Below are 72,089 nucleotides of genomic sequence, written 5' to 3'. Positions count from 1 at the left end.
GACCTTAAGTTCCCCTGGCACTCATACCCAGGGATTCAAGCCTCCTGGTAGAATCATCTTTGAACTGTGTGTATGGGGATCAGCTACTTGTCTCTAAATCAACCAAGGTGGTGAGATCTCTCTCATGAGCAAAATCAGTTTTGCTGTCAAGATTTCTGTTGACTTTCTCCCTCACTGGCTCTGATGGGTTGAGCTCCTATATGGAAATGCCTGTATGGCAAGGAAATAATAGCCAGAAAATCATATATATATATGTACATATGTATATATATGAGATTGAATCACTGTGAGATACAGTTACAAAGCTTTCATGTTTGTGTTTCAGTCATGCAATGATCGAACCCCCATCCATCCACCAGAGCACACTTTTTGCCATCAATGTCCCCAGTATCCCCGACCACTCCCCCCATCCCAACCCTTCATCTACCTCTATGGAAGACAATTTCCCCATACTCTCTTTCTACTTTTGTAGCCAGAAAATCTTGGTGCCCTCAGACGAACAAGTCACAAAGCACCAAATTCAGCTTAAAAGCAAGCCAACTTGGAGGTAGATCTTTCCCCAGTAGAGCCTCAGATGAAGACCCAGTCTTGTCTGACATTGCCATGACAGTTTGAAATAGGTAGGTTGTAAAGCAGAAGATACAGCTAAGTGGTGTTAAGATTACTTTGCCAACTATGGGATAACATATATTGTTTTTAACCACTAAATTAGAGTATCTTTTTAAATACAGAAATAGGTAACACATAGCCATAAAATATGGCTAAGGGAAGATTGGCTGGAATGACTCTGAAGGGAAAGATGAATATAAGTGGAGACAAACAGGGACATAGAATTAAGTGCATGATCAATCACTGTCCACAGTGAAAAGATAAGGCACAGTTCTCCAGACTTTTCTTCTTTCTTTCTTCCTCCCCGCTGGAATGACATCATTTTGTTGTATATACTTTCTGACTGCCAGGCTATAAACCAATGAGTGTGTAAGGTACAAAGATATGGTTCTTTTAAAAACAAATATCAGGTTGAGCTCCAATTGCTTTTACATGGAAATAGAGGTTTGGCTAAACCTAATTGTGTTTTAATAACTGGAACAAACAGAATTCTAAAGTCATGGTTAGAAATGTGTTCAGTGCTCTTAGAGAATTTAAAAAGAAACTCTTTGACTGATATTTGAAAACACACATTCTTAATTATTGTTTCATTTTTATCCTCGAATACCTAATGGAACATTATTTTCACATGGAAACTCCTAGAATCGCAAGGTGAAAATCCTGATTCTCCAAGGTTGTCCTAATAATTTACTGGGGAAAACAATGAAAAAGGCTTTTACTTTCTCTGTATAACAACACACTGCTATATTTGAAAAAATGAACAGACACAGGAGTGGAATGGATATAACCATGAGGGATGCATTTATTTCACAACCTTGGTAAACTTCTCAACATTTTTGGTGCATGTGATCGTTGTCCACAGTGTTTCTGAAATAAAACAAAAATAGAGTAAATATAAACAGAAAAGGTTTTTGAAAGTTTTGCAATATCGTGTGCTAAGTTTGAAAAGGCTACTTGAAAAAATCATAAGATCTAACAAAAGATCAGCAACGGTAAATATCATTGTGTTTCCTTGTAGAATACTGTGTTTTTCTACTTTAACAACTATCTTTAGGTGTCCAATATTATCAGCTTAATTTTGCTTAAAATTTTGTCTTGGAGTGAAATGTCTCTAACAGGTGATTTTAAAGTCAGGCCATGCGGAATTGTGAATACTTTGAAATGCCTAATAATTAGATTTCTGTCTCTTTTAATTTTTATAAAAATGTTTTCCATTAAAGACAAGTATCATGATTATAAATAATGACATACTGGTAACTTTTTACAGTATTAGAACTTGCTTTTGTTAGCATTAAAACATGAACATTTTTTCCAGTATTGGAACTTCTTTTTTTTGATGTGGTTGGAGAAGAGGAAAAATGAAATAGTACCAGAAAACCTAAATTAAAACTGACTAGTCAAATAAAATTTCACACCCAAAATAAAAGGTGAAAACTATTCTTCCCAACAAATTAAATCTGATAAGAAATCTTTAGTGACAAGAATCAGAGATGGAATAATGGGTAAGGTGTATGATCTGGGTTCCATCCCTGGCACCTCATATTGTCCCCCAAGTCCTGCCCCCAAAGATCACAGAGCGCAGAGCCTAGACTAAGTCCTGAGCACCACTGTGTGTGGTGAACAAAAACTTGTAGTGACAGATATCTGCTTTTCAAAGTATAGTGCAATTGGTATTTGATATTTTTAGAAGTTGCTTATAAATAACTTAAAATGCTTCTGCAACTTAGGTTCTGGTTTAATTACTTCGAAAGGAGTTTTACAGAAAAATTCTCACAGACTGACAGCTGGAGAAGTACACAGTGGAGACTGTATTGTTTGTAGAAGTCAGGCTAATCCGAACACAAGGTTTTGTAGGAAATAAAAATAAACAAAAATTTATTATTAGCCAAATCCCCTAAATCCCATGATTTTCAGTGTAAGGGAACATTGTTTTTAACAGACTGAGCTTTGTCCTGGGGAATAACTTCACGTACAATAAAATTAAATACATTTTAATCCAGTCTTGTGTTTATCATTTATTTAAAAGTCTGTAACACAATCGTGCGAATGAAGTGAGGCAGAAGGAAAAAGACAGATACCAGATGACCGCACTCATGTATGGAATATAAAAATCAAAGCGAGGGGATAGTCAGTTCTCACTGGGAACAAATCCTGAGATACTACCCAGGGTCTGGTGATCTGAGGCTGCAGAAGGAGAGGGGGACAAGGAGACCTTCCCTGTGGGAGATTTCCTAACGCTCTGGTTGGGGTGTGGAGTGGCCTTGCAAGTATAAAGCAGTAATATGGAGACGGTTGCAAGCCACATCACCTAATAAAAAAATAACTGGAAATGTGTAACAGAAAAAGTGTATGGAAATAATTATATATAATAGATCAAAATTATAATGTCACAGATGACTGGGTATTCATATAATGTTACGTATATAGAATATACAGTGGATTCTCATTATTATTGACAGTCATGTTCCATAAAGTTGTCTCCAGCACTGAAATAACAAATATGAAAGCATTATTTCTACAGGACACATGTACACACACACACAGACACACAAAATCTGACATAAATTATATAGTAGTTAATCATGAAATAGCTCATTCTGGTACATTTCATTTCATTTTCTTTTTTTCTGATTTCTAGCATTCTGTTTTTTTTTTTTAAATATATATACTAAAGCAAAACTGAGGTCCAGAATCATTCATTGACTTGCCTGAGACTGCTCCACAAACCAGTGACAAAGTGGGAATGCCAACCTTTACAAATTCTCTCCCCAATCAAACTCTAGCTTCCTGCCCTGCCCTGTGCGGCACTGCCCCCTACTGGCGCCCTCCTCTGGCCCTCTCCAAGACAGTTGAGATAAGACACTCAAGTTCTGTGACCTCATTAGGACCCATGAAACAGTGGTCTTAATTTTTATCCTCATCAAGTACTTAAAACACCCATAAAATAGGGGTCTTGATTTTTATCCTCAGCAAATCCATCATGCACCATGTAAGCAAATGGGTACTAACTATAGGAATGCTAGTGAGTAGGAATATTTGTAAATCAGAAGCTCACTACTAATGAATGTAGTTAATCTGGTACATAGTCTATGTTAATCTATGCACTTTGGCAGAGCCAACAGAATAAATATCTTCAGGAAACCATTAAGGAGATTATATGGGTCTGTATTGATGATCATTTCAAGTTATCCCAAACTCAACTCTCAAAAATGTCAAATCTTTCAGAACTAAATTTTAGTTTCCTATATGGTCATCTTTGTGCTTAAAAGGTATTGCCCAGCAGCTATGCCATCTGTCCCCCATACTGTTCTTTCTTGTCTTTTAGCTTCATGCAAATGCTTAAATAACTCTTCTGTTAATAATATTAGATTAGTGTTCTTACATTTACTTTACTTTTATTAATTTGGGGACCCTTTAGAGCAGTGTCAAAGGATCTGGGAGTCATTTCTGGAGATACTCAGCAAACTGGGTTGGACAGTTCAATGCTACCATTGGTGATGTGATGTTTAGGGCCACACCGGGTGGTGCTTTGGGGGACCATATAGTGCCAGGGGCTCATTCCTGAACTTCCTCCTGCAGCCCTCTTATGTGCATTATAATTATATTATGTTGGTTAAATTGTTTTCTTTATGATGCTTAATAATTCATGTCCAGGAATAGCACAGTGGTGAGACACATTCCTTGCAGGTATTAGGCTATGGATTTGATCCCCAATTTCACCCCACATGCTGAGTTTGGCAGTTCTCCTCTTTGTGATCACCAGGTCCACGACAAAGTCTGTGTTCTCTGGGGCGTCATGATCTAGTATTTGCAATCACTGTAATGAAAGTGTGCAATCTCCGTCAAACACCACAACCAAATGTGTGACCCCGGTGAGTACCATAATTACTGTGAGAACTCTACCTCCATCATCACAGTATCGACGACAAAACCAAGGAAAGGAGAACAATAAGTCTAAATACTTAGTAATATGGAATTGGATTGAATACAACAATGATGACAAATACCTGAAAGTGGTCTAGCCAAGTTTTAGAGTAAATAGCCATATATCAGAATGATACTCTAAGATGGAAAGAAAATATATTCTGCTGTTTATTTTTATATCATATTATTTTGAACCACCAATGATTACTTAGATTCATGCAGAAAATGCTTTTAATTTTCATTTTATAGGTCTTAAAGTCTAAAAGATAGCAATATCATGCATTTAATTTTATTATTTTGTAGGTAATTTCAGTTACATATTTCAATTTTATGTGTTTATAAAAGACAAAATTTCTTTTTTTTTTTTTTTTTGCTTTTTGGGTCACACCCGGCAATGCACAGGGGTCATTCCTGGCTCATGCACTCAGGAATTACCCCTGGCGGTGCTCAGGGGACCATATGGGATGCTGGGATTCGAACCCAGGTTGGCTGCGTGCAAGGCAAACACCCTACCCTCTGTGCTATCACCCCAGCCCCAAAAGACAAAATTTCTTAGCTCTTAAAGTGTGAAGGATAAATTTTCCCAATGCATTAAATACTAGTGATTAGCATCGGATCTATTTCTAAAAAGTGAGGTAAATTGCAAGTAAAGTTTTAGTAATTCATGAATATTCTACTCGAAAATTTTTCTTAATAGTATTTGTAGCTTTAAATTTAATTTGCAACTTTTCAGTCAAAAAGACAAGAAAGTTTCCCTACTGTTGGGATTTTTTATTTCATACCTGTTATTTATTTAGGCCCTGTGATTTGGGGTGGGGAGGTGTGGCATTTGGGTCATACCTGGTCATGTTCTGGACATACTCCTGGCTCTTTGCTAAGGAATCACCCCTGGTGATGCTCGGAACCATATGTGGTGCTGGGGATCGAAGCCAGGTCAACAGCATACAGTGCAATTGCCTTAAACTTTGTATTATCTCCACAGCTCCAGGTACCGTTATTTACAATATTGTTGAGTAGATTTTCAGGCATGCAGTGTTCTAACACTATATTCACCACCAGAGTGTCAGTCTCATTCCATCAATATCTTAAGGTTTCCTCCAACTTAGCCCTAACCCTATACCAACTCTTTGGCAAACTTAATTCTATAGGCCAACTCTTTCTCAGGGTCTGGCACCACTGGCCATTCGTTATTCTCTTACGAGAATGTTTCTTTATATTTCACATGTGAGAGAGATCATTATGTATTTGCCCCCCTTCCTCCGACAGACTTCATTCATTATGTTCCCTCTAGTTCCATTGGCATAGTGACAGATAGCATGATTTCATCTTTTCTTAGAGCTGAAAAGAATTCGTCATTCTGTATGTAAACTACAACTTTTTTACTCACCTGTAATTGGGCACTTGCATTGTTTCCAAATCTTTGCTACTGTACATAACACAGGAATGCCAATATCCTTTTTTATTTTTTAAATATCATATCTGGCCTCAAGGTAGACACCAAGACATCATATGAAAGTTCTAGTCTTAATTTTTTAAGAAGTCTCCATGTTGTTTCTTGTAAAGGAGAAACTAGGCAACATTCTCATTGACAGTGAAATCAGGGTTTCTTTTACCCCTCTTTCATGCCACCACTGGTTGTTTCTACCCTTCTTTGAGAGGTGTGCATGGGTGTGAGGTGATATCTCCTTGTTTTGATGTGCATTTCCCTGATGCTGTGATTATTTCTTTGATATGTTTTAGTGTTTGGCTTCTACAATCCAAATATGTCTGTGTCCTCTCCTTCTGACTAACTTCACTCAGCACAATACTCCAAAAATCCACCCACTTAGCAGTGCACTGCATGATTTCGTAGAATGGTTTTTCTCATGTGGTATAGAAAGAAATTTGTTAAGAAAATAACAAATACCTAAATGCAGCAAACTGAGAACTGGTCTTTAGTAGGAAGCATATGACTGGAGGTGGGGAGAGGGAGGTATTGGTGGAGGGTAGGATGTTGGAACATTTTAGGCATGAAATCCTGCCCCTATCATTATAAGTCATGTTGACAAAAATAAAATTGAAAAGAAATATGTCATTTTAAAAATCTCATTTCTGGATTATGGTTTTGTGTGCATAGTATGATTGCTACTCCAATTTCTCTTTTTTTATATGTAACTATACAGATTTTCCAACACTGTTTAATAACTGTAGCACTGTAGCACTGCCATCGCATTGTTCATTGATTTGCTCAAGCGGGCACCAGTAACGTCTCCATTGTGAGACTTGTTGCTATTTTTGGCATATCAAATATTCCATGGGTAGCTTGCCAGGCTCTGCTGTGCAGGTGGGATACCCTGTGTAAATTGCTAGACTCTCTGAGAGGGATGGAGGAATCGAACCCAGGTCGACCTCGTGCAAGGCAAACGCCCTACCCCTGTGCTGTCACACCAGTCTTATTGTTTTAACAACACTGAGAAAAATTTCTCCATTTTAGTGTCTTGACTCCTTTACCAGAAATCAGCTGTACATATATGTGAGAAGTAGCTAATTAATTTATTTTGTTTGTTTGGGGATACCTGGCAGTGCTCCTAGACCATTCCTGGCAAAGTCAGGGGCCCTCTGGCCTCTGGCAAAAGATACAAACTAGCCCTTTGAATTCTCTTCCAGGCCTCTGTGGGGATTTAGTTGGGTTTCATTTCTATGCCAGTGATATGTTAGTTATTTAGAACACATTTTTTAAATTTATTTTTTGCCACACCCAGAGGTACTTAGGACTTCCTCCTAGCTTTGAAATCAGCTATCACTCCTGTCAGGAGTTGGGGAACTATATTGGGGTGCCAGGGATTGAACCCAGGTTGGCTGCATGAAATGCAGGTTCTCTCCTCACATACTGTCGCTCCGGCCCCTAGAAGACAATTTTTTATGAAGCACTTTAAATCTTAATGTATTATGTTTTGAGGAAGTGTCTATAGCTTGGCAGTAAGTTTATGAATTTTGACTTACATGAGTATGTAGAGCTCATTGAATATTTTCACCGAAGCTCAACAGACTTATTTCACTTGATTTGCAATATACCTAAAATTTTGGGGCAAAGGAGTGTATATTTTTAGTGAGGCAAGACATCGTTTATGTCTGCATATGTACTGGAAGTTATAATAAACTGTAGCAGGTAAGATTTGAGTTGGAGTCTGATATCACAATCTGTGGAAATGTTTAAAGGTGGAAATGTTTAAATCAATCAAAACATTGATTAAGTTAAAACATTAATCAATGTTTAAATGATTCCTTCAAATGTGTGTAAGTGAGTTGATGGTTTGGGAACCAGTAGACTGAGGTAATCATAATAGAATACTTTTAATATAGATCTATGTTATTTACATTTATATTTATGTGTCTCCATTTACTGGAATTGGGGTGGACTGAGTCACACACAGCTGTGCTTAGGAATTTCCTGACTCTGTACTTATGCTCCTGCAACCCTATATGCATGGGGGCCAAATTGCCAGGGATTGAACCTAAGCTGGCTATGTGCAAGGCATACTCCCTAACCACTGTACTAGTTCCCCAAGGCAATGTCTATACATATATATAATGTCTATACACACACACTCACACATTCGCTTTTTTTTTTTTTTTTTGCTTTTTGGGTCACACCCAGCGATGCTCAGGGGTTACTCCTGGCTTTGCACTCAGGAATTACTCCTGGCAGTGCTTGGGGGACCATATGGGATGCCGGGAATCGAACCCGGGTCGGCCGCGTGCAAGGCAAACGCCCTACCCGCTGTGCTATCGCTCCGGCCCCTCACACATTCGCTTTTGAGGTCACACTCGACGATGTTCAGGAGATATTCCTGGTTCTGCAGTCATATGGGATGCTGAGGATCAAACCCTGGTGGGCTATTTGCAGGCATGCACCTTACCTGCTATAGTATCACTCTGACCTCCACACCAGCATGGTGTTTAGCTTCTTCACTGACATGGTTTTGAAACAAGGTTAGGTGGTATGCTTTGAATAATTAACATAATTATGTTATAAAATTTAAAATGTAACTAAATCATATATTGAATATAAATAGCATAGTAAAAACGTTTAAATGAACTTGTATCTGATTCTGAGCCTTTGTTAATAAAATAAAAGTAATAAAATAGATTTCATCTGTTTTCTTTATCTCTTTTTTAAATCAAGTCTATTGTATGTTTTGAAATAACGTAAAAGAAAAATTTCATAGAACTTGTCTTGCAGAGCATCTTTAGCATCTTCATTTCTTCATTGATTAAAACAAAATATGATCTATTAATTTTATTTGACAAAAGAGCTGTGATTTATAAAGCTGTTTATAGTTGAGTTTTAGATTTAATGTTCTAGCACCAATCTTACCACCAGTGTCAACTTCCTTCTAGCAGTACAACAACATGATTTAAAAATGAAAAGAAACTCATGGAAATTCATGATGGTGCCTTATGGCCTTAGCCATCATTCACACATAATGGGCTATATGAAATGATAATAGTTGCCATTTACACTTCAAAAAATAAAAGCAGCCTTGGATTTGATTTTTATCTTTTCCATTTCTATATACCATATAAATCTGACAAGTTGATTTTTGCAAGTGATGACTAAATTAGAGGGAAGGTCCTAGAGCATACTTGATTGGAGAACTGAATAGTAACGTTCTTCCTACATGGAAATTGTACTCAGTAAGCTTTTATTATCAAACACCTTCTCTGCCATGCCAAACGAATAGAAAACATTGAAGATGCTCAGGATAAAAATGATAGTTTTTTTTTTTCGCCAAAGAAAAACTACATTGATAGTGGAATTTGTCAAGGTATGCTCAGATTATATAATGGTCATCTAGATTCTAGGACATGTTTTGTTTTGTTTTTTTTTAAAGTCACACCCAGCATAGCACAAGGGTTACTCCTAGATCATGCACTCAGGAATTAGTCCTGGTGGTGCTTAGGGGATCATATGGGATGCTGGGGATCGAACCCAGGTCAGCCATGTGCAAGGCAAATGCCCTACCCGCTGTGCTATCGCTCTAGCTCCTCTAAGACATGTTTTGACATTCTGTAGCACTGTAGCACTGTCGTCTCATTGTCCACTGATTTGCTCGATCGGGCACCAGTAATGTCTCCATTGTGAGACTTGTTACTGTTTTTGGCATATCGAATACGCCATGGGTAGCTTGCCAGGCTCTGCTGTGTGGCGGGATACTCTAGGCAGCTTGCTGGGCTCTCTGAGAGGGACGGAGGAATTGAACCCAGGTTGGCCGTGTGCAAGGCAAATGCCCTACCCCCTGTTTGCCCAGTGCATCTTGGTGTGGGAGTAGGTGAGGAAGACAATACAGTCTAGTACATTGCAACACCAGTTGACTCATGCAGAAAAGAGACAGATCAAAATTCTCTCCAATAATGTGTATCTATTAGTGTCCCATGCTAGTAGCAAACACATAGCAACTGGCTTATGTATATCCTTCTTGTGCTATTCCAGAGAACTCATTGCATCTCCTCTCAGTACATAAAGATGGTATACCATAGGACCATTCACTCAGGACAAAGAGCACTCATGGCACAGAAACAGAGAAAGATATCCCACACCAGCTGACAAACATGGTGAGCGTTACACAGACCTTTTTCCAAGAGAGGTAAGGAAGTGTCTGGCAGCATATGCCCATTCTTATGTGTCTGAGAAGGTTCTGAAAGATGGCACACATAAAATAGTCTTTTCACACACCACATAAATACATTTTGTTGCACAGAAACTCAAAACACCTTTCAAATATAAAACAAATAATTGAGTCCTTAGAGAAAACTCTATGCTTCTTTAGCAATCACTATAGTGGATCATGAATTTACTTTGTTTGCAAAGCTGGTATCATAGCCAAAGCTATAAATACAGAAAAATCTGGAGTTTTATAATAAACTGGTTTCAATTTTTAAACATTGGTGAAATAGACTACTCAAATATATACATAATCTCATTATTATAGAGTAATGAAGATGTGTCCCATGACTTCTAAAATAAATTATCATCACATCTTCAAGCAACAAGATTGCAATCATTTCTAAATTTCTTCACATCCACTGCTCTCAGGAGTCTTTGAGTACAACACATGGTTTTGTGTATTGGTTGGCTTGTGGTCATACTGCTTTATACTTTAAATTTTTGGCATGTGTGAAATAAAAGTTTTATTTAGAAAAATGCAAGGAGAGTCAGAGAGAGAAACCAAACGTCACAGATTTGCGATGCAGGCAGCAGAGAATGTGCCCTTTATATCTTTTTAATTGGTTGGGGAGATAGTACAGGATTTTTGGTGCTAGTCTTACATGTAGCTGGCCCCAGTTTAATCCCCAGCATTTTATTGTTCCACAAGTACCACCAGGAGTCAACCCTAAACACAGAATCAGGAGTAACTTCCAAGCACTGCTGGGTGTGGCTCCAAATCCCCACTCTCTCAAAGTAAACCAAAGTTTCCTTTTTCAAAAAGGGCCAAGGAGATAATACAGGAATTAACACACTTATGTTGAAAGTTATCAATCCCTGAGCACTTCATATGCTCCCCTGAATACTATAAGGATGGGCCCATTAGCAGAGAGCTTGGAACAATCCCTGAGAACCACTAGGTATGGCCCCCAAATGAATAAAAATTACTTTAATCTATTTTACTTGGTGTAGAAGTAGTTAATGATACTATAAAATTTCAAGGTTACAGACTGATACCTCTAAATTTATGTAAGAAGCATCAGAGCAGTTGTGCAGTGTGGAGTGCACTTGCCTTGCACACGGCCCACCTGTGTTCTATCCCTGACTCCCCATAAGGTTCCACAAGTACGGCAAGGAGTGATTCTTGAACACAGAGCCAGGACTAAGCCCTGAGCTCCACTGGGTGTAGCCCCGAAACCAAAATAAATACATATATGTAAGAGTCACTATCTAACACCAAATGTAGAAAAGAAATTCAGGAAGAATTAGCCCATTTAAAAAAATTTATACTGCATTTGAAAATAAAAAACATTTGACATTATAGCTCTATAGAACTCGGTGTTTACATAAAACTACCTAAATATGGAGATCTCAGGAATCTTATTAAATTCACCAAAACTCCTCCATGCTCAAAAGGTGAAGCAGGTCTGTTTGTTTCTGACAACTTAGACTGAAGATATAGGAAGAAACTTGAAAAGCAAATATTAGAAGGCACTTCATTTGGTCACTCAGCTATAGAAAATACAGTCCTTGAGATATTTATCCATAAACAACTTAGGTTCACACTTGATTGTTATCATTTAGTTTGGGGGCCACACCCAGTGATGCTCAGGGATTTCTCCTGTTCATGTTTAGTGCTCTTGGCGGTACCTGAATGTCAAAATGTCAAAATGAATGATTTACCAGGGACAGAGAGAACGATCCTACAGCAGTTAGCACACTTGACTTGTCAGCAGATCATTTGGGTTCAATCCCAGGCACCACATTTGGATCCCATAAACCCCAGCAGGAGTGATTCCTGAGCACAGAGTCAGAAGTAAGACCTAAGCACAGCTAGGTGGGCCCTGAAATGATTTCCTCTCTATAAGCACAGTGTCAAATAAGTTAGATTCCAGTAAAGGTTTGTATCTACAAATATTTGTAGATGTAAAATTTTAATGTTGAATACTTTCTTTTTCTATACCAAAGAATGGAGCACCTATGCAAATGTTTGAGTAGCTTCATTAGGGTGAACAGCAGTGTGTTCGTAATAGCACTTCACTTGTGACAATGCTACCTAGTCTCCACACTGGTGTAATTCCCACATAAAATGCTTATAAAATAATGCATTGCCTCTAAGTTTACCAGAAAAGACACTCAGTTCTCTGGACCATGGGGTGATAACTCAAATTACAAATCCCTGGAATTAAAATAAAGAAAAGGTGTTTGCATGATATTTTGCTAAATCATGGCATTAGCTTGAATAAATCTGAGACAATGTACCTGAATCTGCAACTTTGCAAAATAATCCTTTCCTTCCTTGTGAAGCTCCGATATTTCTGGAGAAGCACACTAGACTTGGAAAAAAAATGCCAGACAAAAGAAGCAATTCATATAAACATAGGTACCCAAAATGGGTTTGTAACCATCCAATCAAGTATGTAGTGGTTTATATATGAGACCTGTGCTGTTCACACCCAGGAATAGAAAAGACAAATGCCAATTATACATGCCACTGTTTCTTGGTGGGCTCAGGAAACCATATGGGGTGGCAGGGATAAAACCTAGGTGGTATGTGTGCAAGGCAAGTACCTTGCTCACTCTACTGTCTTTCTGGTCCTCTGCTATTCTGTTTTGGTTCAAGTAAAATTTAGCAGTTAGAGAGAATCTTCCGGGCCCCATACTGAGCTGATATCTCTGGGATGTCCCAGATGGAGAAGGTGAGGTCTCCCCACCTTCTCTAGATGGAATCCCGGTGACCGTGAGCTTCTACAAGCATGACTTCAGTATTTGGCTATTCCCCTTAAATGCGCGGCCACATATGCGGCTCTGCTACCTTTCCTGATCTGCAAAGTGAGCAATGGAAAATAAATAATCTAGAGTCTGCCCCTGCCCAAAACTAGAGAGAAAGAGAGGTGACACGTGGGGCCTCATGGGATGGGGGGGGGATGGAACCGGCCCCTTCCCTTGCCCTGATGAGGCCCTGAGTTGCCGCCCACAAATGGCTCCTGGCTCCTGAATGGCCATGATCCCAGAGACACACAGACCAATCTTGGAACCCAGCGGCTTTTGGCAGAAATGCATCTGGACTGAGCATTAAACTGTGGCACCGTGCCACCTGGGGTGGGGAACGGTGTTTGTCCCTTCCGCCTTTTCTGCCCATTGGCGTGGTGGCTGCCACCTTTTCAGAGCCTATTGGACAGCCAGGCATGAGACTGCCATGATGTGACATGTGGGGCCTCATGGGATGGGGGATCAGACCGGCCCCTCTCCCCGGCCCTGACAAGGCCCTGAGTTGCCGCCCACAAATGGCTCCTGGCTCCTGAACGGCCGTAATCCCAGAGGCACACAAACCAATCTTGGAACCTGGAGGCTTTTGACAGAAATGCCTCCAGACTTATTGCTAAAATATCAGAAATCCAAAATCACGCCACTGCAAAGCGGCCATATGAAATCATGTGCTCTTCATAATCAGAAATAGAAAACAAATTATCTAATGATGACTTTTCAGCAGGTCTGATTGTTGGGGAAAATTCCAAATAATAATGATGGGTCTTTTGTTGAAATATTGAATGCGATCAAAGTGGAGAGAGAGCAAAGTGGAAATCATCTGCCACATAGGCAGTGGAGGAGTGGGACGGGGGGTATATTGGGGTTCTTGGTGGTGGAAAATGTGCACTGGTGAAGGGATGGGTGTTTGATCATCATATGACCGAAACTTAAACTGGAAATCTTTGTAACTGTTCTCACGGTGATTCAGAAAAAAATTTAAAAATAAATTTTAAAAAAAAGCAAATAAAATTTAACAGTTAGATTAATGTATACTATTAAAATGATTATGGTAATCCTAATATTAGATATGAAAGAAATATGCTAATTAAAAATTTTTCCAAATGCCTATAAAACTTTTTATGAAGGTTTCCTAAACCTTTTTATGTATAATTTTATTTTTGATAAATGTAGTGAATTTTATCATCTGATAATAATTCTACTGCAGATGTGCAATTATCCACAGAACTTTCAAGGCAAATAAGTAGAAATGTTGGCTATATTGGTATAATTAGAAACTACACTCAGTATACCTGCAAAGAAATGGATTTGGTGTTTGGGAGAAGCTTTGGTTTTTGAGAAAACTGAGTCAGAATATATGCCTTCTGTTTAATAACTAATGAGGTTCATAATTAAGTTAGAGAAAATATATGCAAAGTGTTTAGCACAGCAATGCTTACTGACTGATTATCTTATAATCTTACTTTATACATCAATCTGTTCTTATGCAGTGAACTGGGGAATTTATGCTTTGGGTTAACTATGTGTTCAAAAAATAAAGTTATGTGGGTTCTCGCCACGTGTGTTTGATGGCCATGAGTTGCTTCCCCATCCTGGCCTGCAGCCGCTGCCAACAGACTGATGAAGGAGGGAACAGGCCCACCAAGCTGGCTGGTGATCAATTGCTGTTTATTCTAATCTCAGTGCCTTTGTTTATTCCATTCTCCCCCCATACCTAGTCCAGCCTCACTTCGTGCCCCATCCCAGCCTCACACTGCCCCTCATTCCATCTCCTGTCCCTCATGCTAGGTTCCGCACTCAGTCTTAAAGACTTCTTCAAGAGCCCACCCATTTTATGTAATGTATACTATACTTATCACCAAAAATCTACTCTCTTTGGCAGATTTAAACCCTTCTACCAATTTAAAAATCTTCTTTTCCCTTCTCTTTTGGTGAACACTATTCTTGTTTTGTTTTGTTTCATTCGTTCATTTGTTTTCTTTTCCACATATGATGAAATCATATGGTGTTTGTTTTTCTCCATCTGACTTACTCTACTTAGCTTCATGCCTTTGAGGCTCATCTGTGTTGTTGCAAATGGCAGATTTCAACTTGTTGTTATATTTGCATAGTATCCCACTGTATATAAACACATACCACCTCTTTACAGAGTTTCTGTTTTTAATTGATTCATCATAGGTTTGGGATACTATGGAATATCAAGTGTATAACTGAACAACCGTGCATGGGTATAAGACTCACGGCACATACCACCAAAGTTCCAGGATCATATCCACTCCCCCACCCCTACCCACACAGACACACACACTTGTTTTCTGCTCCCCTTTCCTTCTGGTAATTACTGCCATTTTCATCCAACCTATGAATTATATCTTTTTCAGTTTGTTGGCTTTAGTTATTTATATCCCACTTATGAAGGAAGTCATATGGTAATTGTTTTTCACTTTCACTTATTTATTGCACTTGGCATAATCACCTCATTGTACCCATAAATTGCTGATTTTTGTGTTATAATAAATAGTTAGTAATTGGTTCTAAAAGGTGTTAATTGCATGGTGACGGATGAAAACTAGACTTTGGGAGACAAAATAGTATATAGAGATGTTGCCGTGTATGATACTGAGCACGTGAGACTTATGCAATGCTCTAAACTAAGGCTACTTTATTTATTTATTTATTTATTTTAATTTTTTTATTGAGTCACCATGTGGAAAGTTACAAAGTTTTCAGGTTTAAGTCTCAGTTATACAATGCTCGAACACCCATCCCTTCACCAGTGCACATATTTCACCACCAAGAATCACAGTATAGCTCCACCCCTCACCCCCACACCCCTAGCCTCCCCCTTAGCCCCCCCCCGCCTGTGTAACTAATAAATTTCACTTTATTTTCACTTTGATTGCATTCAATATTTCAACAAAACTCACTATTATTGTTTGGAGAGTCTCTCCCCTAAAGTCGGACCTGCTGAAAAGGAAGCATTAGATAATTTGTTTTCCATTGCTGAGAATGAAGAGGTATGAGGTCGAGTGACCACACTTAGCGGCCTCATGGTTTTGGGGTTCTGTATTTCAGTATTTTAGTAACTAAGTCCAGAGAGATATCTGCCAGAAGTTGCATCATTGCCAACTTGTACTTCTCAGTTACATTATATTCCACATATGAGTGCAATCTTTCTATGTCTGTCTCTTTCTTTCTGACTCATTTCACTCAACATGATACTTTTCATGTTAATCCATTTATATGCAAATTTCATGACTTCATGTTTTCTGACAGCTACATAGTATTCCATTGTGTAGATGTACCAGAGTTTCTTTAACCAGTCATCTGTTTTGGGGTAAACTAAGGCTACTTTAATGATATTTTAAAAATTAAGAGAAATCTATATGTGAACGATATTTTGCTAGTTGTTTCTGGAGTCATATGGTGATTAAACAGTTACTAAAAGATACAGCATATAGGTGAAAAAATCAACATAAGGCATGATTCAGAGAAAGGAATAAGTATGAGTCAGTGTAGGGCATGAAAATTGAAAAGTGCAGGCACATGAAAGGGTGGAGGTCTACTGCATTATGGCAGACCAAGGAACTTCATGTGAGAAGGGCTCATCCTGTGAAATGCACGAACAATTCATTGAGGCACCCGAGTGGGTTGGCAAGGCAGAAGGAAGACTCTGAGTCCACTACAGTACACGATTCACCTTTTCCTTAAAAAAAGGACATCAAATAAAAGAATAAATTAAAAAAAAACACATGTTACTGGTCTACAAGAAAATAAAGTGCAAAACCACTTTAATAAACATTTAAAACTCATCTTAACGTACTGCAAATTTAAGAAGGTGCAGAAAATATAAATTATAAAAGCATAAAATTTAATGACTTAAAGGGCCAGAGATGTAATACAGTGGGTAGGGGTAGGATGCTTACCTTGTATAGAGACAACCCACTTTTATGAGGCCAATCTAGTTTTGATCCCTGGTATCTCATAAGTTCCCCCAGGAATGAGTACTGAGCTCAGAGCCAGGAGTAATCCCTGAGCATTACAGATGTAGCTTTCTACCCCCACTACCCCCAAAAACTGAACACTTAGAAATAATCACTTCTGCATATTTCAAATAATTGTAAGAAATATACACATATGTAGATAATATTTTACTTAGTAAAAAAAGATCCCATTATATGTGACTTTCATAATCTTTACATTTACAAACAAATGTAAAGATAAATCTTTTACATCTCTTCTATTTTAAAAGGGTTATGTAGGGTTCCTTGCATACTTTATTCCTGCTCTCCTTAGGGTAAAATTTAAATTGGTTAGGCTAAAATTAAATTAGAAGGAAGCATTTCTAATTTCTGTAAATATGTTTTCATCTAGATAGGTTGTATCAATTTGGACTTCTACCATATTTGGAAAATATGTTTGACAGTTCTAATTTCCCTTAGCATATGGAAAAAATGAATGCTTGCACAGATTGTGCATTTAAAAAAATCTTTATTTTAACATGTTTCTATTTTGCTAAACATGCCATTTTGTTTATTTAAAGTTATAAATTAAAAATTAAACTTAATGTAGTTTAAAACTTATTTGAACTTTATATAGTTGAAGATTTTTAAATACCCTTTAAAAATAGTTCTTAATAATTAAGAAATTTGCTTAGAGAAATGAGAGAGGAGGCATGCATAGTGCTACCAGGTTCGACCTCCCCATCCCTCACCACCCCTACCCCCCAAAGAAAAAGAAGCAATAGCCAACAATTTTTCAAAATGGCTTGTGTTTGGCTACTGGATCTTTATTCAGTTGTATTATTTTATTTGTTCATCTAACATCAATATCAAATCCTTTATTTATGACAGATTTTTTAATAAATTTATTGGGGGGGTAGACATAGTTTGGGACACAGAGTTTGGAAGCTTCTGTGGTCAGAGATCACTACTGACCACAGGCCTTCAGGGCCCAGATGGGATGCTGGGAATTGAACTTGGGTCAGTCATGTGGTAGGTAAGTGCCTTACTTGCTGTACTATGTTTATTGCCCCATGATGGATATTTTAGTAACAAACTGCCCCTTTCCCTTTATTCTTCAAACTACCTATTCCCCCACTCCAGCTCCTCTAGGAGTGCTCCCTGAGTGCAGTAAACTCTGAGCACTGATTGTTATGGCCAAAATAAATCAATGAACAAAAGCTTCCTACTAAAGACCAGTTCTTGGTTTTCTATTTTCTTTGGGTTTTTGTTATTCCCCTATTATGTTTCTTTGTATCCGTTGTATAAGGGAGATCATTCTGGGTCTATCCCTCTCCTTACTTTCCAGACCCATCCACATTGAAGGGAAAAAAAATAAAAAGAGATTTCTACATGGTCTTACATATTACATTCCTTTTTACGAATCCTAAAGGTTTTGTAGTGTTTAGAAATTTGAATTTTTAAGTTCAGTTTTCTGGATGATTTGGGACTCCTGAGCCACCATGAGATTTCCAAGGCATTTTATATGCTTCAGTCAGTATCTTGGTGACTGGAGACTATTATGTCAAGAAGCTGAGCTGCGGGCTTATTTATTGTTGCTGGTGGCTGAGCAAAGTGGGATGTGGGGGAGGTAGACCGGAGAAAAGAATGCTCAGGATTTGTATGTCAAATGGATGTGGTTTTCATCACATAGCCCACATAGCCCTATGGGCTACCTCAGGGCTAGGGAATTTCTTAAGTTTAAGTATTCCCCCCAAATACATTACCCCTACCTGTCTGCTTATAACACATGAAATGAAAGCTCAATTCTTAGTTTTTTGAGAATTGTCTGAATTGTTTTCCAAATAAGTAATAGAACTTTTTTGGTTTTTATTAATGCAGTGAAATCTTGTGTAAAGCATATACAATCGGAAAAGGTGAGTATGAATACTGAGTAGTCAAAAAAGGTAGCATCTGGGAGCAATATGGGCTGTTTATTCAGACTGTCTCACCTTCTTCCTTGCTCCCTAACAGAAAGTTAATTGTATTCATTTGATAGGCAGAAAGCCTCTAATCTCAGAGAACCAAGGCCCGACATTGTATTAAGGAAGAACATGTGATTCAATTTGGTCATGGAAATGAAAGACAATTCTCTATGAGGATTCTGGGAGACATTTTCTTACCTGAAATTAGGAAAACATACGAGAAGGTTTAGGGCTCCACTAATGCAATTTTCTTCTTTCAGTGTCCTCACATCACCACATCACGAGCTGATACCTGGACCTAATGCAGTTAATTTATAGTAATAGAGAGAAGGCCTAAGACTGAAAGAATGCTAGTAGGAATGTTGATGCCTTCTAAGCTATTTTTAAAGCAATGTCACGGAACCATTACAGAAATATTACCAGTCTTTTAAACAAGTCAAAGACTTTTGGATTGAGTCAGAAGGAATTGTGTAAGAAACCACCAAACAAACAAACTGATAATTATGGACATTTAGTAAGACAATAAAATCATTTCCCTTTTATCCATTCTAGAGAATCAGTTATTATTTGTAACTAATAGTTATAATTGAACAAAAATTTAACCTTGTTAACATTATACTCTTCCTTTAATCTCTTATCCTCATCTTTGTTTTTTCTTTCCATTAAGATTTATGATTTTGTCCTTTTTGGAATGTGTTTTAGGCTTTTTGACCATTTGAATTTGTGTGGGTATATGTGTGTGCATGCACTTAAAATTTATATGTAATATAATTTTATATAAGAGATGGTCTTCATGTTCCTGGAGAACCTAGACTTTTTGTTCAACAATTTTATCTATGAATAGTCACAGGTTGGATTATAATAGTTACAAATAATAATAGTTACAGTAATAAGTATACAGTTATGTAATAATAGTTACAGAACTGTGAATTCAATCCAGTGGAAGCGATATATTTTTGCTGTCTATGGAAATGTGCTGCTCATGAAAGGAAAAGCAGAGCATAAGCAATTTAAGTTGGAAAGTTCTACACTCCTCCCCTGGCACCGTGCTACTATTGGTAATTGTTATCCCAAAATCATATATCAAATGTCTGTTAAATGTTGACAAAATCTCCAGCTGACTTGAGTAAGGGAAATGGAAATTCTAGTAAAAGGGATGGAAAGAGTTTGACAATTATTTAAAAAACACAGGAACAGGAGATTTTAAAAGGTGATGGGGACTGCTCAATTATAAAGAAAGAAATAGAAAGGAAAGGGAGTTCTGAAATATGGTCATCGGCACAGCCCTGGAGTTGGAATCATTCTAACAGACATATCAAATCCAAAAGGAAGAGCAGAATAAGCCTTATGAGTCTATGGAGATGACTGAAATGAAAGGGGAAGAACGTCAGGGAGCCATTTGAGCCGAGAGGAGGAGGCAGAGGTCCTAGAGATCAGAGGCTGAGGGTCTCCAGGTGAAGCACAGTTTGGGGGCAATCAGATGGGAGCACTTCAGACATGATAAGCTATAGACAAAGTCTGCTTTTGAGAAGTGAGATAAAATTCGAAGAGCTGAGGGACAGTGGGGAATCTTCTCTGCTTTTGCTTGACTCCCCTGAGAGTACAACCTTCTGTTTCAGCTCCAAGGGTTCTTTTCATGTATTTATGCTCAGTGCACCATCTGTTATTTTTCAGTCTAACTCATTAGGAAACCCCTTTACGTGCTGGAGTCACCAAAGCCTCTGTACCTTTATGCTCCTTGGGAACTTGGGAATGACCATATGTAAGAGCTGGTGGGCACTGGTCTTTAGATTCCAGCCTGGCTGATGACTTGGATCACACTGGGTGACTGGCCACCCACTTCTCTACCTGTGGACACTGGCACACAGTTGCTTGTTTCTGCCTGGACTGGTTCCTGAAGGGCTATTTCTGAGAGTAGTTTGTAAGCAAATATGGCAAGAAAGAAAATGTGACCAATGATTAGCTCTGAGGATTAAGGAAATTTGAATGTATTGTCAGCACCCATTGGTATCTGAAGGGCTTGAATATATATTGAAGATTTCTATCCTTTCTCACTCTACCCAAAGTTTTAAACTGTAGGGCAAAAACGTCTGTGCAACTATATCTGAACTCCAGTCTGTAAATAATAAAATGTTTAAAGTCCCTGAACCAGGTTTTTCATTAGCCAATTTACAGGTAAGTGTTAACATTCAAACGATAAACCCATGAGCATGGAAAGAATCGAAGCAGCATTTGTGAAGATCTTCAAATAAGAGCATAGTGAACACCAGCAGGCATCTTCTCTGGATTCTCTGGATAAGAGTGCTGTTTCTTTGTAGGGTTTGAAAAAGAAAGTGCACAAACCATAATTAAGGCTTCTAATAGAATGGTATTTGCTTTTATTCAAAGGACCCATGGCAAAATTGTAAATTCAAAGAATCTGAAGGAGAGCCCAAGTATGTGGTATGTTATTATTATTGTTAATATATTATTACATATCTGTACCCTAGTATGGCTGCTTGGGCCTTTTCATGGCTTCGCTCCATTATCCAAAGACTCCATTAAAACTTCTGTGAAAATGGCAAAAAACACCATATTATCCCTGATTGGGTCAGAAGCTTCAGAACTTTATTTATTTATTTATTTTTTCAGAACTTTAGAGACCAACTCAGGTTCTACTCCCTACTCCACATAAGTTTTTTTTTTTTTTTTAAAGAACCTTAGGGAGTGATTCCTGAGCACAGAGTCAGGAGTAAGTGCTGAGTACTTTTGGGTGCATCTCAACAACGTCCCCTCTCCAAAAGAAAAATTCTTCAGATCAAGGCAGAGAGATGATAATATCCTCAGAACTCTAAATAATTATGATATTCTGCTATAAATTGTCTGCATTGAGTATTCTGGTTTGGATATGAGGCAATTTTTTTTCTTAAATGGAGGATGAATAGTCTTTAAGTCATTCCTATCCCTTATGTGGTAAGATGACATTTGATTAGTTTTGCCCTTTGTGCAAACTGTGACTCCCACTTTAATACTGTGTTAATATGTAAATATTTTATCATTTAAGAATTTTATGGAGCGGGAACCAGAGACAGCTTTAGGAATTGGGGTTCCAGCAAGTGCTTGCACCCATGTATGGAGACTGTGAACTAAGCTTTTGCCCCACGCCGGCTAACGGAGGAAATAACCTTCCTTCTTGGTCTCTCTCCCCTCCGGGAGAAGGTGTGGTGTCCGACATTTTGTGGGTCCGTTGAGAAGGTATGAACTTGTGGCTCGAAAAAAAAAAAATGTGTGCTTTGAACTTGAAACAGCCGTGGGATACAGGGCCAGCCCCAGCCGGGGCCTGTGCTCGGCTCCAGCCGGCCGGGTTTTCGGCCCGGGTGCCCAAGCCTCTGCAGAGCTGGTGGATGTGGAACGAGCGGGAACCAGAGACAGCTTTAGGAATTGGGGTTCCAGCAAGTGCTTGCACCCATGTATGGAGACTGTGAACTAACTTTGGCTACATGCTGTTCCAGGAAGGGAAATGATTCATTTTCAAACCTAAATCTTCGCGGACTTAATTACTATAATACAGAAATTGTAAACCGCGCGGCCGCTACAGCGGCGGGGCGACATTTTATCTCTTCATTCTCATCAGTGGAAAACATATTATCAAATATTTCCCTGTTAATAGAGCTGTATTCTTAGGGGATAAATTCCAACAAAAATAGTGAGTCTGTTTTGAAACTCTAACAACAATAGTGAGTTATGTGTTGAAATCTGGAATGTAATCAAGGTTAAGAGAAAAGGAAGTGAAATTATCACTCACGTACGGGGTCGGTTGGGGGGTGAGGGGTGGGATGTATACTTTTTTTTTTTGTTTGTTTGTTTTGTTTTTGCTTTTGTTTTTGTTTTTATTGGTGGTGGAATATGGGCACTGGTGAAGGGATGGGTGTTTGAGCATTGTGTAACTGAGATATAAGCCTGAGAACTTTGTAACTTTCCACTTGGTGATTCAATAAAATAAATTTAAAAAAAAAAAAAAGAATTTTATGGAATTTTTTAGATACTGGAGGCTTGCTAAAGTCCCAGAAAATCAGCACATTTTATTGACTTGTAAAGAAAATTAGTTCTCATTATGTTTCCTGCTACTTAATTTCTTAATTTGAGGTCAACCAAGAGCAATAAAAACTAACCAGCAAGGGGCTGGGGTGATAGCACAGTGGGTAGGGCATCTGCCTTGCATGTGGCTGGCCTGGGTTCGATTCCCAACATCTCATATGGTTCCCTGAGCACCACCAGGAGTAATTTCTGAGTGCAGAGCCAGGAATAACCCCTGTGTATCGCCAGGTGTGACCCAAAAGGCAAAAAAAGGCATATATGTGTATATATATATGTATATATGCATATATATATACACACACACACATATATATATATCACTGCTTAATGAACTAGACTATATTTTCAACAGACAGATGGCATTGTGAATCCTAATACGTGTTAGGTTGCTGCTATGTGCTATTCTAAAGGGTAAAAAATTAACGAAAGCATTTCTACACTTTGCCTACATCAGCAGGAGTGCGAAATAATTCTTCTTTTCAGTCTGCTCAACTTGTACTCTGTTAATCTATTATGCTATATAAAGACTATGAAAAAAAAAAAAAGAAAAAGTGTGGTGTGGTGTCTGTCAGTTCCCAGACTGGAAAAGGGTACTAGACTGTTTGCTCAAGGATATATTTTCTCCCTTTGTCTTAATTAGCAGTTGGAAGATTGCAAGGCATAAAATGGAGTGACATAGAAAAATAAATGCTTGTTCACCTGCAGCCAGCCGTGTTTTAAATGAAGTGATTCTCTTTTCCTCTGAACCTGATGTAGTCATGCTAAAAAAGAAACAATCAGATTAAAAAATATGAGAATGAATGTAAGACCCAGAAACATAGCACTTATAGAAGCTGAGAATCTTTATGTGATTCAGGTGAGCATTCTTAACTCTGAATTTCCTGTTTATTAACAGTCAGTTTAGCTGCGTAATTTCTCAGAATTTATTTTAAAGGGAGGAAGGATTGCTAGTGTCCTTCACAAACCGTGAGATGCTACAGAAATATGGACAGTACTCTTATTTTTATTTTAATGATTATTATGGGTATTGAAGATTGTGTCTGGAATCAGATTAGAGTCTGATGACATCGAAAAGGTTAGTGAAGCCATGAAACCGTGCCATTAGGAGATATTGCAAAAATTGCAATTCAGTATTCAAATGGCACTGTACAAACATAACCTCAATAGCAGGATGGTATTTGGCATTTTTTCTCTAAGTAGGGTTGCCAGTTTTAGCAAAAAACAAAGCAAAAGGAAACAAACCCATAACAGAAAAGAGCATCCAGTTAAATTTGAATTTCAGATAAACAATAAATTATTATTTTTTAGATTATGATTTAAAAATATTTTTAGCCAGTACTGCATGGACATGATAAAATGATATATTATTTGCTTGAAGCTCAGAATTAGGCACCCTGAATTGGTCTGGCAACACTATTTGTTTGTTTGCCTCTTCTGATTTTTTTAAAATATAACCATGATTTGCAAAGTTGTTCATAGTAGTTTCAGGCATACACTATTTTTTTTTTTAATTTTCTTATTTTTAAATTTTTAAAAAAATTTTATTGAATCACCATGAGATAGTTACAAGCTTTCATGTTTGGGTTACAATCTCAAAATGATCAAACACCCACCCCTCAACCAGTGCATATTCCCCACCACCAATATCCCCAGTAAATCCCCCCTTTCCCACCCTCCCCCTGCTTCCATGGCAGACAATATTCCCTATACTCTCTCTCTACCCTGGGGCATTATGGCTTGCAACAGAGACACTGAGAGGTCATCATGTTTGGTCCATTATCTACTTTCGACATGCATCTCCCATCCCAACTGGTTCCTCCAGACATCATTTTCTTAGTGATCCCTTCTCTATTCCATCTGCCTTCTCCCCTCTGCTCGTGAAGCAGGCTTCCAGCTATGGGGAAATCCTCCTGGCCCTTGTATCTATTGTCCTTGGGTGACAGCCTCATGTGATGCTACCTTACATTCCACAAATGAATGTCAGGCATACACTATTCCAACACCAATCTTACCCAGTGTGACAGTCCCTCCACTGTAGGTTCTGAATTCACTCAACTAATTCCCTCCCACCCCACAGCTTGCCTCCTTGGCAGGCATATTTTTAAGTTTAGTTATTGTAGTTGAGGTCTCCAGCCAGAAATCCCAATTTAAAAGATAAAAGTGATTATCTCTAATCTTGAGAAACTTCCTGTACTGAAAAACTCACTATGTAAATGTTACTGGTTGGAGCTGTGGGGAAAATAAAACATGTTTACTGAGCAAAGAGGAAGGTGTAAGCTGTATAAATAAAGCTCTCTCTTTCTGATTAGAAAAATGGCATAGACACTCAACACCTTTATTGCAAACCACAACACCTAACCAGAGAGAGAGAACAAAAGGGAATTCCCTGCCATAGTGGCAGGGTGGGGTGGGGGGAGACGGGACTGGGAAGGGGGGGTGGGATGTTGGGTTTACTGGTGGTGGAGAATGGGCACTGGTGAAGGGATGGGTTATCAAACTTTGTAAGGGAGAAACATGAGCACAAAAATGTATAAATCTGTAACTGTACCCTCACGTTGACTCACTAATTAAAAATAAACTATTAATAAAAAAAAAAAAGAAAAATGGCATAGACTGCTAAAAAATTTTGTCATAGGATGAAATATTCTAGTACTATTTCTGACTGTTTTACTCTTTCTAAGGTTGGGTTCTGAAAACCAATAGAATTGGGAGTGAATAAAAATCAATTATCACATCTGATCAAGCCTGTGGAAATCACCCCTCTACTCTCCACCCTCTTGCACCACCCCCACACCCCCGACCTGAGTTTGTGTCACTGGAAAGTGTCTGAAATCAATGATTCAATGATCTCAAATCATGATCACGATCACAAAATTCTGCTGATCATCGAGTTGCTCGAGCAGTCTCAGTATCCTCTCCATTCGTCCTATCCCTGAATCTTAGAAGTCTCTCTCGACTCTGCCCTCCCAATGATGCAGCATTGGAGGCTCCTTCAGAGTCAGGGGAATGAGATTCAGCTGGTTACTGGCTTTGGCATATAGATACACCACGGGAAGCTTGCGAGGCTGTCCCATGTGGGCAGGAAGCTCTCATTAGCTTGAGAGTTTCTCCCAGAAGGAAAAGTAGGTTATAAGATATCGCAGGGCCGCAAAGTGGCATCCCTCTCTTCTGCATCGCTCTCTTCTGGGAGCTTGCTTTTAAGTCTCTGGATTTTGGCAGTAGATGGGATTACCACACCTGGGTTCCTCTGCTGGTACCTTCATGCGTGAGGCTTGTCTGAACCTGTGGAGAGGGGCCTTGAGCATGGCTGTGGCTAGGTTCTGGTGGTCTTTGGCCGCCAGGAGCTCTGCTCGGGGTGGGGAGGGAAGCTGGAGCCCATTCCCTCTGAGGGGCCCTGGGGAAGACAGCCAGGCATGCAGGTAAGAGACTCTCTCAAATACAAATCAAGAGATCTCAAATACATATGATTAATAATACATAGCACAAAACCAAACATTTTAAACTGATCTGGAAGTTGTGTCATGGTAAAAATCATGGGTGCCACCACTGTTACTACAGATTTTTAACAACCAACATCCACATAAACTAACTGGCTCCTTAATCAGAGGTTGAATTTCTGTTGTGAACTCCAAACCGCCAGATGGTTGCCCATCAGACAGAGTGAAACGAGCATGGAGCTGGATTTAGCATCTCTGGATTCTAGTCTTTGTCCTGCTGCGTGGCTTGATTCACAATAAAATTCAACAGTTGAGATAGATGGCCTTCCAAACATTTTGCAACTCTAGATTTTCATAGCTTTCAAATTTCAAAATATAGGTTTTCTACTTCTACTTATCCTAAATCTAGAAGCTGAACCCAAACTTGAATGCATTTACTTTAAATGAATAGCAAGAGAGTCTCTTGCCCGCATGCCTGGCTGTCTCCCCCCAGGCGCCTCGGAGGGGATGGGCTCCAGCTTCCCTCCCCACCCCGAGCAGAGCTCCGGGCGGCCAAAGACCACCGGAACCTAGCTACAGCCATGCTCGAGGTCCCTCTCCTCACATTCGGACAGGTCTCACGCATGAAGGTACCGGCAGAGGAACCCAGGTGTGTGTAATCCCAACAACAGCCAACATCCAGAGACTTAAAAGCAAGCTCCCAGATATCTTGTAGCCTCCTTCTCCCTCTAGGAGAAACTGGCAATCTTCTGAGTTTCCTGCCCACATGGGACAGCCTTGGAAGCTTCCCATGGTGTATTCATATGCTAAAGCCAGTATCAAGCTGGATCTCATTCTCCTGACCCTGAAAGAGCCTCCAGTGCAACATCATTGGAAGGGCAGAGTCGAGAGAGACTTCTAAGATCTCAGGGAAAGGACGAATGGAGAGGTTACTGAGCCTGCTCGAGAAATTGATGATTAACGGGATTTCGTGATTGTGAATTGCAGGCCAGATGGAGTATACTGTGGTTTTGGAGTGCACATGCCATTTCATGTTGGTGAGAGTTTACATCTCCAGAAGCTGTGGTGGTGAAGGAATGAGGATCTCTGTACACACATCCTGAAAATCATCAAAATATTTATATAAGCTGAAAGGTAAATTTTTGCATGTACTCTCTAATGATTAGATCTCAAGAACCCATGCAATGTATTTTTTTGAAAAAGAAAAAAAAAAACGTCCAGGTGGAATGGTCATTAAGCCTAAAATTTGTTTTTGACTAAAATAATAATTATGTCAATATTATATTTTACAGTTTTAAATAACATTCTTTTAAAATTTATGTATTATCTGTTTCTTTCTGATTTTCTGAAGTAATGTGCAGATTTTGAACAAACCTCCCAGAACGTGCATATATATTTTATTCTTGTTTGCTTCTAATTACTCATTTTGCAGTCAAAAATGAGTTAAATTTGCAGTCTATTGAAATTTACAGGGTCTGGAACAGTTAAAAATTTATATGTATATTTTTATTTTATCTTCAATAAAGTTTTAATAGATAAATGTCATTATTTCCTTACATAGTGTTTCACTTAATCTTTACCTTTGAAAAAGCACCTCTGGGGCTGGAGGCATAATTCAGTGAGCTAGAGCACATGCTTTGCCTGCAGGAGACCAAGGTTTGCAGTCTTACATAATATCTCCCCTGACAATTGTGAGATTGTGAGACAATTGTGAGTGATGGCTGATCACAAGGAAGTAAACTGTTCGCATCACCAAGTGTCACCCCACAAAATCCCAAATAAATGAAATAGTAAAAATAATCCCCCCACTACATAATGATTTAACCCCAGTTTATTATTTCTAATGATTCTGTGGTTTGACAACTAGATGGCTCTCCACTGGCAGCACCAAGGGATATTTGTGTGGCTACTGTAGCTGATGACCCAACTAAAACTGGCTGATCCATGATAACCTGACTCACATATCTGGCAGTTTGCTAGAAATTGCCATTTATGCCACATTCTTTTTTCTATATGCCACATTTATGCCATATTTTTCCCCTCCTACTTCACGATGCGTCTTTATAGCATGATAACCTGATCTCAAGCTCTGATGAAGTGAAATCTTTAAAATGTCTTAGTCTTTGTGCCCTGAATTTGCACCCCAAGCAATTCAGATTAATATTTTTGATTCCATATGGAGGGGAGTATCTAATGATGTGCATGTAGGGAGGCATGATTTATCTGAGGATCTCTGGTAACAAACTGCATTACACAGACATATAAAATGAGGCATAGAATGGTCCAATAACTTGTTTTAAATCAGACTTACATTTAAGTAGCAGAAACAGACTTTGGATTTCCCTAGGTTCATTAGTTCGTAAGCTGTTATTCTGATTGTGCTGTTGTTATTCAGCATAATTTCCCTGAAGGATAAGAATAATTAGCATGTATTTTTACATATTTGTTTTTAAAATCAACTTATAACTATAAGAATGTTGACTTATATAAAAAGTTGCTTATGAATACTTTCAGACAACTGCAATTAGTACTTAATGTTCTGTACTTTGTCTTATACATCAAAAACTAAAGATAGAAAAAGTTTAACTTAAGGCTGGGGAGATATGGCAGGGGTTAAAGAGCTGCCTTGCATGCTGTCTACCATAGTTTTATCCCAGGACTACACGGCATCCTGAACACCTCCAGGAGCACCCCCAAACCACCATCAGATGTGGCCCAAACACCACCCTCACCCCAAGACACACACCCCCACACACAAACACACATACACCCTCACAAATAATATCTGGATTCACATTTAGATCTTTGTTTTCACCTTTGCAGATAGAAAAAATAAGTGTAATGATGCAGAGTTAATTGCATCCATTTTCCCCCATCTGGAACAAGGTGAAAAAAGAAAGTGATGGTAATTAATATATTTCCTACTCATAAGGAAAAAAAACTTAATTCATAACTATAGACAATTCTGAGAAATACATTATAACAATTTTCTTAGCTTTTCTTTAATGGGGTTAGATGTGAATTTTGAGACTTGAATATGTTATTACAAATGATTTCTTCAAGCAAATAAAGATTTCATATTCTACAAAATTAGGTTTCTGACCAGAATGTCAGATTAGACAGATACAATATCATTTCTTAACATTCTAGAAGAAGTACTGGGATATTTAATGCAAACTAAAGGCACTGTTAATCGCTAACAGCCTTAGTGTTACCAGTTGACTGAATGCTCTATTTTGAGATGCAAATCAACTTACAAAATTTAATTTGTAATACTTTATTAAGTACTCAAAAGTTGACCTAACATTTTATCAGCTGCTTAAAAAAGTAGCTAGTTTTCATTTTGATTGGTCCTCAATTATTTTTAAATTACTTGCTTTCTCCAAATAGCATAACATTTTTTTTGTGATTCTATTTAGATTTGTATATGAACAAACCAAATAGTGTTACACTAAAATCAGCTTAATAGGCATGAGAAAAAAATAGAGAATTTCAGGGACTGTATGGAATTTAGAGATTTATGAGATATTAGAGTTTTCAGTTTGAATCAAAGGCAATTATTTATTCACTTCTTGAAGGATAGAAAGTTTTTACTCCTTGGATGAAATGATGGAAACTCAGGGTTTATGTATTTCCATTCCAATACAATCATCAGCAGATTTGTACTTGTCAAATAACTCTCCCTCTCTCTCTCTATATATATATACACATATATATACATGCACACACATACATATGCATATGTATATACACATATATTTATATATCTGGGGAGATGGTGCAACTGAAGATGCTGAGGAGTTATTCTTGGCTCTTTGCTCAGGAATAACATCTTTTTTGTTTTGCTTTGTTATGTTTTTTTGTTTTTGGGTCACAACTGGTGATGCACAGGGGTTACTCTTGGTTCTTCACTCAGGAATTACTCCTGGAGATGCTCAGGGGACCATATGGGATGCTGGGAATCGAACCCGAGTCGGCCGCGTGCAAGGCAAATGCCCTACCCACTGTGCTATCGCTCCAGCTCCAGGAATAACATCTTAAGGTATTCCAGGATCATATATGGTGCTGAAAACTGGTACTGGGGTCAGCTGCATGCACATGAAGGCAAGCTCCTTACTTTCTAGACTGTATTTCCAGCCCCTTATTTTATTATCATCATCATCATCATCCCATTGATCATTGATTTTCTCAAGTGGTCTCAGTAACGTATCCATTTATCCTAGCCTTGAGATTTTAGAAGCCTCTCTACTCATCCTTCCCAACGGTGCCACATGGGAGGCTCTTTCAGGGCTGGGGAATGAGACCCATCATTGTTACTGGTTTTGGCACATGAAAATGCCACGGAGAACTTGCCAGACTCTCCCAGGCTTTCCCCTATTTTATATCTTAACTACCTGTTTTTTTCACTTAGAGTTTATTTATTTTATTTTATTTTTAATTTATTTTTGGGTCACACCCAAGGATGCACAGGGATTACTCCTGACTCATGCACTCAGAAATTAGTCCTGGCGGTGCTTGGGGGACCATATGGGATGCTAGAAATAAAACCTGGGTCGGCCACATGCAAGGCAAATTCCTTACCTGCTGTGCTATCACTCCAGCCCCCACTGTTAGGATTTAAACCCAGGAGTTCAACTTCATAGGGAAGTCTTCTACCTCTAAACTCTATCCCTGGTTCCAATTACTAACATTTGTAGTAAGGTATGCTATATGAGTTAGTCTTGGGACAAAAAACAGATACTTTTATTTTTCTATAATTTTAAATGAGCCTCAGATGACTGTTCGAAATTTGAAACCTTGTCATGATACTGCTGTGTAGCTTTGGTTGAAGTCTGTCAAGTAGGATGGAAATAAAGGTAGCTGTACCGGGACTCCTGAAATAAAAGGTGAGTTGGGCCTCACTGAGAACAGAATACAGTGACTGGACCATTTTCTTCTCTCCTGCTTTCTAAGTTCAATTCTTCATCTGGGAGAAAGACACATGTTTTTTAAAAAGCAAGCAAGTAAAAGCAGAGAAAAGCTTAGATGTGTCCAGCACAAGCCCTGCCTTATGGCTACGGGACATGTGCTTTCTTTTAGTATAAAATAAACTCAATTTTAATTTTTCTTCTGGAAAATCATAATAAGATCTATCTATCTGTATATCTATCTGTGTGTATTGTATATTGGAATATTGTAATAGAGTTTATGCATGTAGTGTTCTTACACCATACCCACCACAAGAGGGTCAGCATCTGTCAACTTGTCTCACGGTCCCCAACCTGCCCCTCATGATAGCTCCTAGGTAGTCTCAGTTCTGTAGGCCAACTCTCAGGCTCTGTTTCCATTGGCCAGTTGATTTTCCTTCATTGTTTCTTTATACCCCGCATATGAGAGAGATCATTCTGTATTTGTCCCTCTTCCTCAGAATGGCTTCACTAGGCATGGTATATTCTATGTAGAGATATTGAAAGGGTATCACAAAAACACTGGAAATCTTTAAACTGGATATTAATTATTCTTGGATGTTATTATACCCAGGTTCGATTCCTCTGTCTCTCTCAGAGAGCCCAGCAAGCTAGAGAGAGTATCCTGCCCGCATGGCAGAGTCTGGCAAGCTACCCGTGGCATATTCGATATACCAAAAACAGTAACAAGTCTCACAATGGAGACATTACTGATAACCGCTCTAGCAAATTGATGAACAATAGAAAAACAGTGACAGTGACAGTTAATTATTCAGCAAATACTAAGCAGTTATTATGCTGTGAGCACTATACTTGATATTGGATATAGTCTTTGTTTTGTTTGTTTCAAAATCACATCAGGTTCTCCACAGGCAGCACTCCTGGTGTTGCTTGGGTCACCATATGCATTAGGTGAATTCTGTAATGAGCTGAATCGGTGAAGTAGGATGGAAATAAGGGTAGCTGTACTGGAACCCCTGAAATTGGTAAGGTGGGTTTGGTCCCACTGAGAACAGAGCGAGGTAACCAGCCCATCTTCTTCTCTCCTGTTTTCGAAATCCAATCCTTCATCTGGGAGAAAGTCACATGCTTAAAAAAAAAAAAGAGATCAAACCTAAATTGGCAGTGTGCCTCCAGGCAAGTGCCTTACCTGCTGTACTGTCTTTCTAGCCTCTGCGCGTAAAATGCTAAACAAAATTTGACCACATTCTGATCTCCAAGTTCTCATCTCTGTTTATGGAGCCTGTCTATGAGATGCTGCATGCAAATTTCTAAAGAAATCTTGTCTTTGTCAGAATTGATATAGTAGTGGTGAGGTGGGTCTCTGTGTTTATTAATGGTTCCCAGGCTCCTCAATATTTTCAGGAGTGAAAATACTGAGTAATAAATATGTGGGGAGTTAGTATCACTGTATCACTGTCATCCTGTTGCTCATTGATTTGCTCGAGCGGGCATAGTAACATCTCCATTGTGAGACTTGTTGTTATTGTTTTTGGCATATCAAATATGCCACGGGAAGCTTGCCAGGCTCTGCTGTGCAGGCAGGATACTCTCGGTAGCTTGCCAGGATCTCCAAGAGGGGCAGAGGAATCGAACATGGGTCGGCAGCGTGCAAGGTAAATGCTCTACTTGCTGTGCTATGAGTTTAGCTCATTTTACAGGGCTTTTACATAAAAATTGGCTCTTGGTATTACTTGTTAAGTGACAAGAATGCTACGGAGAATTCAAGGATTGAGCAGAGTGATCTGGCTGGCTTAGGCCTTTTGGATTGTCTATATGACATTTGCCATAAATGTTGTCCATAATCTCTTAGTCTCTGTGAGGCTGAGATCTGTCTGGGGCAGACATTTTGGTCTTGGGAAATTATTAACTTCCCTTTCTCACAAAGAGCCCAAGAATTTTCAGCAATGTTTAAAGTATGGAATAGAGACAACTAAAATAAAGCAGTCACAGGAGCTGGCCAGGTAGAAACTGAGGCATTGTCTTCCAGGATCACTTGAATGAAAACCACCACCAGGGTCCACAAAAAAGTCTCACAGAGTGTGTGTGTGTGTGTGTGTGTGTGTGTGTGTGTGTGTGTGTTCTGTAAGAGTGGTTAGAGTGAATCTAAACCATAAAATAATAAATTTTGTAATAATGTTACAAAATAATATTACAAAATAATAAATATTTGTCTCACACAACATGGACTGCAATGCAGCTTATTTACCTGTAGGTAAAAAAATTTAATTGAAATATTTTAAAGGACCAGATTTAGGAATAAATACATGCATGGACACTAGACATCAAGGAAATTGAAATTTTTCTTTTCTCTATACCTTTTTATTTTTTGGAGGGACAGGTCTTTAACTGAATTCAAAGCCTCACATATGCAAAGCCAATGCTTTACCCCTGAGCTACTGCCTTTAGTTAGTACCTTCTCTTAATTCTATTCATATTTTCCCACGTATCCATACCAGAGCTTTGGAAAACCTATTTTTAAGGATTTTCCTTTCTAACCATATTAAAAGTTGATCCATTTGCCTTTTATGAATGGTTTAGATGTGCACTGTAGTACTGTCCTCCCGTTGTTCATCGATTTGCTCAAGTGGGCACCAGTAACATCTCCATTGTGAGACGTTGTTACTGTTTTTGGCATATCGAATATGTCACTGGTAGCTTGCCAGTCTCTGCTGTGTGGGTGGGATACTCTTGGTAGCTTGCCGGGGTCTCTGAGAGGGACAGAGGAATCGAACCTGGGTCAGCCACATGTAAGGCAAACATAGGTCACCCCAGTCTTTAGACGTGTAAATCTGCTAAAATCTAATGGGGGAGGGTTGTGTTATGGAGGGTAGGGACTTGAGGGAACCACCATGATAACAAAAAATAATTACATATTGTGCTAGGGGTGACAATAAACAAAGTCTTATACTCGTCTTTCTAAATTGATGTTAAAAGCGTAATTTCACGTGATTTCCTTCATGCTGAGAAAGAATAACAAGTCTTCCATGTATTTTTAGGTAGTTTGAACTTTCATGGAAAACTTCAGTTTTTGTTTTCTGATCATGCTTGTAATAATAACAGCTCTCCTCTGTCATTTTTTTTTGGTGAATATCAGTTACGTTGTTACATGCTTTTGTAATTTTGTTTTATTGATAGGGAAAAAATTTTTCAGAGTTAGGCAGTATTTTCTATTCACTTGCAGGTAAAGAAACTCATATTCACAGAAGTGATCTGAACAAAAGATACAGAGTTGATAACATAGGTGAGGCAAGATTCAACCTAGGCCAGTCTGATTTCAGATATTGTCGGTTCACCTCTATTTACCCTGTTGAGAAAAGCATTTAGACAATAATTAAAATTGATCAAGTGAGAAAAGCAACCCAAGCCATTTAGATTGGACTAGAAATGGAGTTAATACAAATATAACGTGTCTTTGTAAAGATCTGGAAATATTATGCATCCCTTTTTTATTAACCATATGCACATAAACATACAAAGATGATTTTATTTTAATATTTGATGTTTTAAATATTATCCTCTTTATTAAAATAAGCAGTTTTATTTTATTTTTTTAAAGTAAACTAAGGAAAGTCTAATAGTTACTTCCACATAGGTTGTTCAATACTATATACAATAGGTATGTTCCTGGCTAAAATTAAGAATCTCAAAAATACTGACACCAGTTTCAATATCTTATTTTGATAATTTTCAAAGTAATAATTTAAGTCAAAATGGTAAATGCTGGAATATTTCAGTACAACTTGATTTTTAGCCTGTTAAATCCTTTTCCTTAGAAAATAACAATTTTCATAATTTAGGAACCAACTGATTTGCTTGCACTTTATGTTTAGACTTACACAAACTATTTTGTTTTAGTTCCTGAAAGAAAAAATGAAATAGAAATCACTATGCTGAGAAAAGACAGGTCATTCCCAAAAAACAAACAGACATTGCTTTTACACCTTCCAGTGCTCTTCACTTCTCTATCAGTTCAGAAATTTGCCTCCATGTTTCTGTGCAATCTGACTTCATTTTCTGTGACTCACCTCCTTATTTTCAATCAAGCCGGCATCTTACTCAGATGCAGTGTCTATATTAAATCCAATTTCTATCTTACACCTTTGCTTATGTTCTAATGTGTGATGTTGATGCATATGTGGCCACACTTTTTTCTCCTTTTTCCTGTCTACTAATGGTTAAGATTAAGGTTTACCTACTACAAAAGGCACATTCTGAGTAGTCCCATTTTACTCATGCACAAAGCTTACGATGTGTGTGTGTGTGTGAGGCAGTTCGTCAATATATAAAAAAGCAGTATATGCAACCCTTTAATCTATGGTGAGGCCTATTAAGGATAGAAGTATACAAAAACCTGGAAAATAATCTAATCTTACTTACAATTTTATTAAAATCTCTATATAGATAAATATAATTTCTCAATAGGGAGATATGTTATTTGATGAAATTAGAAAATATTGATGACTGATATTTAACAGAAGTCTTAGAATTTTTGTGCTTTTAAATTATTTAATCTTAATTAACTTTTTAGTATATAAAATGTGATTTTTATTTCCATTTTTATGCAAATGCAGATAAATATTCCCATCTGTGTGCAGGAATTTTGACAGGCTACACCAGAAACTCACAGTGATTGTCTGTGGTAAGTGCAGCTATGTTGTAGGTTCTGAGTTTTCAAGATGTGTGCTTTTTTTACTATGTTTTAATTATTTACACAAATTTAAGTGATAGCAATAATAGAGAAGAAGAGTTTGCTGATCTTTCAGTCTAGCTGGAATGTGAATCCTTGTACGAAGACTAATCTATCAAACTGTATTGATATATTTCATCGATTAGCTGCTGGGGCATGTAGTTTCATTAGAGACAACAGTAAAACAAAAATGTAGTTTTTGCAAGCATAAATTTTTAGAAAAGCAGTTTTTATTTTATTTATTTCACACTTGCAGTGTTGAGAAACAGTGCAGGAGCCTCTTGCTTATTTTCTGAATATGTAAAGTACCCTCTATTTTATATAGGGGCCTCAATCATCAGGCCACTTGACCTGGTCATGCAACCTGGTGGTTTTAGAGTTCAGGCAGCAGAGCAGTGGTGCAAGGGGTGATTGGAGGCCATTGGGGTTGTAGCTGGCAATGCTGAGGGGACCATGCAGTGAAGGGAGGGAAAGCCTTCAAGCTGTGGATATTCTAGCCAGAAGTAGAGCTTGCAGAATACCTGCCACCCATGATGAGTGGCATCAAAGCATAAAAATACAAATGTCATCTGCTTTCCTTTGTCTCTTCTTTTGGGTGGGTCACACCCAGTAATGCTCAGGAGTGATCTTAGGCGGTACTTGGAGGAAGAAATGTGGTGTGAGAATGGAATCCTGAGTTACGTGCATGCATTTTCTTCTGTGTTTCAAATATCTGCATGGGATTGGAGAGAGTGTGCAGGAGTATTAGCACTCATACTGGCTTTTGGCCAACCAAAGTTCCACCACAGCCCCATGTGGCCCACTGAGCACCACCACCAGGGGCCACTCTAGAAGATCTAACTATATCCCCTGTGCTGCAGGGTCCAAGTCACACTGCCATGGTGCATTGAACTATTGGTCAAATGGGTGAAAAATTACAGAAGAGGAACCTGTAGGGTTACACAAGAATAGAATGGGGTGTGGTGGGAGTGTCTGCATGGACTAAATATCTGTACTTTTATTTATTTATTTATTTATTTATTTATTTATTTATTTATTTATTTATTTATTTATTTATTTATTTATGCTTTTTGGATCACACCTGGCGATGCACAGGGACTACTCCTGGCTCTGCACTCAGGAATTACTCCTGGTGGTGCTCAGGGAGACCATATGGGATGCTTGAAGTTGAACCCAGGTTGGCTGCATGCAAGGCAAACACCCTACTCGTTGTACTATCTCTCCAGCCCCAAATCTCTGTACTTTTAAAAACTAACTTTTTTAGTAGCTATTGTCTTTATATATATATATATATATATATATGTGTGTGTGTGTATATGTGTATGTGTTTGTGTGTGTGTGTGTGTGTGTGTGTGTGTGTGTGTGTGTGTACCACTGTCCTGTAGCACTGTCCTCCCATTGTTCATCAATTTGCTTGCACAGGCACCAATAATGTCTTTATTGTGAGACTTGTTGTTCTGTTTTTGGCATATTGAATACGCCACAGGGAGCTTGCCAGGCTGCCATGCGGGCAGGATACTCTCAGTAGCTTGCTGGGTTATCTGAGAGGGATGGAGGAATCAAACCTGGGTTGGCCTCGTGCAAGGCAAATGCCCTACCCATTGTGTTATAGCTCCAGCCCCAGTAGTTATTGTCTTTACCCCAGAATCTTCTGAAGTGGACAATACCCCTTTCTTCAGGGGGGGGGGTGTACACTAGCAGCCATGAGTGCAATTAAATAACTTTGTCGGGGAGACTAGGGGCACACGCTGCAGTGCCCAGGGCTTACTCCAGGCTCTGAGCTCAGAGCTCTGAGCTCCTGGAGGGGCCCATGGAACCATATTGATGTCCGTAGGCCCTATTGGTCATTTATGTGAAGCTAGTAGGAGAAAGATGGTCACTTTCTCCCCATCCGCCTCTGCACCCAGGACGCAGGGTTACTGGGTTCTTGTCTTGCCTCGCAGAAAAGAATTTCAGGAGTAGACAAGCAGTGAAGTAAAACAGATTTTACTTGGAGATTTTTGAAGGGAAGGAGGAAGAGAAAGTGGGAGAGAGTGGAGAGTAATGTGCTCAAGGGAGAACCTGGGCTTCTCCAAGGACGGAGAGAGCCCCTACACACACCTCAGCATTCGACATGAAAGCATGAAAGTACACATCTCAAGAGGGGAGATGCGGGTGACACATAAGCTCAGCCACTTGGGTGCAAGCAGCACATGGGCTCTGGCAGCATATGCACCCCTTTCTTTTGTTCAAGGTGGTCTTTATAGGGTTCTTCCAACCTGCCCCCACATGGGGCTTCTACCTAGGTCAAAGTCTGTTGCTAAGGAGGTTGCTAAGTTGGGTAGGGCTGGGAGTGTTGATGGTCTTCTTTGAAATTTATTTCTTGGCTTTTTGTTCCTGCTGGAGAATGTGTGTGTGGGGGGGGCGGGGGGTGGGGGGGTGGTGTTGGAGGAGTGGTGGTTGTCCCAGTTTCCTCAGGGTCTGTTGCTGGCTCCGGGGAGGGTCTTAACAGACCTTAGTTCCTATTTTCTACAAGGTTGGTGTTTACAACTAGAGCTATTACTTCCCAGGAAATTTACTGCCATCACCTGGGGAGGGGGCCTTCCCTATCTGGCCACCTGCCTACATCAATAAGTGGTGCCAGGGATCAAAGCTGGCCTGGATGCATAGCAAGGAAAATGCCCTACTGTTGCTCTGGCCCCACAACTTTGGTTTTAAAGACTTAAATTGTCAGCGGACCACATTATTTCTAAAAAAGTGCAATAGGCCCAATAAATTCGAGACCATCCGGGAACAGCCAAGTGACCCTGGGCATGTGTTTTGCTGCTATTACCATTTTCCCACCTGGCTCCTTCCTGCGGCTAGCCCTGGCCTCATCTCCTTTCCGCTTGAAATACATGTTCTTATGTTCCTTTGGCTTCTTCAAGTTGCTTGACACAGTGTGTAGATTAGTAGGGGAGCCTGGTAACACAGAAATGTTTCTCCACTTATGTTTATGGGAGTCACGCCCTCTGCCTTCCCACTTTTGCTTTCTTGGCTGCCCACGCTGGGGTAAGGGGTGAATCCTGCACCTCCACCTTCCTTGACTGGCCTCAAGGAGCCCGTACCAAGCAAGGTGTGAAAATGGGCTGTTGTGGTGTCCTGGGAAATGTCGTTTGTGGCCTCAGTTCCTTCCCTGAGGAACTCCTTCCTGAGTTCCTTCCCCCACCCCTACAGCAACACGGGGAGGATTGTGAAAAGGGACTTGGAAATGCTCTGCCCTTGGTTTTTAACTTGCAAAAGGCATACATAACACCCTACACTTCTTTCTTCTTTCTTTTGCTGCTCCTGAAGATGGTCTTTTGACACCTTTAGCCGTCGATTCAGCAATTTTATTCATATTCCTGTAAATCTGCAATTCTCTTTGTGATTTATTTTTATTTTGAAATTAGTGGGTATGTAGATTTAGCTCTAAGTTTTTATTTTATTTTATTTTATTTTATTTTATTTTTCTTTTCATACTTTTCCCCCATCTGTGTATCTTTTCTAATGAAAAGAATTTTGGACCTATGTTTACATGGTTCTTAATTCTCTTTTTTTTATAATATTAGGTAATATGGTTACAATAATGCTAAATTCTATGGTATTGATGTGCAAAGTTAAAGCACCCACCACCACTAAATGCCCTTTACTGGTCAGCACTCTCAGTTCAAATTTACTTCCTCCTTATTCCCTTCGATGTCTTAAAATGTAAACAGCACTGTTTGCATCACCATGTAATCTAAATATTGCTCCCCACTCAAGTAGCATGCATTGATAAGCATCTTATATTGTAAAGAACAACTTTGAAGAAGTTGTTCTATATTGAAGAACAACTCATTCTTTCACTTGCATTTTACTGTATCATGCACCATTTTACTAAATCTTTTTTTTTCTCTTTGAAAAAAAGCTGTGGTTTGGTGCTCTGCATTCCTAATCACCTGGCTTAATATGCACTGTACTTTAGACTCTCTTTCTTCATTTTAGTCTCTCTCCACCTTGCTGTGGCACACATTGCCAGGAATTGTTAAAGAGGCTGCATGAGAAGCAGTGCACCTGCGAATAAAAGACAAACATCTCAAGGGTAATAATTATTTTTCTGCTAAGTATGGAAGGCATTGTCATTTAGCAAAAATGATCTGTAGTTAAGTCCAGGGTTATTCAGGGTTTTGTTCTTTTGTACATAATCTGTCCTTTTTATTCTGGAAAAATTTTGAGATCTTTTTTATTTTTGATGTAAGCATTGTCTCATGGAATTCACTTAAGGGAATTCAGGGGAGTCAGCCTTTTCATTGTCTGACTCCAAAGACCAGTAGTTGAAGTCTTTTTTTTTTATGCTTTTAGTGTCTTTTGAGAATATGTCTTTGAAATTTTTCTAGGAGAATAAAAGTTGTCTAAAGTTGGGATATCCTTAAGTGTGGCAAATCCGTTTCTTTGAGGAGTATGTTTGTCTTTTGAAAACAACCAGAGGTTATTTAATCAATCATTGAAACATCAGTCAATCAACTGCCTGTTGTAGCCTAGACAACTTTTATATAATCCATTTGTGGTGCTGTGATGAAGTAAGACAACTATAACATGTTTTGCATCTGGCTTCTGGCTTCGCCAATAGATGTCACTAGAAGAAGCTCAACAGCAGGACGAAGGTGACAAGGGACGTGCTCCTTTCTCTCAGCATTGCCCAACAGCAGCATTTGAATCGAGAGCAGATGCTGTGTCTGTCCTTTTCTTTCCAGCAGAAATCCCAGCATCTTCCTGGGAGCAAGGCTGTGTCCACTTTGTTTTCACAATGTCAGATTCACTGTGATACCGTTCTGAGGGATCCATTTTCCAGTGGATAAACTGTTCTGTTTCTCTAGCCTTAGGAGTTTACGTTTATGTTCTTTATCCTTTTTCTCCCCCAGGTCTATGATAACCTTGACCTTTAGTAAACTCAAGAGGCTCACCTAAACCTGTCAGAGCTGAGTTTGCGACAAATACAAAAGACAATAAAAAAAATGTAAGTAATGATGACATCATTTGAATAATATACATAGAGAATATATATAGAGAGAGGAGATATTCTCCTCTAACATATAGAGGAGAAAAGGAATAGTGTGTTTTTAATGGCAGACTTTTAAAAAAAATTTTATTAAATCACCATGTGGAAAATTACAAAGTTCTCAGGTTTATGTCTCAGTTATACAATATTCAAACACCCATTCCTTCACTAGTGCCCATATTCTACCACCAAAAAACCCAGTATACCCCCGGCCCCCGCCCCCCCCACCAACTGTATAACTGATGAATTTCACTTTATTTTCTCTTTACCTTGATTACGTTCCATATTTCAACACAAAACTCACTATTGTTGTTGGAGTTTCCCCCCGGGGCTCCTAGGGAATCATGGGAAGTGGGTAAATGGCAGACTTTAAAGTTTGGCAGACTAAGTTTTCATTTTGTCTCTGTTGCTATGATGTGAGCCTTCTGTTTGAACATCATAGTACATATCTATCTTGTGATGGTGGGGAAAGAGGGGGTTGTAGTCTCTGTAACGGCTCTGGGGATTATACTAGATGGGGGTAGGGAGGTGTACTTGGAGATATGAGCTTTATACAAGCAAGGTAAATGATGGAACATTGAGGTATGATACTGAACTCAGCACATTACCCACGTAACCTATCCCTGGGACCCACTGTATCCATTTTTGAGCTGTAGTGCTGCATTGTCATCCTGTTGTTCATCAATTTGCTCGAGCAGGCACCAGTAATGTCTCCATTGTGAGACTTGTTACTGTTTTTTGCAGGTCGAATACACCATGGGTAGCTTGCCAGGTTCTGCTGTGTGGGATACTCTTGGTAGCTTGCCAGGCTATCCTGAGAGGGACAGAGGAATCGAACCCAGGTCGGCCATGTGCAAGACAAATGCCCTACCAGCTGAGCTATCACTCCAGTTATTTTTGAGCTACATAGATAAAAAAGAGATAATTCAATGCATGTTCGGGAGAAGCAGTATCAGTAGAAAATGAGAAAAAAAGAAAAAGTGTGTTTTCTCATTTGCTTAAAACTGTTCACTTAAAGCAGTGACAAGTGTTCAGCATATGTAAGTGTTCAGCATGTTTTAAGATGTCAAAAATAAAAGATAGCTATATTATAGTATTTTAATTAAATTTGACTAAATTTAATTAATTTTAATTAATAGCCATCAATTTATATTTTCTGTGTTTGTCTTTCATTAAAAGTTAATAGTCGTTCGGTTACTGTTAGATGTTTTTAGATTATTCATATTTTGGAGCTTTTATAGTCTTAACAGTTTTTATCTAGTGAAGTTATATTCATATATGTAACAGGTTTCCATTTGGCATCTTCTTAATCTATTCCATTTTTCAGTTTAATGAACTTCCTTTTTCTTCATTTCCTTTTTCTCTGTTATGCATTTTTGTTTCCTAAACACTTTATCTGTGTCCAGCATTGAGTTAACAAGAATAACCGTGCTACTTATACATAACTTTATAATATGCTTGTTTGATTTCAAATAATTATTTAGAGCAATTCATTAAAAGAAACCAGTGCTCCAAATTCTTTTTTTTAAATATATATATTTTTTATTCTTTTATAGAATCACCATGTGGAAAGTTACAAAGTTTTCAGGTTTAAGTCTCAGTTATACAATGCTCGAACACCCATCCCTTCACCAGTAGTGCTCCAAATTCTTTCACATTTCATCCAGTCATCATTGATGACACTTATCACATCTTTTCCAAGACACACAAAAAAAGACGCTTTGCATCATGAAGATGATAATATGAACTTGGATGCACTTACAAAGCTTTCAAAACTTCTAAAAACCATAGATTAAGATTATCAATTCTCATACCAAACTTATTTTGAAATTGTGTATGCATTGGTAGCTAAAATACTTTACCTTCTTCAAGGTTAGATGTATTAATTTATAGAATTAGGAATTAACACATTTGTTCTTCTTATCATATTTTCATTTGACTACCTGCTCCATAAACTCCATTATGGTTATACAAATGAGAAGTTTCACTCCCTGCCTGTACCAATCATTGAGGAAATGCTCGAACCAACCTTTGATTTATGTCTAGTTTCTCTAATTACATATTCTCAGTTTCAGGATTGAGGTTGGCGTAACAAAGTATGTTTGATTCATCTGGGAGACTTTATTTTTCCAAGTGACTTTGTTATGTGAGTGTGTATTCTTGTTGTAGGTTAGGCTGAAGGGGCAAGAGCTGTGAGTTGACAAGCTGTGTGCTTGCAAAGGAACCCATGGAATTTCCTTATCTAAGAACTTTTTATAGCTTATACCTAACAAGTTAAGGTGTTAAATAAATTCTCTTAGACACTGTGATTTCCAATACTGTTAATAGCAGGGTTTCATGTATAAAACCTTCCCGCACTACACCCTCCATTAGAGCATCTGCTTTTTTCCATCCCAGCCCCATAAAGTTAGAGAAACCAGTGTAGACCAAAATAATTCCAGATAGACACATTTATTTTAACATTCAATCTGTCTTAATATTGCTGTCATTTAAGGTGTTGGGAATAGTTATCTTGGATTATTAATTTTAGTAGTTATTATTATTAATATTGTTTCAATAAGTTGCTATTAATTAGCTTCTAAATTTTACTAGTTAGCATATAATGGTACTTCTATGGACCAAATTATCAGCAAAATTAACAGGATAATATAATTCCATTTGGAGGCAGTATACAGTACGTTGAAATACCACTCCATTGAAGATTAACAGTGTAGTTCTATCTATATTTTTGGCCCTTGCAAAATGCTTTTTTCTTTTTTTCAATATTTTATGTCTTATACCAAAAATGAAGCAAATAGAGTCTAATATTTTCAATTAAAAAATTAATAGGGACTGGAGCTATAGTACAACAGGTAGGGCTTTTGCCTTGCATGCAGTTCAATCCCCAGCATCCCATATGGTTCCCCGAGCACCGCCAGGAGTAATTCCTGAGTGCATGAACCAGGAGTAACCCCTGTGCATTACCGGGTGTGACCCAAAGAGAAAAAAAATAATAAAGCACTGTGATTTACAAGGTTATTTATAGTTGAACATTAGTACTGATGCAATCTCCAGAGTCAGCTTCCCTCTACTAATGTTCCCAGGTTCTTTTCTCTAGCCCACAATCCCTAGCCTACCATCTTGACAGACACCTGTGTAATTTGGGTTATTAAAGTTGGGGTCTTACTTTGTGATTTCAGTATGATTGACTCTGTGGTTTGATATTTAGCTATATCATTCCTTAACACCACTGATATACCTGAGTCCCTTTGATTTCTGCTGTTTCTCACCTGTCTTGTCTCCACCCTCCAGTCAGTTAAGTGAAATATAGTTTAAAGAGCCACTAATATTAATCCTCTAACATGTGATTTAAAAAGTAAAATTCTCAACTACATTGTTGAGAAATAGTCATGGATTTAACTATTAGAACACTTTTAACACACATATATCTGAATAATTTTATTATTTCAGTGAGCGAAAAGTATAAATATTAGTGTTTATATTTTGTATCAGATATTTATATATCTTAATCTGTATATCTGTCTGTCTACAAAAAATAGAAAAATGAGCCAAATTGCAGTCCTTCATGAGAAAATCAGTTCACAGTGAACTCTTGCCCTGTTGTCTTCAGAAAATGAATTCTATTCTAAAATATAGAGCTATTCTTTATAATTTTTACTTAGAAGTGAATAAAAATAGTTTATTCTCTGTTTCCAGAAATGTGGTCAATATGGGAAAAAATGAATCTATATAGCTTTTGTATATATAGTGCGTATATAAACAGATAAACAGAACTTTTCAACATATGAAATATGTGTTAAGATAATATTTTTTGTTATTGTTGTTTGTTTATTTCTGGACCACACCTGGTGATGCTTAAGAGTTACTTCTAACTGTATTCAGGAATTAACTCCTGGCAGTGCACAGGTGTATGGGATGCTGACAGGTGATCACACTCCAGCCAGCCATGTGCAAGGCAAGTGCCCCATCCATTGGACTATCTCTCTAGCCCTCCAGGTCATGTTTAACTGGAAATTTCCCTCTTATTTTCCTTATGTGCATGTTTTAACATACATTATATATGTATAGATGTGTATACAAACACATTCATATAAGTGTGTTATATATTTGAATTTTAATAAAAATTTATTTTTTTGTGTCTTAGAAAATCCTGCTGCAAACAAGAATTTATTACATTTGTAACAACTGACATATGACACTTTGTCATCCTCTGAAAACAATACCACCTTTAATGGTAGAACTGATCGTAGGGCCACATAAAAATAAAAAAATGATTTTTAATTAGCATAATCATCTGCATAATGTGAAGTTAAACTTTTTGTTCCAAATTATCAAGAGTTTTTAATCCAAGCCTTATTTTGCCATAAAAAAACATTTGAAACATTTCCATAAATGGGAACTCAAGACTCAAAGAGAGGTCAGTAAGGATATAAATTAGATCAGTGGCCCCAATTCCGTTTACTCCCAGTGGTCCATGTAGAGTAATCAGAGGTAATAATGAATATAATTCAAGGGAGTGTTCTGAGCTCCTATGTATAGAACAAGATAAGACTCCCTGTAGATCTTTGTATTAGTTTTTCTCTCAAGTTCTTAAATCACTTTGATAGAATTGCTTGACTTCAATATCAAATCAGTTAAATTTATTAACACTGTTTCTTCAACTTGCTTCCAATCAATTTCCCATTACGTCTTCACTAGTCCTGAGTATACACAATTTAGTCTTAGACCATGACAGGATAAATTGTCATGCTTCAGAAAATATTTTACAAATTGATTATTTGCATTTGGAGATCTTAAATGTAGGCATATTGTAATATAGCACACTTCTTAATAAGTAGAGCTGAAGTTATTGTCAGTGGAATATGTGTAATTTTTTCATAAAAACATAAGTTCAATAAAATATTTTATAATCTCATCATTTTAATTTCCTACTTTAAGATTAAAAAAAATTGACTTAGTTTTATAACTTGACCTTTGCCAGTAAATGTAGACTAAAGGTCATGATTCTAAAATTTAATAAGAAGAGAAGGGAGCCAAAGTAGAAGTTCTCGTTTCAATATACCATGCTTAGTTTGAATCCTTCTGGTTTGCACTATACGTCACAGTTTCCACAGCAAGTAGTAAAGTTAACTTAATTTCTTTTCTTCTTCTTTTTTTTTAATTTTTGGTTTTGGGACTATACTTGGTACTTCTCAGGGCTTACTCGTGGCTCTGCACTCAGGGATCATTCCTTGTTGGGCCAGGAGATCATATGCTGAGGATTGAACCTGGGCAAGTACTTTACACACTGTTCTATATCTCTGGGTCCATCTCGATTTCTTTTGCAAGTATTTCCATATCAAAATACTTCAGAGGAAGAGGAAAGAGGAAACATAAAATTATTGAATGATATAAAAGTCAGTGCTTATGAACCTGTTTTTTTCCCCAGCATTTTCAAATATCTGGGCCTGTGATTGAGTGTGACCTGAGGATGTGCAGCAGAGCTCTACAGTACTGGGGAGTACCGGGGTCCACTGGGCTGGCCACTTCCAGTGCTACTTGGGAGACCATGTGGTGCTTAGAATTGAAATAGGGTGCTTCGTGGCCATGTGACCTCTTAAAGTCTAGCCCACTGATGTGCCTGAAGCAGCACACATGTGTTTGGTTTTAACAAACTTGCTTGTATTGCTTGTATTGTTGATATACATTCTCCATCCCTCTCAGAGAGCTGCGCAAGCTACCGAGAGTATCCCGTTCACACAAAAGACCCTGGCTAGCTTCCCGTGGCATATTCAATATGCAAAAAACAGTAACAGCAAGTCTCACAAAGGAGACATTACTTGGTGCCTGTTCAAGCAAATCGATGAGCAACGATGACAGTGCTATAGTGATAGAAAACTTAATAAAAGGAAGGTTTTGCTCAGAGAAAATGTGGGTGGAAGAATAAAAGAGTAGAGCTTATTTATTTGTTTATTTACAATTTTTATTAATGGGCCATGATTTACAAAGTTATTTGTAGTTAGGTTTCAGGCATACAATGTTCCAACACCAGTCCCATCACTAGTATCAACTTTCTACCCATGTCTCCAGTTTTCCTCCCAACCCCTGCCTGCCTTCTCAGTAGGCAAATTATAAAATTTTGCTGTTGTAGTTTGAATCTCATGCTTTCAGTTTTGTTGTTCTGTGGTTCATATATATACATATATATATATATATATATATATATATATACATATTGTAGTCCTGTAGCACTGTCATCCTGTTTTTCATGGATGAAATTCATCCTGTTTGCTTGAGTGGGCACCAGTAACATCTCCATTGTGAGACTTGTTGTTTTTGGCATATTGAATACCAATATGATATTATATATATATACATGAACCACATAGCATATACAATATATATACATGAACCACACAGCATAGGGTTCATATGGTAAACATGCAATATATATAGATGGCATATTATATATGTGATATATTTGTTATACATATCATGTATACATATATTATACATATGCACTATAATATGGTATACATATATATTGCCATATATATCTGGTGTATATATCTTGTATATAGGAATGTATATATATACATATATATCACCTCTATATATACACCACACTTCTACACTCTCAATTTTTCCAAGCTCCTTTCTACCCCTTGCTCCTGTTACCTCGCATCCATCGCTTTGTACTCCCTCTGCCTCCTCCCTTGATTTCTTTCCTCTCCTGTCCTTCTCTAGATTCTCTGTAATCTAGGGACCAAGGGAATCTAGGTACTCCCCTTACATTCCCTTATACTTACAGTAGAATTTAAATGCAGAAAAAATACATTTAAAACAAAAGTCTCATAAAAAGCACATAAAATAAAATGCATATAAATCACTTGTCACATTCATTGAATTTTTGTGTAGAATCATGTGTCTCACCTAGTAGCTCCAAAAGCAGGGTCCCGATGAAGGGGCTGGATGGACCAAGAGCAAGCTGTAAACTACCCTGGCATCGAAAAGGGACAAAGTAAGCACCATAAGTATAATAAGTTAAAGCATGATCATGGAACAAACTCTGTCATAATCCAAAAAGAAGTATCTGAATAAGGACCTTTCTGGGGTTAGGAAAGACTAAACTGGCCTAAGGACTGTGGTATGGAATATATAGGAAGAGCCAGCCTTTAAGATCAATATCTCTTACTGTGTTCATACAAAATGACTAGAAATATTATAAGAAGTAAATTTACTATGATTGTTTAAGTGGATTACTAGCTGAGGAAAGAAGAAATCAATACACTCTGGATGGAATCTTGCCCTTGAGCGGATCTCCTAGTAACCTGGAGTGCTGAACCCTCAGATGAGATTTTGTCTCCAGATCAGTTTATCTCCTAGAACTTCCTCTAAAGGAAGTTTGTTGTTATCTAAAGGAAGTTTGTTTGTTGTTATCACAATGTTCAACCCCACGTATGTGTACCCCCACCCTTCATGATTTCTGTATAACTATGCTGTGAGGGGAAATCGGGAACTTTGAGGTCTATGAGGAGGCTAGGATGATGGAACTGTGTTGACTGGGACTACAACCAAAACAACGACTACAACTGTGCTGTAAGGAAGAGATCAAACTATCCTGGGGAGAAATAAGCTGGCTACTGACCAACCTGGGGCCTAATCCTTGTTTTTCCGTCCATTGCTGTGGGCTGGCCAGGAGAATGGTTCTCTGCCTCCTAATGACTTGAATCCCTTGTGTGCCCCCATGCTACTACTTTGAAACTCACAGCTTCCCAAATTATTATGATGGTAATTGTTGAATTTCTCATTAGAGAAAGCCAGCATTTCATAAATATTATATATGGCTATTATTGGCAGACACAGTGTCAGTTTTTAAGAAATATGAAAATTCCGTAATTGAAGGTGATTCATTATTTATCTTTTTTATAATTTTAATGAATATAAATCTTATTCATTAAAAATAGAACAACAAAAATACCCATTTAGCCATTATCTACTTGATTGATCTGCCCCATTAAGCTAAAGATCCAAGAAGGTATCTGAAAGCACCTTAATTTTTCTTCAAAGAGCACAATCACCTTAACATTATATGCTTCTGGATATTATAAATTTTATTTTATGGGCATGATTTTTTTTTGGATTGAGGTGGATTAACTTTCCTTTTCATTCAATTCATTCAAGGAATTATTTGTGATAAAGGGGAACTAAATGACATGCATTTAACATTATTTGTCTTGGGGGAAACCATTACAGAGAAAGTTTGGAGAGAAAATTGTGAGTGGTTCTTTGGAATCATTGTAGAAGGAATAGCCAAGGCAACTTGTTTTATTTGCAGACAAATCACAGATCAAAGTTCTACGTTAATTTTGTGTGTCTTGCGGTATATAGTATGGCATCATTGCCCATTTTTTAGATGGCTGAAACTCCTGGAACCAATACTATGCTTTTTCTTCACTTGTAAAGAACTTCCTGGCTTCTGTAATATTGTAGATGAGGGATGTTAGTGACCATTCACTCCCAGCTTAGTCCCAAATAGTCTTTATGGATTGGCATTCTGACTATTATGAAATGAAACCCTGTGTAAATACACAAAAAAGAGGAACAGAGGCACACGGCAATGGGCACTGGGAAGTGGGCACAGAGCAGCGGCGTTCTGTCTCTCCCTCGCCCACGTTCGGTAGTCTCCAGCCTCTTCCTCCACCCTGGGGAGGTTGATGGCAATGATGAGGTAGGTGAAGATAGGAATGGAGCCAGGCTGGTTGGTCTCAGTTGCAGTTTATTCCACTCCCATCTCCATTCTCCTCTGATTCTCCTCCTGCTTATTCCTCCCTCATGCTACTTCATTCTCCTTCTCCTCTGGATCTGGATCTGGATCTAGCTTCTTCAGATCCAGCCTTGGGACTGGCCTCCCAGCCCACTCTTTCAGCCTAGTTAAATCCCCAAGTATGAGGGGTTGGGGCTTACACATAGGTGTGGTCACAATCAATAGGGGTAAAGTTATTTCCCTCAGGGGATGCTCCTTCTAGGACAGATACTCTTTCAGCAGGACACCTGCCCAAGAGTGGAATCCCATGGGTGTGTTTCTCCTCTCCTTGTCAAACTAACATATAAACATTCATAATATTAATCATTTTGTATGGACATAGCAAGAGGTGCATTAAGTTTATAGAATTGCTTACCTGGGGTCATCTCGATCTCAGACTACAGGGCTCAGGCCAGATTAGTCTTTCCTATCCCTAGCAGGGTCCTAGTCTTGTTGCTTTTGGATCATGACATGACATGTCCATGACCAGGCTCTTAACATATAGTTAAGCATTAGGCACTTTAGTCAGGCCCATCTCGATGCCAGGGTAGCAGATAACTCACCGCTTGCCCTGGGTCCATCCCGTCCCTCATCAGGACCCTGCCTTTGGGGTGCTAGGAAGTAAGGGCAACTGAGGCTTAAGTCGAGAATGCAGATGCCCAGGAGTGAATAATATTCTAAGCCAATTAAATCCCATGTTACCAAAGCATATTAACAATTGTTTTCCTTTGTCCATACAAAAAGGACATTGTTTTAAAGTAAACTATTCAAAAGACATAAGGAGAGGAACAAGGCAATATTAATTTACAATACAAGTTTACTGTCCTAGCAAAGTCTGACCTTACAAATTAACAGAATCTGATTAGGGGAAAAGCTGATAAACTGGTAGAAGTGGTTACAGATAAACAAAGGAATTGAAGTGACTTGGGAGCACTTTGATGGGTGTGACTGATATACCTAAGCTCCTAGTGGCAAGGGGAGCAGGACATACCAATGTAGTCTAGAATTGTTTAGAGATTATTACCAGATAAGCCCAAACTCTGTGGCAAGGGAGAAAGGACAAACCAATGATATCCTACAAAGCCTAATGATAGATTGATGAATTAAAAGTATTTAATGTTATTTTAAAGAAAATAGCATCTTAAGAAGAGATATTTGGTTCTCATTTCTTTAGTTTTTTAAAGTTACCCAGTATATATACATAAGATAAAGGCAGTTCTTTCCTCTAAATTATCCCTCAAAGAGAGAACCATCTATATCCGTAAGTCTCTCATGTAACATTTCTTCCAGACCTCTTTTTTGAACAGTCAGGTTTACTTGAAATGATTTTTAACTGTGCTAGATTCTTAAGTCAATAAAAATCATCTTACCTAATTGGTGAAAAAAGGTAAGAAATTTGAAACAGATTTTGTAATTATTACTAGAGGTATAGTCTCATAATTGTAAGTGTTGCTTGTGGTTGTGAATAAGTCTTTTGACAGTCACCAACAAGTAATTTATAGAATAAAAGGCATTTCCTGTCCTTTATAGTTTCTTTGATTTCTGAAAAATTAGAACAAAGTGCTAAACCACAATATCTAAGGATTTTCTTTTACTTTCAAAGAGAGACCCTTGGATTTCTTAATATGTGTCTTATTGCTTCAGTCTCATTTAAGAACAGTGTCAGTGACACACAGTTCTGTTCAAAGCTTCTATCTTTGCACATATAATTTCCCTGAATCTATTTTTTTTGTATTTTAATGATTATTAAAGCTATTTAATGATTAAGCTCAAGTGGTTTAAAGTCTAAGAAACACATATAAATCATTGCCATGATGTCAAAAATAATGGCAAAGAGGCATGTTAAGAGAGTGACTGAGATCAAAATGGATTAAAGACCTCAACATCAGACCAGAATCCATAAGGTACATTGAAGACAAGTTTGGCAAAACCCTCCACAACATTGAAGCTAAAGGTATCTTCAAAGATGACATGCCACTAGCCAAGCAAGTGATAACAGAGATAAACAAATAGGAAGCTTCTTAAACTAAGAAACTTCTGCACTTCAAAAGAAACTGTGACCAGAATACAAAGACAGTCTACAGAATGGGAAAGGATATTCACCCAGTATATATCTGATAAGGGGTTGATATCAAGGATATATAAGGCACTGGTTGAACTGTAAAAGAAGAAAACACCCAACCTCATCAGAAAATGGGGCGATGAAATGAACAGAAACTTTCTCAAAGAAGAAATCCAAGTGGCCAAAAGGATTATGAAAATATGCTCTTCATCACTAATCATCAGGGAGATCCAGATCAAAATAACAATGAGATGTCATCTCACACCACAGAGACTGGCCCACATCTAAAAGAACAAAAACAGTCAATGTTGGTGTTGGGTAGAAAGGGATTCTCTTTTACTGCTGATGAGAATGCCGACTGGTTCAGCCCTTTTGGAAAACAGTATGGATGCTTCTCAAAAAATTAGATATTTAGCTCTCATTTGACCTAGCAGTACAACTTCTGGGAATATATACTGTAGTGTAGGACAACATTGGTTTGTCCCTCCTCCCTTGCCACAAGGAGTTTAGGTTTAAGTGCTCTGGAGACACTCCCATTCTTTTATTTATCTGTAAACTCTTCTCTGCACCCTCCTTCCCAACCAGTTAATCACCTTTTCCCTAATCAGATTCTGTTATCTTTTAAGATCAGACCTTTCTAAGGACTCTGAATTTGTATTGTAAGGTAGTGTCTTTTGCATAGTTTACCTTAGAGCAATGTCCTTTCTGTATGGACACAGGAAGACAGTTAATATTGTGCTTTGTAACTTGGGAGTTGAATGACTCCAATAATATTTACTCCTGGGCATCTGCTTTCTCGACTCAGTTGCCCTTAGTTCCTAGCACCCCAAAAGCAGGGTCCCGACAAGGGAGGGAATGGACCCAGGGCAAGCTGTGAGCTACCCTGTCATCAAAATGGGTCAGGCCAAAGCACCACAATACTCAACTATAAGTTGAGAGTATGGTCATAGACAAATGCTGTCATGATCCAAAAGTAACGACGAGACTAGGATCCTACTGGGGTTAGGAAGACTAACTTGGCCTGAGGACTGTGGTCTGGATTATATAGTGAATGTCCTCAGGAAGAACCAAACTTTAAGGTTATATCTCTTACTGTGCTCATATAGAATGCCATTGCTAGAAATATTAGAAGGAGATTTACTATAACTATTTAAATAGATTACTAGCTCACACCCTGACACTTGTTTGGACCCCTACCCTTGAGCGGATCTCCTTAGATGAGATTTCCTTAGATGAGATTTTGTTAATTTCCTCGAGAAATGGTTTTACCTTTCTTTGTTGATTTGTTAATGTTCAGCCCACCTTTGTGTCACCACCCTATATAATTTGCTATATAAATTAAAACTGTGAGGCACTGAGGGGAGACAGAAGAAGACAGAGTGGGGAGAGGAAGAAGACAGGAGAAGAAAAAGAAGACAGAGGAAGAGACAGAAGAAGACAGAGGAGACAGAGGAAGAAGACAGGGGACAGAAGAAGAAGACAGGGGACAGAAGAAGACGACACAAGAGAAGACACAGAAGACACACAGGAAAACACAGAAGCGAAGGAGACATCACAGACAGAAGAAGACACAGAAGCAGAGACAGAGCGGTCGGGAGAGACCAGAGGAGAGACTATAGAGACAGAGACAGATAGACAGAAGCAGGGGAGATACCGAAGCAGAGCTCAAGGTAAAAGAAGTGAGTGAGTGGGGGCAAGAGAGAGAGAAGCAGAACAGGAATGGAGATTGGAATAAACTGCAACTGAGACCAACCAGCCTGGCCCTCAGTTCCTTCTTTTGCCTGCCTCATCATTGCCATTAACCTCCCCAGGGTGGGGGAAGCGGCGTGAGACTACCAAATGCGGGCGGCCTGAGAGATGGAGAGCCCCGCTGGCCCCCTTCCCTTTTTTGTGTGTTTACACACCGTAGATGCAAAAAATATAGTAGAAATGACATCTGCACTTGTATGTTCATTGCAGCACTGTTTACAATAGCCAGAATCTGGAAAAAACCCAAGTGCCTGAGAACAGATGACTGGTTAAAGAAACTTTGGTACATCTACACAATGGAATACTATGCAGCTGTTAGAAAAGATGAAGTCATGAAATTTGCATATAAGTGGATCAACATGGAAAGTATCATGTTAAGTGAAATGAGTCAGAAAGAGAGAGATACAGACATAGAAAGATCTCACTCATCTGTGAAATATAAAGTAACAGAATGGGAAAGGCAGGAGGTCAGCTCCACAGTTTGGAAGCTGACCTCACATTCTGGGGGAGAGGGCAGCTAAGATAAAGGAGGCAGCTAAACACCAGGAAAGGGTGTTCTGAGTACCTGCTCAGGATGGGAGATATGTGGTGAAAGTAGACTATAGACCAAACTTGATGGCCACTCAATACCTCTATTGCAGACCACAACACCCAAAAGGAGAGAGAACAAAAGGGAATGCCCTGCCTCAGAAGCAGGGTGGGGCGGGGTGGGGGGGAAAGGTTGGGGATAGTGGGAGGGATACTGGGATTATTGGTGATGGAAAATGGGTACTGGTAGAGGGATGGGTACTTGATCATCATGTGACTGGAACACAAGCACGAAAGTTTATAATTCTGTAATTGTAACTCATGGTGATCCACTGATAAAAAATAAAAATAATAATAAAAAAGAGTGTGACTGAGAGGGCTGGAGCAACACACAGCAGGTAGGGCATTTGCCTAGCACACGAATGACCAGGGTTTGATTTCCAGCATTCCATATGGTACCCTGAGCACCGCCAGGAGTAATTTCTGAGTGCATGATCCAGGAGTAACCCCTGTACAACACTGAGTATGACCCAAAAAGAAAAAACAAAGAGTTTGACTGAGAATAGGTTCTAGCAATGTTTCTAAAGGACTTTTAGTCATTTAAAAACACATTATTTAGTTTTGTACCCACATAAATCTATTTGATCACTTGATCACTTGACATCCCGTTACTCATCAATTTGCTCAAGCAGGAGCAAGTAATGTCTCCATTCATCCCAGTTGTGTGCTAGTGTAGCCCAATGGCATCTGCTTGCTCCAGGAACACGAAGAGCCTCAAACTGTTCAGGGTCTTGATGAAGAAGTCTGACCATCTCGTAGGTGGGTGGCCATGCGTTCTTTTGATGTCCCATGGAATCCAGTCAGTAGCGGCAAAGTCCAGAGGTCATCTTCAATTTGCATTACATGCCCAGCCCATCAGATTTTCAACTCCTTGGCAAATGAGACAGCGTCCCTGATTCTTGATTGTCTATTTAAAATATATCTAATTTAAAATATGTTTAAATTAATTTAAACTAACATAATGTTTTTTTAAAAAATAGTTCCTTGATTGCCTGTCATTTCAAATACCATATGTGACTAGTAAGTATCATAGTAGACAAAATAAATATAGTCATTTTAAATATCTAGGTGCTTCTAAATAATATTGTAAATAGGTATTTAGGTAATTTATATGTTCATATTACAAGTTGTTCAAGAAACATTTGGAATAAAATGAAGAAATTATCTTACATTTGAGGTCATTTTTTGTACATTCTTTGCAAAGATGCTTAAGGTAGAAATTTATCATAATTCTTTATTTAAAGTTAGTAAACTGCTTAATGCATCTTGTTAATCTGGGTACATAGATTATATTGATGCAAAGGTTTAAAGAAGAAGAATTAAAGTCACTAGTTCCAATGTAGTGAATATAGAATTTCATATTTAATGAAAGTCTCACAACTTTTGTAATCTCTGATTTCATTTTATCATGACATTTGCCACTACAGCTTCTGTTTTACAAAAGGGCCCAAGGGCACCAAATAACATGTCATGTGAAAATGTAATATAGAATAGTAAAATTTCTATTTGAGAAAGAGAATTGTATTGCCTTTCAAATATTTTCTCCTGGCTCTGACATGCAATCCTTGAAGGATTAGTGGCCTCTCCTACCAGTTTATATAGAACACAGCCTCAATAACTGGGTCTTAATGGAATTTAGTAAAAAATACATGACTCGTTTCTAAATTTAAAAGTGCAAACCTGCCTAGCATTCTAATCAGAAGTTCAGGAGTGGTTTTCTTTTTCTAACTAAATATCTTTGGTTATATGGATTTCTTAAAGGAAAATTACCCAAAGCCTTGACTAGTGTTGCATTTTGCTTTAATATTTGTGTAAAGAAGTAAAATGATTATTTGTCAGGATTCTCACCACTTCCCTCTACATCTGAATCCCTTCACTTCAGTTCTCTGCTTTGCTTCTTACATTTAGAAGGGACAAACTGCCAAAAGAAAGCCTTTAGTGATGAGCAGTCTTCACTGTGGAAGTTGGATGCACCTCTTTCTAAGAGAACTTTCTAGAACTGTAGGAGGAAGGTTGGGAAGAAAGCAACATATCAAGAATTGTAGTGTCAAAACAACGATGGTATTTTATTTTATTTTTTAAATTTTTATTTATTTTTTTATTGAATCACCATGTGGAAAGTTACAAAGCTTTCAGGCTTAAGTCTCAGTTACAAAATGCTCAAACACCCATCCCTTCACCAGTGCACATATTCCACCACCAAGAACAACAGTAGACCTCCCCCCGCCCCCCTACCCTCTCAGTCCCCCACCCCACCTGTGTAGCTGATAAATTTCACTTTACTTTCTCTTTACTTTGAATACATTCAATATTTCAACAAAAGACAACGATGGTATTTTAAAGCACTGAATCCAACCATTTTACTAGTGTAGAAAAACTACCTATAACATCCTATTAATGTATTTCCATTACTCCACAGAATTAACTGTTAAGTAGACGACTTTATAATCCCACAGGCACATTTAATGAAACCTATTAAGTTATTTCTGTATATTGGGTACTGTGCTAGACACTAGGTTATAACAGTCAAGCAAGACAGAAATTCCCCCAGTGAATTTATATGTTCTAGTGAGGAGAAACCAATAGACACATTCCACATTCAAACAATCTAGAAAAAAAAAACAAGCAGATAGAATGTAAACCTTGGAGAAGAATTAATAAAGTATGATCTGCAGACCAATGAGGTAACAGATATTTCATTCTATGAAATAGGTACTATTATCACCCATATTTAATGAGGAAATTGAGGCTTACACTGGTAAAATATCTTGCTGGTGAGATTATGTAATTATACAACTTAACATCCTTAATTTATACATGAGGGTAGGGAATGAACAAATGACAATCTCTGTGGCAGACTGGGCTACTGTTAATACTGACTGCTGTGTGAGTCTGCAGGATTGTAATTTGATTCCCAGTATATTTCTCTATACTGATGTTGGGTTTGAACCATAAATTCATTCAGCGAACATAGTTTTAGCAGAACTCTTTGCTGTCATCATGTCTCTTCAACTGGGACCTCAACGGAGACAGCTGGACAGATCTAAAATGTAGAGTGCAAGACCACATTCTGTGGACCTGCAGTCTCAAACAGGGTGCTTCCAGTTGGCCAGCAGATCTCAGAATCCAAAAAATTCAGTGTATTTTCCTATAGACTGCTGAATTTGGGATACTTTTGGGATACTGGCATTATGAAAGCAATAGTTTAATTAGAACTCTTTTTGGTTTTCTTATCTTATTAAGTTAATACTAGGGAGAAGTCAAAAGATAAGGTAGGAACCTAGAGTTACCAACTAAGAAATCAGAAGATTAAAAAATAAACTATGGAGGCTGGAGCAATAGTATAGCAGATAGGGTGTTTGCCTTGCACGTGGCTGACCTGGGTTTGATTCCCAGCATCCCATATGGTCCCCTGAGCACCTCCAGGAGTAATCCTGAGTGTAAAGCCAGGAGTAACCCTTGTGCATGGCCAGGTGTGACCCAAGAAGCAAAAAAAAAAAAGAAAAAGAAAAAAAATTATGGCTCTGTGTTGGATAACATTGGGTTGTCCTTGCTCCTCCCATGGGAAGCTTAAGTTTATTGAGTTACTCCCCCAACAGTGCCCTTGAGGCACATCCAATTCCATCAAACACTAATAATCTATATTGCTTCTCTCTTTCCTTTATGTCATTTGCATGGTTTATTTAGCAATGTCCTTTTTATATAGACACAGGAAGATAGTTCATGCTATGCTTTTGTAATGTGGGAGCTAATTGACTCCAAAATAATATTTACTCCTGGGCATCCATCCGTATTTACCTGACTTAATCCTCAACTGCCCTTAGCTCCTAACACTCCAAAAGCAGGGGCCCGACGAAGGGACTGGGGGCACCCACGGCAAGCCATAGGTTACTCTAGCATCAAAAGGGGACAAACTAAGCACCATAAGTATAATAAGTTAAAGCATGATCATGTAACAAACTCTGTCATGACCCCAAAAGAAGTGACTGAACAAGGACCCTGCTGGATTTAGGAAAGAACCTGGCCTGAGGACTGTGGTCTGGAATATATAGTGAGATGACCCCAGAAAGAGCCAATCTTTGCCGTGTTCATACAAAATGACTAGAAATATTATAAGAAGTAAATTCACTAAGATTGTTTAAATGAATTACTAGCTGAGGAAAGGAGAAATCAATACACCCTAGATGGAATCCTGTCCTAATAATGGATGGATCTCCGAATAATCTGAAGTGCTGAACCCTCAGATGAGATTTTGTCCTTCAGTCAATCTCCTAGAACTTCCCCTGAAAGAGTGGCTTTACGTGTGTTTGTTGTTATGACAATATCCAACCCCACCTATGTGTACCCCCACCCTTCATGGTGGCTATTTAACTATGTTGTAAGGGTAAATATGAGGGCTATGATAATTAGAAAGGAGAGGACTTTGAGGCCTATGAGGAGACTAAGGATGGAACTATGATGACTGATTACAACCAAAACTACGATTATGACTATGATTGTGCTGTCAGGAAAGAGATCAGACTATTTTGGGGAGGAGGAGAGAGAAATAAACTGACTACTGACCAGCCTGGGGCCTACTCCCTGTTTCTCTGTATCCCCAGTCCTTCATTATCTGTCACCGTGAGCTAGCCAGGTGAATGACTCTTGGCCACTAAATACTCGAGTTCCCCACAGCCCGCCTTTCTTTTGAAACTCACAGCTCTGGGGGACCAAAGTGATAGTATTGTGTTTGCCTTGCACACAGCTGACCTGGGGTTCAATCCCTGGCACCTCATGTGAACCCTGGAGCACTGCCAGGAGTGTTCCTTAAGTGCAGATTCAGGCGTGTTCCCTGAGCACTACCGGTGTGCCCTCAGCTCCTACAAAATTGGTGATCCCCAAATTTTGCTAACATGGTTTTGGAGCCATACCTGGTGATGCTCAGGACTTACTCCCAATTCTGTGTTTAGGGATGACTCCTGGTGGGGCTCAGGGAACCTCATGCTATGCTGGGGAAGGAAGGGGATTGGCTGCAGGCAAGGTAAGTGCCGGCCTTACCAACGGTGTTGTCTCTGCAATCATGAACCAAGTTTTAAAACTATGTAAAAACCATGGAGAAATTGTGTTTCAGTTTGAACAGGGTACAGTTTGAACATCAGAGGGTAACCTGTATCCAAACTCAGTGCATAATCTCCCCATTACTGTACAGTACTCTGGCCTGGTGATGCCTGTCTTCTTGTTTAAGAGATTTCCTTTACTTTCTTTACTTTTGACTTTCTTTCGTTCTCTCTGAAGAATTCTGTCTTTTCCTTAGAATTATCATTGTCCTTCAATAAAACTGTCTTAATTAGTAAATCTGAGTAATTGGAAGCAATGTTACAATCCCTTTTTAAAAAAATATTGGCATACATTTGTGCTTTTTATACATCATATTGGAAATTAACTCATGAATTATACTTAGTCTAAATTACATTGTATTTGTAATTTTATATTATAATTTTTCTACTTGTAATTATAAATATTTTATTCTGTTTTTACCGGTCTTATAATTATAGCTTATAATTAATGCTGTTCTTGGTGAATTAATCATAATTTACAATTTGCTAATTTCTTGAGAATATGTTCTATGCTTATTCTAAACTAGAATTGCTGATTAAGAGAGTATAAGGACTTTGAGCCCCTGTTGCCAAATTGCCTTTCAAAATGGTTATAAAAATTTTAAGTTATTTGAAATTTGCTAACATGGTTTTGGAGCCACACCTGGTGATGCTCAGGACTGTGTTTAGGGATGACTCCAGGCGTGGCTCAGGTTATTTAAAATTTCTCCTATTAGCCCTGCTTTTCCAATGGTTTGCATGGTTATTATTTTGAGACTTTTGAGGATAGAAAGCTGCATGTTTCTTTTATTTCTTAGTATTTTGTGTGGGTGTCAGTCAGTTTGAATATGTGACGGTATCATTATTTCACTGATGTTTCTATATAGTATTTAAATATTTATTGAGATAAAAATACTTTCATGAATTTTTTATGGGGGAGTATACCCAGTGATGCTCAGGGGCTACTCTGTAGTCAGGAATTCCTCCTGCTAGGCTTGAATGGATGCCAGGGATTGAACCCCAGTAGGGCTCATTCAGGGCAAGTGCCTTACCTGCTGTGATACCTCTTCACCCCTACATTCACACATGTTAAAGAAAATTTTAACCTAAAAGGTACTATTTATTTTGTGCAATTTGTGTTCATCTATATTTTTACCATTTAAAAATGATTTTTCCACCTTATTTTCCTAACATATGATTTTTAGATATAATAGTCCTTTGATATCATCTTTTCAGCTACCGAGGCGTATTCGATATGCCAAAAATAGTTACAAGTCTCACAATGGAGACGTTACTGGTGCTCGATTGAGCAAATCGATGAACAATGGGAGGACAGTGCTACAGTGCTATGAAAGAAAAATTCTGACTGAGTTAAGGGGACGTTATACCTTTTTTTACATATTTATTTATTTAACATTTTAAGTGGAGTTTTGTTCTACGGAGTGAGGTATGTGTCTGCATTGCTGTTTGTCACTTAATTTCTCAGCACAAATTGAAATAATATAAATTAAATATGCCTTCCTTTCATTGCTAACCTTGCAATATCTTTTAGTACATTTTAAATAGTGAAGTAAATCATTTTCTCCTATTAGCCCTGCTTTTCCAATGGTTTGCATGGTTATTATTTTGAGACTTTTGAGGATAGAAAGCTGCATGTTTCTTTTATTTATTAGTATTTTGTGTGGGTGTCAGTCAGTTTGCTATTGTCAACACTGCAATAAAGCATAGAGAAAAGAAGCCTCTAGTATTACATTTGGAATTCTGTCTGCTGGTCTAATTAAAGTCAAGTATAGTAACTTATTTTTCAGTCTTAAGCTACAAATACTGATTATTGATAAATCTCTGAGCTGAAAATAAATTTCAGGACACAAGTAACCAAAACATATGGGACACAGCAAAAGCTGTGTTAAGAGGAAAGTTTATAACTCTATAAGCATTCCTCAGGAAGGAGGAGTGAGCCCATATAAGTAACCTAAACTCAAAGCTCAAGAGCTTGGAGAATGACCAGCAAAAGGAGCTCAATCCAAATAGGAGGAAGGAAATAATAAAACTCAGAGCAGAAATTAATGAGATGGAAACCCAAAAAACAATCCAAAAGATCAGTGAAACCAAGAGCTGATTCTTTGAGAAAATAAACAAGAAGGATAAATCTCTAGCAGACTCACAAAAAAAGGGGAGAGAGAAAACCCTAATAAACGGAGTCAGAAACAAAAAGAGGGGCATGACAACAGAAATTACAGAAATTCAAAGGGTCCTCAGAAAGTACAATGAGAATCTTTATGCCATGAAACATGAAAACCTCGAGGAAATGGATAAATTCCTAGGCTCCTACAGCCTTCCACGGCTGAACCAAAAAGACCTGGAATGCCTGAACAGACCTATCACAAGCAAGGAAATCAAAAGGACAATAAAAAAATGTCCCCAAGCACAAAAGTCCTGGCCCAGATGGATTCACTAGTGAATTCTTCCAAACCTTTAAAGAGGACTTACTCCCAATCCTTTTAAAGCTTTCCCAGAAAATTGAAGTATCAAAAACATTCCCAAACAGATTCTATGAAGCAAATATCACCCTGATACCAAAAGCAGACAGAGATACCACAAAGAAAGAGAATTACAGACCGATATCCCTGATGAACACAGATGCAAAGATCCTCAACAAAATATTAGTGAATAGAATCCAATAACTCATCATAAAAATCAGACACCATGACCAAGAAGGATTCATCCCAGGGATGCAAGGATGGTTTAACATTCACAAGTCAATCAACATAATTCATCATATCTATAAAAGAAATAATAAAAACCATATGATCACATCAATAGATGCAGCGAAAGCATTTGACAAGATCCAGCACCCGTTTATGATGAAAGCTCTCCGCAAAATGGGCATCAAAGGAGCTTTCCTCAATATAGTCAAAACCATCTACCAAAAGCCCATGGCAAGTATCATTCTCAATGGGGAAAAACTAAAAGCCTTCCCTCTAAGATCAGGCACATGACAAGGTTGACCACTTTCACCACCATATTTAATAAAGTACTGAAATTCCTGGCCATAGCAGTTAGAAAAAGATATCAAGGGCATCACTGTCACTGTCACTGTAATCCCGTTGCTTATCGATTTGTTCGAGCAGGCACCAGTAACGTCTCTCATTGAGAGACTTATTGTTACTGTTTCTGGCATATCCAATATGCACGGGTAGCTTGCCAGGCTCTGCCGCTCGGGCTTGATACTCTCGGTAGCTTGCCGGGCTCTCCGAGAGGGGTGGAGGACTCGAACTCAAGTTGGCCGAGTGAAAGGCGAACACCTAACCGCTGTGCTATAGCTCCGGCCCGTCAAGGGCATACAGATAGGAAAGGAAGAGGTCAAGTTATCACTATTTGCAGGCAATATGATACTATTCTTAGAAAACCCTAGAGACTTTACAGATAAGTTCCTAGAAACATAGATCAATATAGTAAAGTGGTAGGCTACAAAATCAACACCCAGAAGTCCATGCTTTCTTATATACAAATAATGAAAGAGAAGAAAGAGACATTTAAAAAAATCCTGTTCACAATAATACCTCAGAAAATCAAGTACCTTGGGTCAGCTTGACCAAAGAGGTGAAGAACCTATACAAGGGAAATTACAAAACACTAATTCAAGAAATAAAAGAGGACACTAGGAAATGGAGATACATCCCCTGCTCATGTACAGGGAGAATTAACATTATCAAAATGGTAATAATGCCCAAAGCACTATGCAAATTAAATGCGGTCCCTATCAGTATACCCATGACATTTTTCAAATAAATAGACAAAACATTCCTGAAATTCATATGGAACTATAAGCCTCCCCCCCCCCCAAATAGCTAAAGCAATCCTTGGGAAAAAGATGAGTGGCATCACCTTCCCCAACTTCAAACTCTACTACAAAGCAGTAGTAATTAAAGCAGCATGGTATTGGGATAGAAACAGACCTGCAGACCAATGGAACAGAGTTGAATATCCTGTCACAGACCCCCAAATATATGGCCACTTAATCTTTGACAAAGGAGAAAGAAATGTGAAGTGGAACAAGGAAAGCCTCTTCAACAAGTGGTGCTGGGAAAACTGGGTAGCTACATGCAAAAAAAAAAAAATGAACTCTGACCTCTGTCTAATTCCAAGCACAAAAGTCAGAACAAAGTGGATTAAAGACCTCAATATCAGACATGAATCTATAAGGTACATAGAGGAAAGTGTAGGTAGAACTCTCCATGATATTGAAGCTTAAAGCATCTTTAAGGATTAACAGCACTGACCATGCAAGTGGAAGCAAACATAAACAAATGGGACTACATCAAACTGAGAAGCTTCTGCACTTCAAAAGAAACAGTGACCAAAAGAACCCACAGAATGGGAAAGAATATTTATCGAATGCCCATCTGAAAAGGGATTAATATCCAGGATATACAAGACACTGGTAGAATTGTATAAGAAAATAACCTCCAACCCCATCAAAAATTTGGGAGAAGAAATGAACAGAAGTTTCCTCAAAAAAGAAATAAAAATGGCCAAAAGGTACATGAAAAAATGCTCCACATTGCTAGTCATCAGTGAGATGCAAATTAAAACATCAGTGAGATATCTCACACCACAGAGACTGGCACGCATTCAAAAGAACAAAAGCAACCAGTGCTGGCATGGTTGTGGGGGAAAAAGGGATGCTCTTTTACTGTTGGTGGGAATGCCAACTGGTCCAACTTTTCTGGAAAACAATATGGACAGTCCTTCAAAAACTAGAAAATGAGTTTCTATATGACCCGCAATACCACTTCTGGGAATATATCCTGAGGATGCAAAAAAGCACAGAAGAAATGACATCTGTACCTATATATTCATTGCAGCACTGTTCACAATAGCCAATTCTGGAAACAACCCAAGTGCCCTAGAACAGATGGCTGGTAAAAGAAACTTCAATACAGCTATACAATGGAATACTATGCAGCTGTTAGGAGAGATGAAGTCATGAAATTTGCTTATCAATGGATAGACATGGAGAGTATCATGCTAAGTGAAATGAGTCAGAAAGAGAGGGACAGACATAGAAGGACTGCACTCATTTGTGAGTATGGAATAACATCACATGAGGTTGACACCCAAGGACAGTAGATACAAGGGCCAGGGGGATTGCCCCCTAGCTGGAAGCCTGTTCATGAGCAGAGGGGAGAAGGCAGATGGAATAGAAGAAGGGATCACTAATAAAATGGTGGCTTATGCCTTTGCACAGCCGCTTTGCTGCTGAACGACCAGGATCCAGAGCCAGCTATATTACCTTCTGGTCCCAGCAAGTGCTTGTAGCCATGTCTCCAGACTGTGAACTAAGCTTTTGCTCCATGCTGCCCCAGTAAGGGAAATGATGCAACTTCCAACTAAAATCTCCCTGGATTTAATTACTAAAATACAGAAATCCTAAACTTCGCGGCCGCTACCACGGCTGCGAGACTTTATATCTCTTCATTCTCATCAGTGGAAAACTAATTATCAAATTTTTCCTTGTCAATAGGGCCATATTTTTGGGGGCTAAACTCCAACAAGAAAAATGAGTTCTGCATTGAAACTCCAACAATAGTGAGTTTTGTGTTGAAATATGGAATGTAATCAAGGTAAAAAGAAAATGAAGTGAAATTTATCAGTTATGCAGGTGGGGGTGGGGGTTGGGGGTGGGGGGGTGGGAGGCATACTGGGTGTTTTTTTTTTTGGATGGTGGAATATGGGCACTGGTGAAAGGATGGGTGTTTGAACATTGTATAACTGAGACATAAGCCTGAGAACTTTGTAACTTTCCACATGGTGATTCAATAAAATAAATTTTAAAAAAATGGTGGCTGGAGGAATCAGTCAGGATGGGAGGTATGTGCTGAAAGTAGATAATGGACCAAACATGATGACCTCTCAGTTTCTGTGTTGCAAGCCATAATATCCTAAAGTAGAGAGAGAGTATCTGCCATGGAGATGGGGGAGGGTGGGAAAGGGGGAGTATATCGGGGATAGGGGATATTGGTGGTGGGGAATGTGCACTGGTGGAGGTATGGGTGTTTGATCCTCATTGAATTATTGTAACCCAAACATGAAAGCTTGTAACTATCTTAGAGTAATTCAATAAAATAAAAAAAAAGAAAATGAATTTCAGGGGGCTGGAGCGATAGCACAGCAGGTAGGGCATTTGCCTTGTACTCGACCCACCCGGGTTTGATTCCCAGCATCCCATATGATCCCCTGAGCACCAACAGGAGTAATTCCTGAGTGCAAAGCCAGGAGTAACCCCTGTGCATCGCCGAGTATGAACCAAAAAGAAAAGAAATATGAATTTTAAAGTTGGATTGGATCCAGTTTATTAACTGTAGCACTGTTGTCCCATTGTTCATCGATTTGCTCAAGTGGGCACCAGTAATGACTGTATTGTGAAACTTCTTGCTACTGTTTTTGGCATATTGAATATGCCACGGATAGTTTGCCAGGCTCTGCCATGCGGGCAGGACTCTCGATAGCTTGCCGGGCTCTCCCAAGAGGGATGGAGGAATTACATCCAGGTTGGCCATGTGCAAGTCAAACGCCCTACCCGCTGTGCTATTGCTCCACTCCTGAGTGCATTTTATTAACATTGAGACTTATTTTCAGGCTGCAGAAAGTAATCAGGAACAACATAGTCAGGACTTTGGAAACTATGCAGAGGATCAGCCTTTGCAAACACTGGAAAGTTTACCAGTGGTTGCAAAGACTTTACCAAGTCTGATGAGATGGAAAGCTTAAAACTTAAATCAGTGAAAATAACTAAGAGTAATCCGTGTTAGGTTTTTTTCTGTCACAGAACATGAATAGTCGGTAAAGTAATTTCAAGTTTCATTTAAATTTTATAACTTTCTTATTGTTTATATTTTTCAAAATTGGTTTCTCTTCTCATATACTATTTAGTAGTGAAAACTCAAAAAATAAATTCTAACTCATAGGGAAAGAAGGGAAAATAAAATCTACAATTCATTCTTGATGTAGCAGCAAGATGAAAATCAGAGTACAAATTACAAAGATGCAGACCCTACATACTCGGGCAAGTGTTTGGACTTGTGTCTATTTCCCTTATTCTTTTCTATGCATAACTCTCCCTTCTATGTCTTTTTTCTTTAAACATTTCCTAGAGTGGATGCATTTACCTCTTGGACCTCTTTTCAATTTAACATATCTTGCTGTGTGAAATCAACTATATGCAAATGACTTCCAAATTTATGGCCCAGAGTTCTGCCATTCAATTAACTTCAATGTCCTATACATTGCTTCTGGGGAGATTTTGTGAAGGCCCTCCAGACAATTCAAATTTAGTATTTTCAAAGCCAAGTTCATTATTCTTCACCAGCTAGTTCCTCTGTATTCCCTTTCTTAATTAATAACTCCAAGATACCATACAGTCACTCAAGCAAGGAATAATGCAGCTTCTGCAAGTTTCCTTTGGCATTATACCTCATATTCAAATGTTCACACCCTATACTCAAGTCGCTCCAACTCTTTGAAATGTGCCTTAGTTCAGTCTGATCATGGCTTTCACTTTGATGAGTCTTTCAAGTGTGACCTGGAGATTCATAGTGAGTTCAAATTTCAGTGGTCTTTATCTTTCATATCTCTGATTTAGACTCTTTTCTACTAGATACATTTTTTTTTCTAAAATACTCTTCTATTATGGACACTCTGCAGTCTTAAGTGGAGGGGAGGGGCAGAGCACCGGGTAATACAGTTCATTTGATTCATCTTTTTAGGTGTCAGTCGATGAAAAGGTAGCCGTCAAAATAGTTAATGAGATGGCTGGGGGTGGGGCACAGTAAGATATAAAAGGGAGTCCCTGACAGGTGAGATATAAAAGGAAGTCTATAAAGAAGACACAATGAAATCTAGAAGAGAGTCCCAGCCGGTAACTTCCTTTCTGACCCCCTGCTCAGGCCCTGAACGAGGGCAGCTTTTCCTTGGCTCCTTGCCTGTGCTAGTGCAGACCCAGGAAAGAAGCAGTTTTCACCACACACACACACACACATGGCTTGAGAACCAAGGAAAGTGAAGCGATAAAGAGCAGGTGGGCTCCAGGCTGGGAAAGGTGACCCTGAGCCCCGTTCCAGGGGAGCATCAGCAGCCGACCAGCAAGACACCAAAAGCGTGGGTTTTCAGGTCTAGAGTCAGTGAGAGAATGGGCAAGAGACCAGGACATAGGACATTGGGGATTCAAAACTACCTTCTTTTTTTTTTTCTTTCTCTCTTCCTTTCTCTGCCTTTTTACTATTATCACTTTTAAAATAAAATATCTTTATTTTCATAAAACATTGCTTTCAAAACTACCTTCTTAAAGCTGTTAAATAGATAATGTAGCTTCATAAGCATCTGGAGATGTTTTTGTTTTGTTCTATTGGTTCACACCCAGCAGAGTTCAGAGCTTACCATGGTTTGCATGTCACTCTATACTTGGATCATTCCTGGCAGGGCTCAGGGGTCTAACCTAGGTCAGCCAGGAGCAAGGCAAAGGTCCTTTGGTTCTAATCCAACATCTGGAGTTTTGTATGCAAATCTTTCACAAACTACTCAAGGGCCCATGAACTCAGGAACAAAACCATTTTTGTACTGAAATAAATAACCATTAATTTCATCACTATACCTGAAAAACATCATCCACCTGCCTTTTCAACCTTATTAATTACCACACCCATCATGTATTCTATTTTATTTATTTGGGGGAGGGATTAATCTACACCTGGCAATACTTAGTGTCTATTTCTAACTCTGTGCTCAGGAGTGACCCCCGAAGTCGTAAGGGGGTTGTATGCAGTGCTAGGGTTTAGCCAGGGTCAGCAGCATGCAAAGCAAGTACCTTAACTCTTTGTCCTATCTCTTCCATCCCAGACATTCATGTAATCTAAGCTTGGGCCATGCCAGACTATTTTCCTTCTCTAAACAAGGGAGTGTCTGTATTCTGGACTATTTGATCAGTTCAAATATACCCATCGTAATAGAATGAGTTCTATTTCTTTTATTCTTCTGTAGCATATTCTCTTCTGTTGCCTTACACTGAATTGCTTTGCAGTGAAGATATTTCTTTGTATTCACTTTTATCGCTTGTTTTCCTGTTGGTCATGGATTTGCTAGAGCTGGCACCAGTAATGTCTCCATTTGTCCCTGTTGTGTGCTAGTGTAGCTCATTGGCATCTGGTCGCTCCAGGAACATAAAGAGCCTCAAACCATTCATTCAGAGTCTTGACAAAGAAGTTTGGCCATCTTGTAGGTGGGCAGCCAAGTGGTCTTTTGACGTCCTGTGGAATCCAGTCGGTAACAGCTCTAGTCCAGCAGTCATCTCCAAATCGCATTACATGTCCAGCCCATCTGATTTGTTGTTGTTGTTGTTGTGTCTCTGATTTTATTTATTTATTTATTTATTGAATCACCATGTGGAAAGTTACAAAGCTTTCAGGCTTAAGTCTCAGTTATACAATGATTGAGCACCTATCCCTTCACCAGTGCACATATTCCACCACCAAGAATCACAGTATACTTCCTCCCCACCCCCACACCCCCACACCTCCTGTGTAGCTGATAAATTTTACTTTACTTTCTCTTTACTTGGACTACATTCAATATTTCAACAAAAAACTCACTATTATTGTTTGGAATTTCCCCAAATGAAGCAACGTTCCTGGTTCTTGACTGTCGACAGAGGTCGGAACTCCAGATTCCTTCTGTCACTTCTGTTAAATGTGATACTCCAAGCATAGCTCTTTCGATTCCTCTTTGGATACTTGAATAGTGTTCTCATCCTGTTTTTGTAGGGCCAGGTCTCTGAGGCTTATGTTTAGTGCAGAAAGCATGGTGGAGTCGAAAAGATGTGCCCAGAGCCGGAGGTTGTTCGTCCTCTTAACCACATCTTTTAAGCTCTTGAAGGTGTTCCACGCTGCTTTCTTTGTTCTGCTCAGATCAGGTGTCAGGTTGTTCATCATGTTGAGTTTTTGACCCAGGTACACATAACTGCTACATTTGGAGATGTTTGTTCCATTGAGAACAAATGAACCACCAGGAACTAGTCTGTTTCTCATGAACATTGTCTTCGTGAGATTTAGCTGCAGTCTGACCTTTCCACACTCACGGTTAAAGTCGGCCAGCATTCTTGCTGCTTGGCTAATATTTGGTGTTATTAGAATGATGTCATCAGTGACTTTTTTTGTATTAGTTTTTAATTTTTTATTTCTTTTTAATTCTTATTTTTTATTTTTTGTATTTTTATTTTGTATTTCTTTGTATTACTCAGACTAATCGAAAGGAGGGTTGTGTAAACACACAAAAAGAAAGGTGAGGAGACACACTGCACTAGGCAGAGGGCAGCGGCACTCTAACTCTCCCACCGCCCGCATTCGGTAGTCTCCACCTGCTTCCCCTACCCTGGGGAGGTTGATGGCAATGATGAGGCAGGTGAAGAAAGGAACGGGAGCCAGGTTGGTTGGTCTCAGTTGCAGTTTATTCCATTCCCATCTCCATTCTCCGCTGATTCTCCTCCTGCTTTCTTCCTCCCCCTTGCGACTATATTCTCTTTCTCCTCTGGATCTGGATCTGGATCTGGCTTCTCCAGATCTGGCACTGGGACTGGCCCCGCCCACTCTTTCAGCCTAGTTAAATCCCCAAGCATGAGGGGTTGGGGCTTACACATAGGTGTGGTCACAATCAATAGGGGTAAAGTTCTTTTCCTCAGGGGATGCTTCTTCTAGGACAGATTCTCTTTCAGCAGGACACCCATCCAAGAGCAGAATCCCATGGGTGTTTTTCTTCTCTCCTTGTCCAAGTAACATATAAGTATTCATAATATTAATCATTTTGTATGGACATAGCAAGAGGTGCATTAAGCTTATAGAATTGCTCTCCTGGGGTCATCTTGATCTCAGACTACAGTGCTCAGGCCAGATTAGTCTTTCCTATCCCTAGCAGGGTCCTAGTCTTGTTGCTTTTGGATCATGACATGACATGTCCATGACCAAGCTCTTAACATATAGTTAAGCATTAGACACTTTAGCCAGGCCCGTCTCGATGCCAGGGTAGCACATAACTCATCGGTTGCCCTGGGTCCGTCCCATCCCTCGACAGGACCCTGCTTTTGGGGGTGCTAGGAAGTAAGGGCAGCTGAGGCTTAAGTCGAGAAAGCAGATGCCTGGGAGTGAATAATATTCGAAGCCAATTAAATCCCATGTTACCAAAGCATATTAACAACTGTCTTTCTTTGTCCATACAAAAAGGATATTGCTTTAAAATAAACTATTCAAAAGACATGAGGAGAGGAGCAAGGCAATATTAACTTACAATACAAGTTTACTGTCCTAGCAAGGTCTGACCTTATAAATTAACAGAATCTGATTATGGGAAAAGCTTATTAACTAGTTGGGGATGAGAACATATAAGTGGTTACAAATAGACAAAGGAATGGGAGTGACTCGGGAGCACTTTGATGGGTGTGACCCGATAAACCTAAGCTCACTGTAGCAAGGAGAACAGGACATACATTTTAAGTTGTCTTAAAATGTTTAGAGATTATTTCCAGATATTCCTAAACTCTTTGTGGCAAGGGAGAAAGGACAAATCAATGATATCCTACAGAAGGTCCTTAGGGGATTTCCACCCTTCTCACTTCAAGTGACTTCTGTAAAGTCTTTTTATTTGTTTTTTGGGCCACACCATCAATGCTCAGGATTTACTTCTGGGTCAGTGCTCAAGGATCACTTTGGGTGGTGCTTGAAAGACTAGGTGTGGTGCCAGGAATGGAACCAGGTTCAGTCCCTTGTGTAAAATCTTTTATAGTAGCTTGCACAGAGGAGGTATCCAATGAATGCTACATTAAAAATTGAACATTGCCATTTTATAAAATTTTGTTTGTTTGTGTTTTGGGCTACACCTGGTAATTTTCAGGAGTTAGTACTAGTTTTTCATGGAGGAATAACTCCTGGCTTTTAATGGAGGGATCATCCCCTGGTGATGCTCTGGGAATGATGTGGCATGGCAGGGATTGGACCTGGGTTGGCATTGTGCAAGGCAAGTGCCTTACCCATTGTACTAACTCTCTGGCCCTTGAACATTGCTTTCTTTTAACATAAGTTATTGCACTTTGAGCCTTAGTTCTCTTCCAACAGTGGAGTTTTTAAACTTCTTCCACTTGTGATCCTTTTTTTAACCTGAGAAAGTTTTATATGTTATCAGGTACATAAAATAGATATACAAATCAAACATTTACTACTAATAAATTACACATTTATTTTAAAACATTCAGTATATGGCCACGTCAATGAGATTGTAATTCTCAATTTAAGAAGTTAGGTTCTAAATTTTGTAACCTCTCCATTCGTCCTATCCCTGAGATTCTAGAAGTCTCTCTCCACTTGGCCTTCCCAATGATGCATGCGGTATTGGAGGCTCTTTCAGGGTCAGGGGAATGAGATCCAGATTGTTACTGGCTTTAGCATATGAATACACCATGGGAAGTTTGTGAGGCTGTCCCATGTGGGCAGGAAACTCTCAGTAGCTTGCCAGTTTCTCCCAGAGAGAGAAGTAGTTTATTAGATATCTGGGAACTTGCTTTTAAGTCTCTGGATGTTGGCCGTTGATGGGATTACACTCACCTGTGTTCCTCTGCTGTCCTTTCATGTTTGAGGCTCCTCCGAATGTATGGAGAGGGGCCTTGAGCATGGCTGTGGCTAGGTTTC

This window comes from Sorex araneus, chromosome 1 (assembly GCF_027595985.1).
Source record: "Sorex araneus isolate mSorAra2 chromosome 1, mSorAra2.pri, whole genome shotgun sequence".
In the NCBI taxonomy this organism is placed as follows: Eukaryota; Metazoa; Chordata; class Mammalia; order Eulipotyphla; family Soricidae; genus Sorex; species Sorex araneus.
Note: the sequence above shows the minus strand (reverse complement) of the source record.